Genomic DNA, 72089 nt, shown 5'->3' on the forward strand with positions numbered 1-72089 from the left:
GGAAAAAAAAATTATATGTGTCCTAGCACCTAGATATTATCCATAAAATTGTTGTAGGGCATTGCCATATTATCATTTAAATTACCATGCTAGACATGTAAGTAAAATGTGGGAACATGGACAAGATATTATCTATGCAATATGTTGAAGAAAATACCAGTCCTACTAAATATATTATTGTATCCTACAAGCTACTGTCTATCTGACATGTTAGAAACACACTTATGTGGCTAACTCTATCAAAAATGCATGCCAAATTTGAAAGCACATGTGAGGTACTAGTATTGTTTTAACATTTCCAAGTGTCTAGTCAAGCCCTTTAATAAAATATAATATATACATAATCTACTAGTAACATCAAAAAATGCTAAAAATTCTATCTTCTCTTTTAAACTGTCAACAAAAACCCTAACGTTCCTTGAACATGACACACCCACTTTTAAGAAAGATTTCATCTTTCTATTTTTCATCAAATTTTCTCAATATAAAATTAAAAATACTACTAGGAAAATTGAAAGCTGATAAAAAATAATTGAAATCTAGAAATTTGATTAAATAGGAATTTATCTCAGTCTATGGTATAAATGGGCTTGTTTTGCAATTTTTTCAGGTCCCAATGCAACAATAAACGTGTAATAGCAAGTCAAAAGCATTAATCCCCACCTTCTAAACAAAGAAAAGTTATCTCTATTTGGACAACTCACAAATAATCATGTATAAAAAAATATGTTGGTCACCACCTTCTAAACAGAGAAAAATTACCTATGTTTGGATAACTCACAAATAATCATGCCCAAAAAAAATTATGTTGTTCTCTCTCTCCAATCAACTAATTATAGATTATACAATTGACTAGGCATGAATCAGAAGATCCAAATAGAAAACAAGGGCAATGAGGCCACATCAAAATTTTGATGGCTTTTACAATCCAAACTTTGTGCCGAAAAGTAATGGCAACCCATTTGTTCGACGTTTCTAGTTTTACAAATATCTGGAAAGAAAAAATAGAATTAGGGATGATGAGCAGTATAGAACAATAGAGCCCAGCAAAATAGCAAACAGTCCTCTATACAACCCTGCCTGCAACGCTATCCTTTTGGGAGCACATGTCAACTTGCAAAGCCCTCCAAGTTTGAAGTTTGGTCTTAATATAACATGAATTGAGATTGGATGTGAAGGGAAACCAAGAAAGAATAATATTGATATATATGTCATCTATACATTTGAAATTTGTAGCAAAGATAGCTGAATACAATTTTCACAAGTTTTATGTAACTATTCAATTGGGGCCATTTCACAGATGTTTGGAGAACAATTGGTATTGTCAACTTCCTAATGAAATCTATAAGGTAAACATGCACATTTCTAAATTTTACATTGCTTAAATTCAATTATGACACTTTTTTCACTTTTTCATAGCCATTTTCCCATGCACCAATTTTAGTGATTCCTTTTCATCTTACAAATTGCTCAAAGTTTCTTCAGTCAATTCAAACATTCACTTTTAAAAATAGTTCCAAAATCAACTAAAGTTTCAATAAAAACTACTTGTGGATTAAACTCATTCAAAACAATCCAAAAGTACTTGATATAGAGGTCAATATAAAAAAGACTGCAACATCAACGAAATTTTAGGTAGAAAAAGAAAATTCAATAACAAATCACCAACCCATAGAAAATTAACTAAGCGTGAAGTCAAAATTCAGCAAAAATGGTTCCATCAAATACTCAACATAAGCAAAAATAAAATAAAAAATTATATGAAGTTGCATATAAAAAAATAAAAATCAACAGAAATTCTCTAGAAACATGAATTTGTGCAAGGAAAAAAGTCTCAGTTGTCATCAATCTTTAAAATATCTCACCAAATGCAAAGAATCCTTTAATACAAGCTTTGATAATCCACACCAAGCAATTTTTGCAAAAAAGAAATGAAGATCTAAATCTCCATATTAAAATAACACAATTTAAGATACGACAAACAAGTCATAGAGAAACCAGTTTAGCGAGTAATAATTTACATATCGGATTAGATAAAACTTGTGATTGTCTAATGAACACATGAAATTCCTCAACCCTAACTAGTATTGTTGCAGCAAAGCCATGTTAATGTTTGGTTAGTCCAGCGACAAATTCTAGAAATATTTTTTGCTAGGTATAAATTTCTTCTTGTCTTTTCAGTTGAATTTGACAAGTTTCACCAGATATGGATGAACAAAGATAAAATGTTGCATGCTAAAAGACATTAGCCATCTGTAATAGCCTCATCTGTAGCAGCCTGTTATTTGAGTGAGTCACGTGAGGCTCATGTAACAAGACACATAAAATTTCTAGAGAAAGACACATCTCTTGTCCCTGCTAGTTATCCTAACTCTATTTTTGATCAATTTTTGAGGCTAAAAAACAAAAAGACCACCGAGAAAAAGCAACATGCCCAATGAAGAAAGAGAAATTAAAATGCTCTAAATTGCGTATAATGAATTTTTTCATGCCAACTATAGGTTAAAATGAAGACTGAAGAACGTGCACAATTACCTAAGCAGAACTAATGAGAAATAGAGCATTAATAACTTTAGTTCCTGGGATCAATAATATAACAAAACAAACATTAAGAAATTTGGCAAAGGAAAGGAGAGCGAATTCCCTTGAGAGTTTCCATTGTGATACCTTACATGTTTCACTAATTTCTTGCATTATTCAATTATAATTTGGAAAATGGTATTGTGAAGATTTGGAGGAAGGAGCTCCATTCATGGTCGTACTAGACAAGAAGGGCTTTAAAACTAATCTTTGCATGACATACAATATTTAAGCCGATTTAGAAATCCTAAATTTGATTATGTCTTTTGGACCTTTCTACAGATTGTTGTTAATGACCGGATTTTATTTTATGATTTCCCACAACACCAGAATGTCACAACATTAAGGCGGCAAGCCCAATAGAAATAAGCCTATTGGCTTAAAAATAGTCAATGATTAATCTTTCAGATCTTCAAAAATCTAAACTATACAATAGAATTGGGAAGGTCAAGCATTTTCCATGTTGATACCAAGAGGCAACCACAATCCATGTGCATAAAACACTGCAAGTCTAATTTTCGTGTCTTTCACAACTATTGAAATCTATTTACGTCATATATCGCCACTGCTACTAGTGTTTTTTTGGTCTATTGGATTATCCATAAGCACATAGTACTGAATTTGTGAAATTTGTGGCTGCAACTTCCCTTCCAGCGTTAGCACCACTTGCCTTATGTTCGGCCTCACTCCCTCATACTTTTCAATGCATAACAACCCGGCAATAATTGTTCTTCTCACCTCTTCACTGTCAGTTTCCTCTGCAGTTCCTGCCTCCACAATATTAATTGTGTTGCCGTTGAAAATTTGTGAGGCAGCCCATGAGGGAAAGTAATACTTAGTTGAGTCTTGAATGCTTAAATCCAAATTTCTTCGGCCAAAAATGATTTCCAAAAGCATCATACCAAAACTGTACACATCAACCTTGGGAGTAATGGGAAGACCAGAGATCCACTCTGGAGCCAAGTATCCTCTCGTTCCTCTTGTTGTAGTGAGAACACGGCTGAAATCTCTACCCACAAGCTTTGCCAGTCCAAAATCTGCCAACTTCTAGTCAAAAAATTATTGTCGAGAAGAATATTTTCGGGCTTAACTTCGCAGTGAATGATACAATCTCTGCATTCTTCATGGAGATAAAGTAATCCTCTTGCTATGCCTAACGCGATCTCAAATCGAGTCTTCCAGTCGAGTACCTTATGTTTACCTTTAGATTTATTTGAGAAGAGTAAGGAACTAAGAGAGCCATTACACATGAAATCATAAATCAAATACCTTCTCTTGCCTTCTGCATAAAAGCCTCGGAGCCTGACTAAGAATGATAAATTAGTTATAGAGAGCTGATTTCTGCTCGGAATTGCTTCTCATCTTGTCTCTGTACACTGTTCATCTTCTTTACCGCCACAAGTGTACAGTCTACCAGACGTCCTTTGTACACCGTGCCAAATCCTCCGCTCCCCAGCTTTGTCCTGAAATTCCTAGTTGCAATCTTCAACTCAATGTAGCTAAACATTCTTAGAAGAGAAATCGAGGAATCTGCATGACTCTCCATCGATCGTAGCGTTTACAGAGGCAGCTACTCGAATAAAAATATTTGCATTGGTTTTTGATGGAAGAGAGGTACGCAAGTTCAAAATATCGCCTGACTAGATTTGGCAGGGCCCTGAAGGCGGACTGAAAGCAAACGCAGTGCAAGAGCAGTTGAGGAGGCAGGCTTTCTGGCAATGTTTCTTCGTCATTGTAGGGTGTGACGATGCGGATTCAGCAGCAGCCAAACTGTTGTTCGGATCTTGTAATCCGTAGGTGCTTCCATTTTTGGCATGGCAGTTTAAGGGGCTCTGTCGAACACAGCCACTCGATCACGACTCTCGCAAATCCCAAGCGCGAGTGTCTTTTGGGGCTAAGCCTTGTACGCAGCTGCAGAACTGAAAATTGTTGGAGTTACAGATTCCGTAGGCGCCGCAGAGACCATATATGGAACAGGGTTCTGCTGGTCGAGACCAGAACATATTCTATTTACCGTCATCAAGCAGATCATATGCTTGCATTCCTCCAGACTTTGTTAGGACGAAACGTGAGAGCATATTCTTGGTACCATTCAATGTATACTTGACATAACAGCCAGAGTGAGTGCTTTCAACGCCGACATTGTAGAAGTAGACTTGGTTTATCATCCATGGGATTTCACTGAAAGACTTGCCATCCCAAGTTCCATATTTCTCCGTTTGTTTGGTTCCAGATGGGTCTGCTTGACAAGAGAAAATCCCAGGAGAAGGATCTACTGGGCTTTTCCAATAGACGAGCTTTTGCTGCCCACCGAAGCTCATCCCTGGCAACAAGGTGTCGACGGGATAGTCAAAACTCTGCCAAACAGCTTTAGATTTGTTGGCATCACTGCACATCACAAAATTGCCAGAATCTAGTAAAACAGCCTTTTGGTCACATTGGCAGACCAAAGAGATGCACCCATTGCGTCAAACAGTCCAAGATCACCTCCTCCTGAAAGCTTCAAAACGCCAGAACTTTCTCTCGCAGGAGTCTCCCTGTTGGCCACCCAAACAATCGTATTCTCTGTTATATTGGCATTCCAGATGCCAATATACCAGTTACTCGTACCATCTGGGCTGAAAAATCCCAATTCAGATGTGCCATTTCTCGAAATTATTGTCTGATTTCTAGTCATCGATTCGCCCAAGAGAGTGTCCACCTTTGACTGCAGAGCCGTGAGTTTTCAGTTGGATACACACTATAAATACACAGATGCAGAACTTTTTATTGGTTTCGTCCATCACTCCCAATATAATTTACTATCTAGCGCTCAAGTAGTAAGGAAATTATGCTCAGCCGGAAACACCCCAGAAAGAGAAACCTCACTCCCAACTCAAAGTTTCCAATTTCCCAGAAGCGAGATGTGAAAATTCATTTTAAAGAGGTTGGTGTGCTTGCATAACGTAGGGTTTAAAATAAAATAAAATTGTTTTTTGGGGATATGACTGCCATTCACAAAATTAAGCTGAGGGTGAAAAGTATAGTGTTCTTCCAAACGCATGGAAATTTATTTGGTAGTGTTGCGTAACAAAGACTTGAGAGAAGCAACTCTGCCCATATGTCAAACGTTGGCCACGATAGAGAGAGGAGAAAGAGTGGCAGAGTCATCCAGGGGAATTAATATGCGAAGACATTTGGCACGGGAAACATATGAAAAGTTGGTCATATGTGCAAAAGTCTTTGAAAGGGCCAAAGTCGGTCATATGAGCAAAAGGCATCGAAAGGGCAATGAATTATTAATAGAGGAAGAGTCTAGGCGTGTGATTTTAACTATTTCACATTAAGCTTGGCATGTTCCGTGACCTCTTGAACAATCATAATGCTTATTAGTCCTGCATATGTAGGCGGAGACTATAGTTTTCAGTCTCTTTTTAACTAATAGTTCATGTTTTGAAAACTGTGCAAAGGGAAAAAAATGTTCATTAATCTTATGGTCTAAGTTAATTTCTCTATTAAGTGAAATTTTAGATTTTAAAAAAAAATTCAATTGAAAATTAGAGAAGTAGAGCAAGTGCCATTTTTCAAATTGTTCAATAGACGAGTGGTAATTTTCAAAGGAAACATCTTCCATGTGATGGCATCTCACGGTGTAACCTGTCTTGTGTTGCATGTGCATGTAAATAGAAAAAATCTTTAGAGGTCAGGGGGCCTCGTGTGGTGAGAATTGTAATTATGGACTCAGGAACATTAACTTTTCTTGGGTTAGCTTCACATTCAACATAAGAAATTTGCCACAAGATTTTCCACTGGGATTCATTTTTAGTGCTGATTTTGTTGCTTATCAAGTCAGTTCCCATTTCTAGGATACTTTCTATGGTGTATTGTGCAATGAAAAAATATAATCTTTAAACACTTCCATTATTGGAGTATGAAGGTGTTGCAACAGAAGATGGTTGAAAGCCTACAGTTTGAACACCTTTGTTCATATTAAATTTTCACATCAGATGCTCTTATATTTTAAATTTAGACTGACTTATTTGATTTTATTTCATTCCTCATTTTTTGTTTGTTGTATGATTGCAGAGAATACTATGGATGGAGGCACTAGAGATGTTGTTGGGAATAAATATCATTTAAATAAAGTGAGGTCCATTTTACTAGTTATGAACACAAATCTATGAAACTTAATTTTATTTTTCAATTAAGTGAGATGTTAATTTTTTTATGTATTTAAATATATTATTTAAATTGTGTTTCAAGAGAAAAGAAAAAAACTGTGTTAAATTGTTGTAGATTTTTTAGTCTATAATGTGATTTTTTCAGGTATATGACAGTCTAAGCATGGATCTTTTGCAAAACTTATCTAAATTTATTTGAGATCTTTAGTAATTCAATTTTTGTTCCATCCTTTAGTGATTAAAAAATGGTGTACAATATATGATGTATAATTTCTTTTGACTTCTAGTTTTTCCTATATATATATTTCAATCATGAATGAAGTTTTTGCTAAATTCAATTTATCAATCTATCTGCACATTCCAAGGCTCCTAGTTTTCCCACTACTATTTTCATCACTGACTAGAGGTTTTTTCCACAAAATTAAAAATTTGTTCTCCCCTGCATTGACTATTTTCTTATGGCAGTGAACAATCTTGATTTTGAAAACTCATTTTCCTAATCTAGCAATTTACTATGCATGTTATTAGGATAGTCTTCTTGAAAAAAAAAAATTGTGACACTCAACAGACCAATCTTTGAAAAGAAAATGCAAAAAATTCAATGCTTTTTTAGCGTTGTCTGCCCCAATATGGGCTTGCACCATTTTTCAAATTTATCAATTTCATCTGTTGTACTCAAATCTCATTCAGAATCATCTCCTACATCAAACATAATATGTGTTCCTTCATATCCAAGAATTTAAAAGAAGCAATGCCATTGTCATCAAATTTATACAAGAATTTGAAATAAATAAATATTATTCTACAAATATTTAGCTCAATGTACAACAATTTACCTGGAAACATAGGCCATGGATTACCAACTCTTCTAGTGCTAGAAACCTATTAAGAACCCTTATTCTAGGAATTCTTGGTTTACAACATTGCCTCGATTATAATTTTGAAGACCGATTTTATTAACTAATTCTCCTTTTGAAATTTCATGTAGTAATTTAAGCCTAGTGTATTGCTCAACATCCATGAGGCTTGTTTCTGTCATTATGGCTTAGATAGCCTATGTTTAGGTGCATGACATTGGAAGAGCGCATATTAAAGTTTCTCAACTTAAAATAAATACGACCTGCCAAATTTTGAAGCTATGGCCACATGGTCTTGAATCCTTCAAGCATGGCATCATCCACATTTTGAATAGTGTAGCAATAAAATTTCTTTAAGAATCAAAAACCTGATATCTTTAGGAAATTGGCTAAGTTCAATTGCATGACAATGAGGACTTTACATCTAAAAATTAAGTCCCCAATCTCCACCATGTTAGATTCACTATATCTCCCTTTGAATCTTTGAATAGATTTTGTACACACATTTTTTTTACATTCTTTTCAGCTCGAATGCAAATTTAATTGATCAAAGCAGTAGTAGATGGATAATCAGGTATTGCAGAAAGTCTATTTTTTGATAATTTTCCTTTGACCTTGTGATTAGCATTATACGTGGTAAACCTTTAAGAGTGCCCTATATGTGGGATAGAGGGTAAAATAGATTTACTCTATTTTCTAAAGTTGTTTGTTTACCATTGGTCATGTGGAGGGATAAATTTATAGTCATTTATAGAAAAGTCACATTTATTTATTTATTTCTACTATTTTTTATTTTTATTTTTAATTATTTCTATTTCTATGTATTTCATTTTAAATACTATAGTGTGATACTATTGGGATTTAACTATATCATTTTGTATGGCATGACTAGACCCAATCCAAAAGGTGTATGTGCCTCTATTCCTTGTTAACATTATATAATTTTGTGTATAAACATTTGATGTAAGTGGAAATCTTGACATTCATTCTTTTGTTTCAACTCTTAGGCATCCAACCGCATGTTACATGATACCACTTTCATCTGCCTAAATCTTTGGAAGATGCTTATGTGGGCAAAATTTTATAGGCATTTTTATTTAAGAACTCCAAGTAATTTAATTGGTTTCTTTATTTACTGAATATTTGCATCCTTCATAGTGTCTTCATTTTATGAAGCATATGTATTAATTTTCTATTGATTTTTGAAAAAAAAAAAAAACTTACTCACTTTTTTTTATCTTATGATTTTATCAAAAATTTAATTATTTTCAATTATGAGAAGCTTAATTTTGATTAAAATATTACTTGAACACTTGAAAAATTTCACAAACTATTTATTCATTAGGTGGGACTCCAGCTCTACAGAGCTCTTGTTGAATATGGCATATACCTACTAGCATATTTGAAAAATATGAGGTAAAATATTTAATGAGATTTATTTCAAAAGAGTGGTGGACCTTGACAAGAAGTTTGAAACAAGCAAATAATTCCATTGAAATTAAAATTAGTCATGGTATTTCAGTGTGCAATAGGTAAACTAGTCTTACACATAACTCACTAAGCTTTGACTTAGCATGTTCTCAATTGTAGACCCCTCTTGTATTTTCTCTTTTTGTTAAATTCCCAACTTTCTATTAAAATATTTGTCCACAGTACTATTTTTTTATTGTCTAACATGCATACCTTGTTAGCCGATAGGCTATTATAGTTGAGACATTCACCAATTTGGTGATGTCTAATACCAAAAATGTTTTGGAGGCAATGGAAAAAGGTGACGACAACAGAGCAAGGAAATGGTGGTTCTTGAACGTCCTGCTTGATGACTATCATATTGTCAACATTTATTATGTTGGTGTCTTAATAGTTTACAAAAAGTTCTAGGGTGATTTACGGGAGTTGTCAATAGGGTGGAGATGGCCTTGGTGGTAATAGCGACTTGATCTTCTAAGATTAATCCAAGAAAAAAATTCTAATTATATAAGAATACATTGGCCCCTAATGGTTTTAATAGGACAAAGTAGACCAAGAATCTCGTGCAAGGTTCTATCTGAATGTGAAATCATTTGTTGACTACTAGATATGTAAAATAAAATACTTCATGAAAAAATTGTTCCCTAAATTGGAAATATATAAGTGGAAGAAACAAGTGCCCTCCAATGATGCCAAGGGTGAGAGTTAGGCTGACCATGAGCAGTCCCATTCTATTTTTTATGTTTGATGAAATATCAAATAAATGCACTGATTTAGGAGCTACAGATTCCGTATTTGTGTGTCTTTGAACAATGCAACTTTCCTTCTGATCATTCTCAGACCCTATAATTTTTTTCTTTCACCTCCAACAATAGGCCACCCCTTGGCCATATAGAATCTCAATTTTATTATCTACTCTTCTACGATTGTTTGTCACTTATTTATCAACAAAATATACATCATAAACATCATCTTTATCAACTATTTTGTATGCTCTGTGTTCTTGTCATGCTTGTAGAATGATCTTTTCAATATTGACAAAGGTGAACCGTCATCTCAAGAGAAATTATTTAACTAAGAGTTTTTTGTAGATTTTATAATAGTTCAGTTTTATCAAGCACACGCCTGTTGCCCTTTTCTTCTTTAAACTTTTATTTCATTTTTTATTGCGTGAATGAGAGTATATTTAGTAATTTCATGGATACTAAATTTTAATATATTTGGTACTTATAAAGTTTTAAATTAGATATAATATTAAAAACAAATAATGTAGATAAGTATATTTAAAGTTTTACATAGCCTTGTTTAGACATAACACTCTTCTAAATGTTTGAATCTTTAGTTTCCAACATGCCATGGTAGTTTTAATCATGTTTTAGTTTCTTCTGTTTTGGGAGACAAAATTAGCACATTTAAAAAATAACACAAAAGAAGGTGATAGTTGGGAGCCCTCATACAGGAACGTTTGTTTGCCTAATTTGTCGATCCTGACTTACTATTTGTCTTGGAGTTAAATTTAAGTTGGGGTGGTTTAATAATTTTTAAAGAGGTCTTTAGGTTTCAATAATAAAATGAACATCAACAAGTCAAACTATTTGTAGAGGAAAACTCTTGATGTATAATTTTAGAAATATAAATTTAGAAGCACTATATGTAAACCATCTGTGAAAGACTACAAATTTATTTAGTTAACTACTTGTTTAATATAATTAGTTGTGCAGATTATTTATGAAACAAGTGCGATGCAGTTGCTTGTATTTTTTGTTAGACATAATGGTTTAATTAAGTAGAATAAAATGGTTATCATCAAAAATAATTTCATTTTACTTTTTTTTTTTAAAAGCTATTTAAAATTTATATATTATTAAATAATATATTTATAGCATAGTTGTATATTAAAAATAAAGAATAGTTGTATCTTAGTTTATTAATATTTTATTTTATTTTATTTAAAGTATACACACACACACACACACACACACACCTTCATATGTTTATATATTTGTGCATCCAAAAATATAGCCTTAGAATAGGGATACTTCCTATAAATTTGCTCCTATAAGACCCAAATATCTAAGCCAATAAATTGCAAGTAAAATAGTTTTATTGGTTTAAAAACTAAAAATATCACATATATACGTCAGAAAAATAAAAATTCAAAATTCAAAATTAAAATATTGAAACCTAATTGGTTGGAACGAAAAAGATTAATCACTTGTTAAATAGAAGTGATTGCAATAGTATATTGCTATGGCAAATACAATAACAATTGAACACATGTTAGAGAAGCACTTTAAGCAATCATTAGACCCTTGGAACTTGGACTGGTAGTATAGTTATAAAGTAATGTCTAAATCAACTATTGAAATACTCTCAACTCCATAAAAATGATATATAAAATTATTTGTATTACTTTTGTGATGCCACATACATATATGATACAAAGGCACTAAAATATAAAATACTTTTTTTTGTCAACTGGGATTAGCAAGGTCAATAATGAGAATTTTTGGTAACAAACTTTTACGAATTAATCAAGTTACAGATTTCTTACACAAAAAATTTGAAGCAAAGAATGTAATTGTGAATATGAAAGATGTCGTACAAGTACTATATTAATGCTTATAATGTAAGGTCCATTATTTAGTAGTGTAGCTTATCATTATTGTACTCATAATGTTATAGGAACCATGAGGATCGTTGGTTGTTTGGGAATAGTTTTTGAAAGAAAGTAACAATCTCTTAGTTTATTATATTACATATATAACCAAGATATTTTTGAGTAGTTTTATTATATTTATAGTTTCATTTGTGGAAAATAATTTAGTTACCTCAGTTTGTAGAGCATATTACATATAAATTTTAAAGAAAAACTTACATATGGTTTTAGAACTTTTCCTTCTATTAGATTTGTGCTTACAAATTAGCAATGAGAAAATGGTCAAGTAACTTTAGTGTGTGTTGAAAGAGTATTTTTATCTTGGTTTGTTCTAATTATCGTTGTTGTGCTTGTAACATTCTAGAACCACAAGAACCCTTGGGTGCTTGAGAGTAGATGTTGGAAGTGTAGGAAGAATGGAAGCCAACATTTAGTTAGGTAGCTTATGATTATTGTACTACTAAAGTCATGAGAACTTTGAGAACTGTTGGTTTCTTGGGAATAGTTTGAAAGAGAGAAATGAACTATTAATATCTTTTATAGTGAATATTCTAGACTAAAGACACAAAGTGAGTCAAAAACCAACATAATCCCAATCACAAAATAATCTTCAAGTATTTAACTGTTAGGATCATTGTTCAATCTAATTGTCATTACTAATGTTCTTCCTTTACTAGGTGAATTTAATTAGTTTTATAATATTGACTTTTAAAAATATTGACTATTAGGATCATTGTTCAATCTAATTGTCATTACTAATGTTCTTCCTTTACTAGGTGAATTTAATTAGTTTTATAATATTGACTTTTAAAAATATATTTTTATTATTTTTATTTTTATTTTTACTTTTAATAATATTTTAATTTTTCATAATCAATATTGGACCATATAATTCATAAATTTTACTCATTAAAAATTATAATTACAAAATGTAAATATATATAAAATTTCTATAATAGTAAAAAAATTAAAATGTAATGTAAGTTGACCATTTTATGATTGATATTTAAGAAAAAAAAAAATCTTAAATAGTTCATTGTAAATTATTATTTTTTAATAAATAATCATTTCTATTTATTTAAATCTTTATAATATTTTTAATTGATTTTTAAAAAAAAATATTTTACTAATTTTATCTCAAAAATAAATTTTAAGAAGGAAAAGTAAGTTATTTAATATTGTTACATTTGAAATAAGTGACTTCTTTTGTATTTAATATTCTAGTTTGTACTCTTTATATATTTTTTCATCATAATTTATAACTCTTTTATAAAATATAATAGCCAATCAAAAATATTTATCACATTTATTTTTTCAAAATCTTTTTATCAATGTTAAGTTAAATAATTGCCAAGAATTATAATTAATACTAAAAAAAAAAAACATAATATCCACTAAAAAATAAGTATCAATTTGATAGAATATTAATTAATGATATCTAAAAAAATATAGACCTTGGCATAATAAACACTCTTAGTTTAGATAGATTTTTATCAATTATTTAAATTCTATTTATTTACTAAAACTTTTAGCTATTATATTTATGTAAATAAAACTAATTCTTACCTAAATACAACACAACATAAAAAAAAAATCATTATTAGATACTTCAAGTATATTTCTCCAAAAATTATTTAACATTTATTATTATATTAATAAAAGATAAATATAATAAAAAAATATTTTGAAAATACTAAATTGATTATTTACTAAAATATTAAAGTGATTATTAAATACTTTATTTCCATTAGAATAAGTCATATTATTATTTATAAATAATAATTTAATATAATTTTATCATTAGATTAAAAATAGCTTTATCCAAAACATATATTTAATTCAAATAACACTTAACATCATTTATAATCCTTTGTCAAGTAACACACGTAGACTTCTTATTTATTTTAATAAAATAAATAAAGTCATCTTTCCATCTATAAGGAAAGAGAAGCACATGAAAATTGCAATTATGAGTAACACAAGAATAGATTTGTAAACCCTAATGAACCTCATATATTATTAATAAACATTCTCAAAGCATTCATACGGATAATTATTAGATTACTTTAAAATATTGATTGAGGGGATTTATTTAATATATCATTCAACAATACAAAAAAATTATAGTATTTCAAATAGATCACTGTTTTCTCCTTGGTCAGAATCTATAAAGGCCACTTCCGATATAATACCTAATCTTGTCAAAGATCCCAAGTTACATTGATCTACCTAGAAAGGATGGCCCACAAATTGCAAAAAGAAAAGAAAAAGCATAGAAAGAGAATCATTGCCTAACCAAATTTCAATACCTCATGTCATCAATAGTTTCACACACTTTATTAATCTTATCAAAGGCTCATTAGGATTTACACACCTATATTGTATTTGATATCAATTTTCCCTTCTTATATGTGCTTAGCGGCCATTACTACCAACTTGTTGATAAATAAAACCTATTGGCTCCTCATCATCGCATGCATATAAGCACGTAACTACTAGTACAATTTATATAACAAATGATGAGCCTTCAAAAAAATGTCCTTTCATATAGTTTAAGAGTTGGTGGTGTAAGTATTTAGATACTTTAACACTCAACTATGAATCCCTCATCTCGTGCATATTAGATAAGGCCCATGCTTGTCTTTGTATTTTAACTCCTTGTTGCTCATCTCCATGACTTAAGGTGAGGTCTCATTGATGGCCACTTCCTAAAAAATAGAGTTCGAGATTATGGATTTTGTTTAGGAATATTTCAAAGTTGTTGGTCCCAACAATCTTGTAGTCAATTTCAGATTAAAAGTTTAATCTCTAAAATTGAAAGAAGTTGGTCCTCTCATTAATACATATCTATGTCGTGCAACAATAAAAACAAGTTAAAAAAGATTATTTTCCTTCTAATTTTATTTTTACTGAAAATTTAAACATAAATGGTTACTAAATGGAAAATAACAATCTGAGACAAATTTTGTTCCCATCTCATTTTCATCCGCTTACTGAAAAATAAGAACTCCTAAATACAATTTAGGAAAATATTTCAAATATTCACATAACAAAAATAAATCTTCATGTTATCTCTTCTTCCTTGAAAGTAGAAGTTTAAACCTCCTACATATCTCAAACATACCTATGAATCTCTCCATTATCTTTATATACTACGATATTATAATTAAACTTTGCATACTATTACAATTGACTTATACATTTACATTAAAATTTGGCTTGGCTATATTTTTTAGAACCGTTTTCCATGAAACACGAGAAACGAATTCTACTTTGTGGACTACGACACCTGACTTATCCACACGTAGACTTGTATGACTGGCTTAGCCACGGAGGAGCTTGACTACGACGACTGACCTAATCCCGGGGAGCTGCTTCTGCGACGACTGTTTTACTGGACTTGTCTACCCAAAAACGTTTCTCCAAACCCTTTCCCACCTAACTATGAACCAACACAGTTGTTTCTCGGCCACAAAATTTAAAGCATTACTTTTAGATTATTAAATGTGAGAGCGTAGTGCATTCCTAGCTCTTTCCTATGAATCTGCAGCTCACATGTTTGGAAAACTGGGGGGTTAATTTCTAAATCCAAGGCCTCTTGGAAGTGGCGTTTATCTTTGACGAAAATATCCACCTTAGCATTTATTTTTAAGTACATTTTAAGGCTTGAGGAGGTTCGTTCCATAACTAACAATGGGTGAAATCAAGGAAAAAGTTCTGCTTAAGCCTGTTATGCTGCTCAAATTTTTGTAAAAATGTCCACTTTCAGATTTATTAATAATAGGTGAAGCTGCGAAGCTTTTGGCACTATTTCTGGCATACCCGATTTGGGGTTTCTTGATAAATTTGGTGGATCTTTGTGATATTAGTTGTTTGATCTTGAAAATCTAATTAGAGGCGTGAAATATCATACAAAATTAGTAAGGGGACATGTCACATGACTTCTTAGTCCACATCATTCGCATTAAATAGTTTTTTTCTTTTGGCTAAGTAAAGTGTTGATCTTTTGTTATTTGATTTATTATACTTTAAATTTTTATTTGAAATGAATTTTAATAATAGTGGTAAGCTATTTTTAGAAATGATTATGTAAATATTTTTTCAGATCATACTTCCATATCTATCATCTGAACGAAAGCGAAATAAAAGGAAAGAATGTTGGATCATACAATGTGATCTAAAAGTTGACGAAAAAATCCTTACACGGTCTATTTCAAAAATAACAATTGAAAAATAAATTTTAATAATAAATGACTGTAAGATTCTTATATTCTTATATACTTATTCCAAATATTTTTGTAAACTTTAATAAAATCTTCATTAAAATTACAATGCACGTTCAACAATTTGTTAGGAACCTGTGTGTTCCTTCTGTTTATTTTGTTAGAGTAGAGTTGTTGGACGCATATGCTTTGTAAGTCGTCCCGTGAGTTTATTTTATTATCCCACATGCATAGGTAGTATTACTTTTCTAGATCGTACCCAGTATATAAGAATAGGTTGAGGCCCTTGATGGGCACGGACGAATTTATTGTATTGAGCTTGCTCAAAGGAGGTTACCCCCTCGAAGTGGCCTGCGATCAGTAGATTTATTCTGAGTTCTTCTATCACTTTGTATTCTGTTATTTCGAGCATTCTCACGATATTGCTATAAGGAGGTTCTTCTCATCTGGTATCAGAGCACGCTCTTGGGCTCGCTGGGTGGAAATTACATCAAATTTTTTTTTCTGTCGTGGCCTTCAGGTTCCTCTCACTTCTAATATCTCTTGTTATTGCAATAACTCTTTTCAGTTGTTCTGTCTGTGAGTGAATTTTTCTAAGTCGACTGTTCAGAAAAAAAAATTAAAAAAATTAAAAAAAGAAAAAAAAAAAAGAGTAAAAATTTTTCTGTTTTTTAGTCGTAGCTTCCTTGTTTGCTTTCTGTTTCTGCTCATACTTCCGCAGAACGTCTGCAATATCATTTCGCATACTTCCTTCCTTGGCGACCCAACCCCAAATTTTACATATCAAAGCCCTAAATCCCTCATTTATCTAATTTTAGGGTTTGCCCTATCTTTTTCACCTCTCATCCAATCGCCACCAAACTGAGCCACAAGATTCAATTCCTCATTTTGCTTCCTTATCCCTCTTGGACTGTTCGCCTCATTTCGCCTCCCTACCCTTGAAACCCTCATTTTTCTTTTTCCCTTGTCCCTAGATAGTCTCCCACCACCCGTCGAACACCCATTTCCTATATGAGTTTTACCCAAATCCAAGTTTGCCGTAACTAAAAAAGTTTTTGTTTCTCATCTTCTACCCATTTCAAAAAAAAAAAAAAAAAAAAAAAAAAAAAAAAAAAAAAAACCTTGTTTTATGGTTTTTACGCGTACAGGAGCAAAAATCATGGAAGAGGAAATTGCATCCCTCAAAACCAGACTTCAAGATCTGGATGACAAAATTCTGGGTCTTAACTTTCAGCAGTCAGCCATGAGCCGAAACCATTCAGGAGATACTGGGTCCTCTTCTGGCAATTTCTGTGGACCAAAGCTTGATTTTCCACGCTTCGATGGTTCTGATCCGACTGGATGGATCTATAGGGCAGAGCAGTATTTCAGCTTGCATAATACTTTGGATAACCACAAAGTCTCCCTTGCATCTTTTCATTTGGAACATGAAGCTCTTCAATGGTTCCGTTGGTACATCAAGGCTAATGTAGGCCCAACGTGGAGCGAATTGTGCACCCTCATTTTGGAGCGCTTTGGCCCTAGTTCCTTTGATGATTTCACAGGAGCACTCACTAAACTGCGTCAAACAGGCACTGTAAGAGAATACCAGACAGAGTTTGAAAAATTAGCTAATCACACAGAGGGCTTGTCTGATGAATTCTTCCGTAGTTGTTTTGTCAGTGGTCTGAAGGATGCACTTCGCTCAGAAGTCAAAATGTTTCGACCTACTACAATGATGGAAGCCCTTGGGTTGGCTAAGTTAGCGGAAGACAAGATTAGTGCTCTACAACGCTCCAGATCTAATTTTGTTCCATTCAGAAATACAGGTTCTCACAACCCTCCAGTCATACCAGCTCCCAGAACTACTCCGATCAAGCACTTGTCTGAAACAGAGATGCGAGTTAGGCGAGACAAAGGGCTTTGTTATAATTGTGATGAGAAATGGTCTCGGGGCCATAGATGTGTTCAGCAAAAGCTCTATCTCTTGGATGTGGATTCTCCACCGGAACTGGAAGAATATGTAGATGCTCAGGAAACAGTGGATGCTGAGGTTGAGCCTCACCAGCCTGAACCTCCTTCCCCAGAAGCTCCACCAGAGATATCTGTCCATGCTTTGGCAGGAGTCACTACTCCACAAACCATGCGGGTCCAGGGTTTCTTCAAGAAGATCCCTCTTACTATACTCATTGATTCTGGTAGCACTCATAACTTCATTGATCCACGAATAGCCAAACAGGCTGATTGCTTTATCCATCCCTGCTCTAGCTTTGAAGTCATGATTGCCAATGGGGGCACTTTACCTTGTAAAGGGAAATGTCGCAATGTGCGTCTCTCTATTGGAGATTATAACATGCGCTCTGACATGTTTGCCTTACCCTTAGGTGGCTGTGATGTGGTTTTGGGTGCCCAATGGTTACGCACTCTTGGCCCCATTCTCTGGGATTTTGCTGAACTTTGGATGCAGTTTTCAGCCGAGGGGCACCAACACACTTTGAAAGGCTTACAACCAGGGTCTCTCAGCATCATCAGTTCACACCGTATGGAAAAAATTCTTAAGAAGAATTCACATGGTGTCATCGCTCAGCTCCATTCCATTCAGATGCAGCCATCAGCAGTCTCTAGCACTCCTGCCGATCTCCAACACATTTTGGACAAGTATTCTGGTATATTTGCTGAACCTGTGGGATTACCTCCTTCTCATCCAGAGGACCACCGTATTCAGCTCCTTCCTGGCAGTGTTCCGCCCAACATCAGGCCCTACCGCTACCCATTTCATCAGAAGACCGAAATCGAGATACTTGTCCGTGACTTACTGAAGCAAGGTATTATTCGCCCTAGTACCAGTTCCTTTTCTTCTCCAGTTTTGCTTGTTCGCAAAAAAGATGGGTCATGGCGACTCTGCATTGATTTCCGAGCACTTAATCATCTCACTATAAAGGACAAGTTTCCCATTCCAGTTGTTGATGAACTTCTTGATGAACTTCATGGGGCTCATTTTTTCTCCAAGTTAGATCTTCGTTCTGGGTATCATCAAATTCGGATTAATGAGGAGGATATACCTAAAACTGCCTTCCGCACACATGATGGTCACTATGAATTTTTAGTCATGACCTTTGGCCTCACGAATGCTCCTTCAACATTTCAGGCAGTGATGAATAACATATTTCGACCATACCTCCGAAAATTCATTCTGGTCTTCTTGATGATATCCTCATATATAGCAAAACTTGGGCTGAGCATCTCCATCATCTGGAGCTTGTCTTGCAACTTCTCTCTGATCATCAACTCTATGCAAAACTATCTAAATGTGTGTTTGGCCAGGAGGAAGTGGAGTATCTCGGGCATATTGTTGCACACCATGGAGTGCGGGTGGATCCTACAAAAATAGATGCCATGAAAACTTGGCCGCATCCTAAAACTCTCAAGAGCCTTCGAGGTTTTTTGGGGTTGACTGGCTACTACCGCAAGTTTGTCAAAGATTACGGGAAAATTGCAGCACCATTGACAGCTCTGTTAAAAAAGGATGCCTTCTCCTGGACCCCTGTTGCTGAGACTGCATTTGAACAACTGAAACAGGCTATGTGCAGTACACCTGTTCTCGCGATGCCAGATTTTTCCAAACCCTTCACTATTGAGAGTGATGCTTGCGGCAATGGATTGGGTGCTGTTCTCCTGCAAGATGACCATCCTATTGCGTTCACTAGCAAAGCCCTCTCTGGTAAGAATCTAGCCCTCTCTACTTATGAAAAAGAAATGATGGCTATTTTGCATGCTGTACAGAAGTGGCGGCCATACCTCTTAGGGAGTCATTTTTGCATCAGAACCGATCACCAAAGTCTGAAATACTTCCTGGAACAACGGGTATCCTCTCCTACACAACAGAAATGGGTCAGCAAACTCATGGGGTGTGATTATGAGATCACCTACAAGAAGGGTAAGGAGAATATTGTGGCAGATGCTCTTTCTCGCACATTTGATAATCAAGCTTCCCTTTCCGCTATTTCTAAGCCCATTCCCAATTGGTTAGCGTCTGTTCAGCAGGGCTATGACAGTGACTCTTCTTTATCTCAAATCATTCACCAGCTAGCCAATAATCCTTCTGCTATACCACATTACTCTTGGGATGGTTCTTCTCTTCGATACAAGGGTCGGCTAGTGCTTCCTCAGAACCCAGCTCTACATCAGGCTATTTTTTATGAACTCCATGCTTCTCCTTCAGCAGGGCACTCAGGCTTCCTCAAAACTTATGAGCGAGCAAGGAGAAACTTCTTTTGGAAAGGAATGAAACAGACGATTCAACAGATGGTGGCTGAATGTGATACTTGCCAACGCCACAAGGGTGAAACGACCCTCCTTCCTGGCTTGCTCGAACCATTGCCCATCCCTACACGGATTTGGACTGATATTTCTATGGATTTCATTGAAGGGCTTCCTAAATCCGGTGGCAAGACAGTGATCTTGGTTGTGGTTGATCGCCTCTCGAAATATAGTCATTTTTGTGCCCTCAGCCACCCCTATACTGCCTCCTCTGTTGCACAAATCTTCATGGACCAGATATTTCGTCTTCATGGACTCCCTTCTTCCATTGTCTCTGATCGTGATGCAACTTTTACCAGTCATTTTTGGACTGAACTGTTTCAGAAAACTGGCACCAAACTGAAGATGAGTTCGGGCTATCACCCACAAACTGATGGTCAAACGGAAATTGTCAATAAATGCTTGGAAACTTATCTTCGTTGCTTCACTTCCGAACAGCAACATCAGTGGGCCAAGTGGCTCCCTTTAGCTGAATGGTGGTACAATACCTCTTACCACACTGCCTCTAAAATGACTCCATATGAAGCAGTCTATGGTCAGGCACCTCCAGTGCTCCTTCCCTACACTCCCAACAGCTCACCAGTCCAGGCAGTTGACATAGTTCTCCGCAGCAGGGATCAGATTCTTCGTACCTTACAGGATAATCTTCACATGGCCCGTAATCGGATGAAACAACAAGCAGATCAACACCGTTCTGAGCGCTCATTTCAAGTTGGGGATATGGTTTTTCTTCGTCTACAGCCATACAAACAATCCTCCCTAAAGCTGAAAGGGCGTCATAAGCTGGCCCCAAAATTTTATGGGCCTTATCAGGTTCTGCAGAAGATTGGTTCAGTTGCTTATAAACTGGAACTTCCTCCTTCTTCCCGCATTCATCCAGTCTTTCATGTTTCTTGTCTAAAGAAAGTTCTGGGTACCACTGTCAGAGCACAAACTACTCTCCCTGAAATGGATACGGAAGGATCCATTATCCTGGAGCCGGTGGCAATCATTGACCAGCGCACTCGCCAGCTTCGCTCTCGCTCCATCTCTGAGGTCTTGATTCAGTGGCATGGCATGCAACCAGAGGATGCTACCTGGGAACCCCTTCTTCAGATTCAACAACAATTTCCACACCTTAAGCTTTGAGGACAAAGCTTTTTTCTAAGGGAGAGGGGATGTTAGGAACCTGTGTGTTCCTTCTGTTTATTTTGTTAGAGTAGAGTTGTTGGACGCATATGCTTTGTAAGTCATCCCGTGAGTTTATTTTATTATCCCACATGCATAGGTAGTATTACTTTTCTAGATCGTACCCAGTATATAAGAATAGGTTGAGGCCCTTGATGGGCACGGACGAATTTATTGTATTGAGCTTGCTCAAAGGAGGTTACCCCCTCGAAGTGGCCTGCGATCAGTAGATTTATTCTGAGTTCTGCTATCACTTTGTATTCTGTTATTTCGAGCATTCTCACGATATTGCTATAAGGAGGTTCTTCTCACAATTGAATTTAATCAAACTATCCCTATATACACAATCTATTCTTTATTTAAAAATATTTACTATTGTAATCAATGACATTCCATTTGTTTTCGTATAAATTTTCTTTAAAAATCTATATAAAAATATTAAATTGTATAAGCCTTTATAGATATAGATCAAAAAAGTTTATCAAACTTATATTTTAATTATTATCGAAAATGATCATTGCTAAGATTGCTAACATAAAGCTGATGAATTCTTGCTAATTGTTCTTGTAAGAATCAAATTTCACAGACTTTTTTCCTAAGAAAAGATTCACAACTAAATATTAGCAACATAACAGAGATAAATAGATAAAATACAATTTTTAGAGTTATTTAATAGGATTAAAATGAGATTTAAGTTATATGTAATAAGACAACTCATATTCAAGAAATGCAACCCTCTTAGCAAGAGCAGTTACCTCTGGGACCAAAAATTGTGAGGAGAAAGGTGTCAAGATAAAGGAAAAAAAAATTATATGTGTCCTAGCACCTAGATATTATCCATAAAATTGTTGTAGGGCATTGCCATATTATCATTTAAATTACCATGCTAGACATGTAAGTAAAATGTGGGAACATAGACAAGATATTATCTATGCAATATGTTGAAGAAAATACTAGTCCTACTAAGTATATTATTGTATCCTACAAGCTACTGTCTATCTGGCATGTTAGAAACACACTTATGTGGCTAACTCTATCAAAAATGCATGCCAAATTTGAAAGCACATGTGAGGCACTAGTATTGTTTAAACATTTCCAAGTGTCTAGTCAAGCCCTTTAATAAAATATAATATATAAATAATCTACACATTGTAAAAATGAGGACTTTACATCTAAAAATTAAGTCCCCAATCTCCACCATGTTGGATTCACTATATCCCCCTTTGAATATTTGAATAGATTTTGTATACACATTTTTTTTACATTCTTTTCAGCTCGAATGCAAATTTAATTGATCAAAGCAGTAGTAGATGGATAATCGGGTATTGCAGAAAGTCTATTTTTTGAGAATTTTCCTTTGACCTTGTGATTAGCATTATACGTGGTAAACCTTTAAGAGTGCCCTATATGTGGGATAGAGGGTAAAATAGATTTACTCTATTTTCTAAAGTTGTTTGTTTACCATTGGGCATGTGGAGGGATAAATTTATAGTCATTTATAGAAAAGTCACATTTATTTATTTATTTCTACTGTTTTTTATTTTTTTTTATTTTCTATTTCTATGTATTTCATTTTAAATACTATAGTGTGATACTATTGGGATTTAACTATATCATTTTATATGGCATGACTAGACCCAATCCAAAAGGTGTATGTGCCTCTATTCCTTGTTAACATTATATACTTTTGTGTATAAACATTTGATGTAAGTGGAAATCTTGACATTCATTCTTTTGTTTCAACTCTTAGGCATCCAACCGCATGTTACATGATACCACTTTGATCTGCCTAAATCTTTGGAAGATGCTTATGTGGGCAAAATTTTATAGGCATTTTTATTTAGGAACTCCAAGTAATTTAATTGGTTTCTTTATTTATTGAATATTTGCATCATTCATAGTGTCTTCATTTTATAAAGCATATGTATTAATATTCTATTCATTTTTTTTAAAAAAAAAGAACTTACTCACTTTTTTTTATCTTATGATTTTATCAAAAATTTAATTATTTTCAATTATCAGAAGCTTAATTTTGATTAAAATATTACTTGAACACTTGACAAATTTCAAAATCTATTTATTCATTAGGTGGGACTCCAGCTCTACAGAGCTCTTGTTGAATATGGCATATAGCTACTAGCATATTTGAAAAATATGAGGTAAAATATTTAATGAGATTTATTTCAAAAGAATGGTGGACCTTGACAAGAAGTTTGAAACAAGAAAATAATTCCATTGAAATTAAAATTAGTCATGGTATTTCAGTGTGAAATAAGTAAACTAGTCTTACACATAACACACTAAGCTTTGACTTAGCATGTTCTCAATTGTAGACCCCTCTTTTATTTTCTCTTTATGTTAAATTCCCAACTTTCTATTAAAATATTTGTCTAAAGTACTATTTTTTTATTGTCTAACATGCATACCCTGTGAGCCGATAGGCTATTATAGTTGAGACATTCACCAATTTGGTGATGTCTAATACCAAAAATGTTTTGGAGGCAACAAAAAAAGGTGACGACAACAGAGCAAGGAAATGGTGGTTCTTGAAATTCCTGCTTGATGACTATCATCTTGTCAACATTTATTATGTTGGTGTCTTAATAGTTTACAAAAAGTTCTAGGGTGACTTATGGGAGTTGGCAATAGGGTGGAGATGGCCTTGGTTGTAATAGTGACTTGATCTTCTAAGATTAATCCAAGAAAAAAATTCTAATTATATAAGAATACATTGGCCCCTGATGGTTTTAACAGGACAAAGTAGACCAAGAATCTCGTGCAAGCTTCTATCTAAATGTGAAATCATTTGTTGACTACTAGATATGTAAAATAAAATACTTCATTAAAAAATTGTTCCCTAAATTGGAAATATATAAGTGGAAGAAACAAGTGCCCTCCCATGATGCCAAGGGTGAGAGTTAGGCTGACCATGAGCAGTCCCATTCTATTTTTTATGTTTGATGAAATAACAAATGAATGCACTTATTTAGGAGCTACAAATTCCGTATTTGTGTGTCTTTGAATAAATGCAAATTTCCTTCTGATCATTCTCAGACCCTATAATTTTTTTCTTTCAACTGCAACAATAGGCCACCCCTTGGCCATATAGAATCTCAATTTTATTATCTACTCTTCTACGATTCTTTGTCACTTATTTATCAACAAAATATACATCATAAACATCATCTTTATCAACTATTTTGTATGCTCTGTGTTCTTGTCATGCTTGTAGAATGATCTTTTCAATATTGACAAAGTTGAACCGTCATCTCAAGAGAAATTTTTTAACTAAGAGTTTTTTGTAGATTTTATAATAGTTCAGTTTGATCAAGCACATGCTTGTTGCCCTTTTCTTCTTTAAACTTTTATTTCATTTTTTATTTTGTGAATGAGAATATATTTAGTAATTTCATGGATATTAAATTTTAATATATTTGGTACTTATAAAGTTGTAAATTAGATATAATATTAAAAATAAATAATGTAGATAAGTATATTTAAAGTTTTACATAGCCTTGTTTAGACATAACACTCTTCTAAATGTTTGAATCTTTAGTTTCCAACATGCCATGGTAGTTTTAATCATGTTGTAGTTTCTTCTATTTTGGGAGACAAAATTAGCACATTTAAAAAATAACACAAAAGAAGGTGGTAGTTGGGAGCCCTCATAGAGGAATGTGAGTTTGCCTAATTTATCGATCCTGACTTACTATTTTCCTTGGACTTAAATTTAAGTTTGGGTGGTTTAATAATTTTTAAAGAGGTCTTTAAGTTTCAATAATAAAATGAACATCAACAAGTCAAACTATTTGTAGAGGAAAACTCTTGATGTATAATTTTAGAAATATAAATTTAGAAGCACTATATGTAAACCATCTGTGAAAGACTACAAATTTATTTAGTTAACTACTTGTTTAATATAATTAGTTGTGCAGATTATTTATGAAACAAGTGCGATGTAGTTCCTTGTATTTTTTGTAAGACAATATGGTTTAATTACGTAGAATAAAATGGTTATCATCAAAAGTAATTTAATTTTACTTTTTTTTTTAAAAACACTATTTCAAATTTATATATTATTAAATAATATATTTATAGCATAGTTGTATATTAAAAATAAAGAATAGTTGTATCTTAGTGTAGTAATATTTTATTCAATTTTATTTAAAGTATATATATATATATATAAACACACACACACACACCTTCATATGTTTATATATTTGTGCATCAAAAAATATAGCCTTAGAATAGGGATACTTCCTGTAAATTTCCTCCTATAAGACCCAAATATCTAAGCCAATCAATTGCAAGTAAAATAGTTTTATTGGTTTAAAAACTAAAAATATCACATATATACCTTAGAAAAATAAAAAATCAAAATTCAAAATTAAAATATTTAAACATAATTGGTTGGAAGGAAAAAGATTAATCACTTGTTAAATATAAGTGATTGCAATAGTATATTGCTATGGCAAATACAATAACAATTGAACACATGTTAGAGAAGCACTTTAAGCAATCATTAGACCCCTGGAACTTGGACTAGTAGTATAGTTATAAAGTAATGTCCAAATCAACTATTGAAATACTCTCAACTCCATAAAAATGATATATAAAATTATTTGTATTACTTTTGCGATGCCACATACATATATGATACAAAGGCACTAAAATATAAAATACTTTTTGTTGTCAACTGGGATTTGCAAGGTCAATAATGAGAATTTTTGGTAACAAACTTTTATGAATTAATCAAGTTATAGATTTCTTACACAAAAAATTTGAAGCAAAGAATGTAATTGTGAATATGAAAGATCTCGTACAAGTACTACATTAATGCTTATAATGTAAGGTCCATTATTTAGTAGTGTAGCTTATCATTGTTGTACTCATAATGTTATAGGAACCATGAGGATCGTTGGTTGTTTGGGAATAGTTTTTGAAAGAAAGTAACAATCTATTAGTTTATTATATTACATATATAACCAATATTTTTTTGAGTAGTTTTATTATATTTATAGTTGCATTTGCGAAAAACAATTTAGCTACCTCAGTTTGTAGAGCATATTACATATAAATTTTAAAGAAAAACTTACATATGGTTTTAGAACTTTTCCTTCTATTAGATTTGTCCTTACAAATTAGCAATGAGAAAATGGTCAAGTAACTTTAGTGTGTGTTGAAAGAGTATTTTTATCTTGGTTTGTTCTAATTATCATTGTTGTGCTTGTAACATTCTAGAACCACAAGAACCCTTGGGTGCTTGAGAGTAGATGTTGGAAGTGTAGGAAGAATGGAAGCCAACATTTAGTTAGGTAGCTTATGATTATTGTACTACTAAAGTCATGAGAACTTTGAGAATTATTGGTTTCTTGGGAATAGTTTGAAAGAGAGAAATGAACTATTAATACCTTTTATAGTGAATATTCTAGACTAAAGACACAAAGTGAGTCAAAAACCAACATAATCCCAATCACAAAATAATCTTTAAGTATTTAACTATTAGGATCATTGTTCAATCTAATTGTCATTACTAATGTTCTTCCTTTACTAGGTGAATTTGATTAGTTTTATAATATTGACTATTTAAAATATATTTTTGTTATTTTTATTTTTACTTTTACTTTTAATAATATTTTTAACTTTTCATAATCAATATTGGACCATATAATTCATAAATTTTACTCATTAAAATTTATAATTAAAAAAAGATATTTTCTCATTTAATTAATATTTAATTATCAAATGTAAATATATATAAAAAATTTATAATAGTAAAAAAATTAAAATGTAATGTAAGTTGTCCATTTTATAATTGATATTTAAGAAAAAAAATATCTTAAATAATTCATTTTAAATTATTATTTTTTAATAAATAATCATTTCTATTTATTTAAATCTTTATATAATTTTTAACTGATTTAAAAAAAAATTATTTTACTAATTTTATCTCAAAAATCAATTTTAAGAAGGAAAAATAAGTTATTTAATATTGTTACATTTGAAATAAGTGACTTCTTTTGTATTTAATATTCTAGTTTGTATTCTTTATATATTTTTTCATCATTATTTATAACTATTTTATAAAAAATAATAGCCAATCAAAAATATTTATCACATTTATTTTTTAAAAATCTTTTTATCAATGTTAAGTTAAATAATTACGAAAAATTAAAATTAATACTGAAAAAAATATACATAATATCCACTAAAAAATAAGTATCAATTTGATAGAATATTAATTAATGATATCTAAAAAAATATAGACCTTGGCATAATAAACACTCTTAGTTTAGATAGATTTTTGTCAATTATTTAAATTCTATTTATTTACTAAAACTTTTAGCTATTACATTTAAGTAAATAAAACTAATTCTTACCTAAATACAACTTAACATAAAAAAAAAATCATTATTAGATACTTTAAGTATATTTCTTCAAAAATTATTTAACATTTATTAATATATTAATAAAAGATAAATATAATAAAAAAATATTTTGAAAACACTAAATTGATTATTTACTAAAATATTAAAGTGATTATTAAATACTTTATTTCCATTAGAATAAGTCATATTATTATTTATAAATAATAATTTCATATAATTTTATCATTAGATTAAAAATAGCTTTATCCAAAACATATATTTAATTCAAATAACACTTAACATCATTTATAATCCTTTGTCAAGTAACACACGTAGACTTCTTATTTATTTTAATAAAATAAATAAAGTCATCTTTCCATCTATAAGATAATGACTCGGTGTACAATTTAAATAGGACAAAAACAAACAACTCAACGGTAAAGGTATTCAGAAAAGAAAAAAGCAGAAATAAGGAAAGAGAAGCACATGAAAAATGCAATTATGAGTAACACAAGAATAGATTTGTAAACCCTAATGAACCTCATATATTATTAATAAAGATTCTCAAAGCATTCATAAGGATAATTATTAGATTACTTTAAAATATTGATTGAGGGGATTTATTTAATATATCATTCAACAATACAAAAAATATATAGTATTTCAAATAGATCAAATATCAAGTTACAATATCACTGTTTTCTCCTTGGTCAGAATCTATAAAGGCCACTTCCAATATAATACCTAATCTTGTCAAAGATCCCAAGTTACATTGATCTACCTAGAAAGGATGGCCCACAAATTGCAAAAAGAAAAGAAAAAGCATAGAAAGAGAATCATTGCCTAACCAAATTTCAATACCTCATGTCATCAATAGTTTCACACACTTTATTAAGCTTGTCAAAGGCTCATTAGGATTTACACACCTATATTGTATTTGATATCAAATTTCCCTTCTCCTATGTGCTTAGCAGCCATTACTACCAACTTGTTGATAAATAAAACCTATTGGCTCCTCCTCATCACATGCATATCAGCATGTAACTACTAGTACAATTTATATAACAAATGATGAGCCTTGAAAAAAATGTTCTTGCATATAGTTTAAGAGTTGGTGGTGTAAGTATTTAGATACTTTAACACTCAACTATGAATCCCTCATCTCGTGCATATTAGATAAGGCCCATGCTTGTCTTTGTATTTTAACTCCTTGTTGCTCGTCTCCATGACTTAAGGTGAGGTCTCATTGATGGCCACTTCCTAAAAAATAGAGTTCAAGATTATGGATTTTGTTTAGGAATATTTCAAAGTTGTTGGTCCCAGCAATCTTGTAGTCAATTTCGGATTAAAAGTTTAATCTCTAAAATTGAAAAAAGTTGGTCCTCTCATTAATACATATCTATGTCGTGCAACAATAAAAACAAGTTAAAAAAATTAGTTTCCTTCTAATTTTATTTTTACTGAAAATTTAAACATAAATGGTTACTAAATGGCAAATAACAATCTGAGACAAATTTTGTTCCCATCTCATTTTCATCCGCTTACTGAAAAATAAGAACTACTAAATACAATTTAGGAAAAGATTTCAAATATTCACATAACAAAAATAAATCTTCATGTTATCTCTTCTTCCTTGAAAGTAGAAGTTTAAACCTCCTACATATCTCCAACATACCTATGATAGTATAATTAAACTTTTCATACTATTACAATTGACTTATACATTTACATTAAAATTTGGCTTGGCTATATATTTTAGAACCGTTTTCCATGAAACACGAGAAACGAATTTTACTTTGTGGACTACGACACCTGACTTATCCACACGTAGACTTGTATGACTGGCTTAGCCACGGAGCAGCTTGACTACGACGACTGACTTAATCCCGGGGAGCTGCTTCTGCGACGACTGCTTTACTGGACTTGTTTGCCCAAAAACATTTCTCCAAACCCTTTCCCACCTAACTATGAACCAACATAGTTGTTTCTCGGCCACAAAATTTAAAGCATTACTTTCAGATTATTAAATGTGAGAGCGTAGTGCATTCCTAGCTCTTTGGTATGAATCTGCAGCTGACATGTTTGGAAAACTGGGGAGTTAATTTCTAAATCCAAGGCCTCTTGGAAGTGGCATTTATCTTTGACTAAAATATCCACCTTAGCATTTATTTGTAAGTACATTTTAAGGCTTGAGGAGGTTCATTCCATAACTAACGATGGGTGAAATCAGGGAAAAAGTTATGCTTAAGCCTGTTATGCTGCTCAAATTTCTGTAAAAATGTCCACTTTCAGATTTATTAACGATAGGTGAAGCTGTGAAGCTTTTGGCACTATTTCTGGCATACCCGATTTGGGGTTTCTTGAGAAATTTGGTGGATCTTTGTGATATTAGTTGTTTGATCTTGAAAATCTGATTAGAGGCCTGAAATATCATACAAAATTAGTAAAGGGACATTTCACATGACTTCTTAGTCCACACCATTCGCATTAAATAGTTTTTTTCTTTTGGCTATGTAAAGTGTTGATCTTTTGTTATTTGGTTTATTATACTTTAAATTTTTATTTGAAATGAATTTTAATAATAGTGGTAAGCTATTTTTAGAAATGATTATGTAAATATTTTTTCAGATCATACTTCCATATCTATCATCTGAATGAAAGAGAAATAAAAGGAAAGAATGCTGGATCATACAATGTGATCTAAAAGTTGAAGGAAAAATCTTTACACAGTCTATTTCAAAAATAACAATTGAAAAATAAATTTTAATAATAAATGACTGTAAGATTCTTATATTCTTATATACTTATTCCAAATATTTTTGTAAACTTTGATAAAATCTTCATTAAAATTACAATGCACGTTCAACAATTGAATTTAATTAGACTATCCCTATATACACAATCTATTCTTTATTTAAAAATATTTACTATTTTAATCAATGACATTCCATTTGTTTTCCTATAAATTTTCTTTAAAAATCTATATAAAAATATTAAATTGTATAAGCCTTTATAGATATAGATCAAAAAAGTTTATCAAACTTATATTTCAATTATTATCGAAAATGATCATTGCTAAGAATGCTAACATAAAGCTGATGAATTCTTGCTAATTGTTCTTGTAAGAATCAAATTTCACCGACTTTTTTCCTAAGAAAAGCTTCACAACTAAATATTAGCAACATAACAAAGATAACTAGATAAAATACAATTTTTAGAATTCTTTAATAGGATTAAAATGAGATTTAAGTTATTTGTAATAAGACAACTCATATTCAAGAAATGCAACCCTCTTAGCAAGAGCAGTTACCTCTGGGACTGAAAATTGTGAGGAGAAAGGTGTCAAGATAAAGGGAAAAAAAATTATATGTGTCCTAGCACCTAGATATTATCCATAAAATTGTTGTAGGGCATTGCCATATTATCATTTAAATTACCATGCTAGACATGTAAGTAAAATGTGGGAACATAGACAAGATATTATCTATGCAATATGTTGAAGAAAATACTAGTCCTACTAAGTATATTATTGTATCCTACAAGCTACTGTCTATCTGACATGTTAGAAACACACTTATGTGGCTAACTCTATCAAAAATGCATGCCAAATTTGAAAGCACATGTGAGGCACTAGTATTGTTTTAACATTTCCAAGTGTCTAGTCAAGCCCTTTAATAAAATATAATATATAAATAATCTACTAGTAACATCAAAAAATTCTAAAAATTCTATCTTATCTTTTAAACTGTCAACAAAAACCCTAACATTCCTTGAACATGACACACCCACTTTTAAGAAAGAGTTCATCTTTCTATTTTTCATCAAATTTTCTCAATATAAAATTAAAAATACTACTAGGAAAATTGAAAGCTGATAAAAAATAATTGAAATCTAGAAATTTGATTAAATAGGAATTTATCTCAGCCTATGGTATAAATGGGCTTGTTTTGCAATTTTTTCAGGTCCCAATGCAACAATAAATGTGTAATAGCAAGTCAAAAACATTAATCCCCACCTTCTAAAAAAAGAAAAGTTATCTCTATTTGGAAAACTCACAAATAATCATGTATAAAAAAATATGTTGGTCACCACCTTCTAAATAGAGAAAAATTACCTATGTTTGGACAACTCGCAAATAATCATGCCCAAAAAAAATTATGTTGTTCTCTCTCTCCAATCAACTAATTATAGATTATACAATTGACTAGGCATGAATCAGAAGATCCAAATAGAAAACAAGGGAAATGAGGCCACATCAAAATTTTGATGGCTTTTACAATCCAAACTTTGTGCCGAAAAGTAATGGCAACCCATTTGTTCGACGTTTCTAGTTTTACAAATATCTGGAAAGAAAAAATAGAATTAGGGATGATGAGTAGTATAGAACAATAGAGCCCATCAAAATAGCAAACAGTCCTCTATACAACCCTGCCTGCAACGCTATCCTTTTGGGAGCACATGTCAACCTGCAAAGCCCTCCAAGTTTGAAGTTTGGTCTTAATATAACATGAATTGAGATTGGATGCGAAGGGAAACCAAGAAAGAATAATATTGATATATATGTCATCTATACATTTGAAATTTGTAGCAAAGATAGCTGAATACAATTTTCACAAGTTTTATGTAACTATTCAATTGGGGCCATTTCACAGATGTTTGGAGAACAATTGGTATTGTCAACTTCCTAATGAAATCTATAAGGTAAACATGCACATTTCTAAATTTTACATTGCTTAAATTCAATTATGACACTTTTTTCACTTTTTCATAGCCATTTTCCCATGCACCAATTTTAGTGATTCCTTTTCATCTTACAAATTGCTCAAAGTTTCTTCAGTCAATTCAAACATTCACTTTTAAAAATAGTTCCAAAATCAACTAAAGTTCAAATAAAAACTACCAGTGGATTAAACTCATTCAAAACAATCCAAAAGTACTTGATATAGAGGTCAATATAAAAAAAACTGCAGCATCAACGAAATTTTAGGTAGAAAAAGAAAATTCAATAACAAATCACCAACCCATAGAAAATTAACTAAGCGTGAAGTCAAAATTCAGCAAAAATGGTTCCATCAAATACTCAACATAAGCAAAAATAAAATAAAAAATTATATGAAGTTGCATATAAAAAAATAAAAATCGATAGAAATTCTCTAGAAACATGAATTTGTGCAAGGAAAAAAGTCTCAGTTGTCATCAATCTTTAAAATATCTCACCAAATGCAAAGAATCCTTTAATACAAGCTTCGATAATCCACACCAAGCAATTTTTGCAAAATAGAAATGAAGATCTGAATCTCCATATTAAAATAACACAATTTAAGATACGACAAACAAGTCATAGAGAAACCAGTTTAGCGAGTAATAATTTACATATCGGATTAGATAAAACTGGTGATTGTCTAATGAACACATGAAATTCCTCAACCCTAACTAGTATTGTTGCAGCAAAGCCATCTTAATGTTTGGTTAGTCCAGCGACAAATTGTAGAAATATTTTTTGCCAGGTATAAATTTCTTCTTGTCTTTTCAGTTGAATTTGACAAGTTTCACCAGATATGGATGAACAAAGATAAAATGTTGCATGCTAAAAGACATTAGCCATCTGTAATAGCCTCATCTATAGCAGCCTATTATTTGAGTGAGTCACGTGAGGCTCATGTAACAAGACACATAAAATTTCTAGAGAAAGACACATCTCTTGTCCCTGCTAGTTATCCTAACTCTATTTTTGTTCAATTGTTGAGGCTAAGAAACAAAAAGACCACCGAGAAAAAGCAACATGCCCAATGTAGAAAGAGAAATTAAAATGCTCTAAATTGCGTATAATGAATTTTTTCATGCCAACTATAGGTTAAAATGAAGACTAAAGAACATGCACAATTACCTAAGCAGAACTAATGAGAAATAGAGCATTAATAACTTTAGTTCCTGGGATTAATAATATAACAAAACAAACATTAAGAAATTTGGCAAAGGAAAGGAGAGCGAATTCCCTTGAGAGTTTCCATTGTGATACCTTACATGTTTCACTAATTTCTTGCATTATTCAATTATAATTTGGAAAATGGTATTGTGAAGATTTGGAGGAAGGAGCTCCGTTCATGGTCGTACTAGACAAGAAGGGCTTAAAACTAATCTTTGCATGACATACAATATTTAAGCCGATTTAGAAATCCTAAATTTGATTATGTCTTTTGGACCTTTCTACAGATTGTTGTTAATGACCGAATTTTATTTTATGATTTCCCACAACACCAGAATGTCACAACATTAAGGCGGCAAGCCCAATAGAAATAAGCCTATTGGCTTAAAAATAGTCAATGATTAATCTTTCAGATCTTCAAAAATCTAAACTATACAATAGAATTGGGAAGGTAAAGCATTTTCAATTTTGATACCAAGAGGCAACCACAATCCATGTGCATAAAACACTCCAAGTCTAATTTTCGTGTCTTTCACAACTATTGAAATCTATTTACGTCATATATCGCCACTGCTACTAGTGTTTTTTTTGGTCTATTGGATTATCCATAAGCGCATAGTACTGAATTTGTGAAATTTGTGGCTGCAACTTCCCTTCCAGCATTAGCACCACTTGCCTTATGTTCGGCCTCACTCCCTCATACTTTTCAATGCATAACAACCCGGCAATAATTGTTCTTCTCACCTCTTCACTGTCAATTTCCTCTGCAGTTCCTGCCTCCACAATATTAATTCTGTTGCCGTTGAAAATTTGGGAGGCAGCCCATGAGGGAAAGTAATACTTAGCTGAGTCTTGAATTCTTAAATCCAAATTTCTTCGGCCAAAAATGATTTCCAAAAGCATCATACCAATACTGTACACATCAACCTTGGGAGTAATGGGAAGACCAGAGATCCACTCTGGAGCCAAGTATCCTCTCGTTCCTCTTGTTGTAGTGAGAACACGGCTGAAATCTCTACCCACAAGCTTTGCCAGTCCAAAATCTGCCAACTTCTAGTCAAAAAATTATTGTCGAGAAGAATATTTTCGGGCTTAACTTCGCAGTGAATGATACAATCTCTGCATTCTTCATGGAGATAAAGTAATCCTCTTGCTATGCCTAACGCGATCTCAAATCGAGTCTTCCAGTCGAGTACCTTATGTTTACCTTTAGATTTATTTGAGAAGAGTAAGGAACTAAGAGAGCCATTACACATGAAATCATAAATCAAATACCTTCTCTTGCCTTCTGCATAAAAGCCTCGGAGCCTGACTAAGAATGATAAATTAGTTATAGAGAGCTGATTTCTGCTCGAAATTGCTTCTCATCTTGTGTCTGTACACTGTTCATCTTCTTTACCGCCACAAGTGTACAGTCTACCAGACGTCCTATGTACACCGTACGAAATCCTCCGCTCCCCAGCTTTGTCCTGAAATTCCTAGTTGCAATCTTCAACTCAATGTAGCTAAACATTCTTAGAAGAGAAATCGAGGAATCTGCATGACTCTCCATCGATCGTAGCGTTTACAGAGGCAGCTACTCGAATAAAAATATTTGCATTGGTTTTTGATGGAAGAGAGGTACGCAAGTTCAAAATATCGCCTGACTAGATTTGGGAGGGCCCTAAAGGCGGACTGAAAGCAAACGCAGTGCAAGAGCAGTTGAGGAGGCAGGCTTTCTGGCAATCTTTCTTCGTCATTGTAGGGTGTGACGATGCGGATTCAGCAGCAGCCAAACTGTTGCTCGGATCTCGTAATCCGTAGGTGCTTCCATTTTTGGCATGGCAGTTTAAGGGGCTCTGTCGAACACAGCCACTCGATCACAACTCTCGCAAATCCCAAGCGCGAGTGTCTTTTGGGGCTAAGCCTTGTACGCAGCTGCAGAACTGAAAATTGTTGGAGTTGCAGATTCCATAGGCGCCGCAGAGACCATATGTGGAACAGGGTTCTGCTGGTCGAGACCAGAACATATTCCATTTACCGTCATCAAGCAGATCATATGCTTGCATTCCTCCAGACTTTGTTAGGACGAAACATGAGAGCATATTCTTGGTACCATTCAATGTATACTTGACATAACAACCAGAGTGAGTGCTTTCAACGCCGACATTGTAGAAGTAGACTTGGTTTATCATCCATGGGATTTCACTGAAAGACTTGCCGTCCCAAGTTCCATATTTCTCCGTTTGTTTGGTTCCAGATGGGTCTGCTTGACAAGAGAAAATCCCAAGAGAAGGATCTACTGGGCTTTTCCAATAGACGAGCTTTTGCTGCCCACCGAAGCTCATCCCTGGCAACAAGGTGTCGACGGGATAGTCAAAACTCTGCCAAACAACTTTAGATTTGTTGGCATCACTGCACATCACAAAATTACCAGAATCTAGTAAAACAGCCTTTTGGTCACATTGGCAGACCAAAGAGATGCACCCATTGCGTCAAACAGTCCAAGATCACCTCCTCCTGAAAGCTTCAAAACACCAGAACATTCTCTTGCAGGAGTCTCCCTGTTGGCCACCCAAACAATCGTATTCTCTGTTATATTGGCATTCCAGATGCCAATATACCAGTTACTCGTACCATCTGGGCTGAAAAATCCCAATTCAGATGTGCCATTTCTCGAAATTATTGTCTAATTTCTAGTCATCGATTCGCCCAAGAGAGTGTCCACCTTTGACTGCAGAGCCGTGAGTTTTCAGTTGGATACACACTATAAATACACAGATGCAAAACTTTTTATTGGTTTCGTCCATCACTCCCAATATAATTTACTATCTAGCGCTCAAGTAGAAAGGAAATTACGCTCAGCCGAAAACACCCCAGAAAGAGAAACCTCACTCCCAACTCAAAGTTTTCAATTTCCCAGAAGCGAGATGTGAAAATTCATTTTAAAGAGGTTGGTGTGCTTGCATAACGTAGGGTTTAAAATAAAATAAAATTGTTTTTTGGGGATATGACAGCCATTCACAAAATTAAGCTGAGGGTGAAAAGTATAGTGTTCTTCCAAACGCATGGAAATTTATTTGGTAGTGTTGCGTAACAAAGACTTGAGAGAAGCAACTCTGCTCATATGTCAAACGTTGGCCACGATAGAGAGACGAGAAAGAGTGGCAGACTCATCCAGGGGAATTAATATGCGAAGACATTTGGCACAGGAAACATATGAAAAGTTGGTCATATGTGCAAAAGTCTTTGAAAGGGCCAAAGTCGGTCATATGAGCAATAGGCATCGAAAGGGCAATGAATTATTAATAGAGGAAGAGTCTAGGCGTGTGATTTTAACTATTTCATAGTAAGCTTGGCATGTTCCGTGACCTCTTGAACAATCATAATGCTTATTAGTCCTGCATATGTATTCGGAGACTATAGTTTTCAGACTCCTTTTAACTAATAGTTCATGTTTTGAAAACTGTGCAAAGGGAAAAAAATGTTCATTAATCTTATGGTCTAAGTTAATTTCTCTATTAAGTGAAATTTTAGATTTAAAAAAAAAATTCAACTGAAAATTAGAGAAGTAGAGCAAGTGCCATTTTTCAAATTGTTCAATAGACGAGTGGCAATTTTCAAAGGAAACATCTTCCATGTGATGGCATCTCACAGTGTAACCTGTCTTGTGTTGCATGTGCATGTAAATAGAAAAAATCTTTAGAGGTCAGGGGGCCTCGTGTGGTGAGAATTGTAATTATGGACTCAGGAACATTAACTTTTCTTGGGTTAGCTTCACATTCAACATAAGAAATTTGCCACAAGATTTTCCACTGGGATTCATTTTTAGTGCTGATTTTGTTGCTTATCAAGTCAGTTCCCATTTCTAGGATACTTTCTATGGTGTATTGTGCAATGAAAAAATATAATCTTTAAACACTTCCATTATTGGAGTATGAAGGTGTTGCAACAGAAGATGGTTGAAAGCCTACAGTTTGAACACCTTTGTTCATATTAAATTTTCACATCAGATGCTCTTATATTTTAAATTTAGACTGACTTATTTGATTTTATTTCATTCCTCATTTTTTTTTTGTTGTATGATTGCAGAGAATACTATGGATGGAGGCACTAGAGATGTTGTTGGGAATAAATATCATTTAAATAAAGTGAGGTCCATTTTACTAGTTATGAACACAAATCTATGAAACTTAATTTTATTTTTCAATTAAGTGAGATGTTAATTTTTTTATGTATTTAAATATATTATTTAAATTGTGTTTCAAGAGAAAAGAAAAAAACTGTGTTAAATTGTTGCAGATTTTTTAGTCTATAATGTGATTTTTTCAGGTATATGACAGTCTAAGCGTGGATCTTTTGCAAAACTTATCTAAATTTATTTGAGATCTTTAGTAATTCAATTTTTGTTCCATCCTTTAGTGATTAAAAAATGGTGTACAATATATGATGTATAACTGCTTTTGACTTCTAGTTTTTCCTATATATATATTTCAATCATGAATGAAGTTTTTGCTAAATTCAATTTATCAATCTATCTGCACATTCCAAGGCTTCTAGTTTTCCCACTACTATTTTCATCACTGACTAGAGGTTTTTTCCACAAAATTAAAAAAAATTTCTCCCCTGCATTGACTATTTTCTTATGGCAGTGAACAATCTTGATTTTGAAAACTCATTTTCCTAATCTAGCAATTTACTATGCATGTTATTAGGATAGTCTTCTTGAAAAATAAAAATTGTGACACTCAATGGACCAATCTTTGAAAAGAAAATGCAAAAAATTCAATGCTTTTTTAGCGTTGTCTGCCCCAATATGGGCTTGCACCATTTTTCAAATTTATCAATTTCATCTGTTGTACTCAAATCTCATTCAGAATCATCTCCTACATCAAACATAATATATGTTCACTCATATCCAAGAATTTAAAAGAAGCAATGCCATTGTCATCAAATTTATACAAGAATTTGAAAGAAATAAATATTATTCTACAAATATTTAGCTCAATGTACAACAATTTACCTGGAAACATAGGCCATGGATTACCAACTCTTCTAGTGCTAGAAACCTATTAAGAACCCTTATTCTAGGAATTCTTGGTTTACAACATTGCCTCGATTATAATTTTGAAGATCGATTTTATTAACTAATTCTCCTTTTGAAATTTCATGTAGTAATTTAAGCCTAGTGTATTGCTCAACATCCATGAGGCTTGTTTCTGTCATTATGGCTTAGATAGCCTATGTTTAGGTGCATGAGATTGGAAGAGCGCATATTAAAGTTTCTCAACTTAAAATAAATACGACCTGCCAAATTTTGAAGCTATGGCCACATGGTCTTGAATCCTTCAAGCATGGCATCATCCACATTTTGAATAGTGTAGCAATAAAATGTCTTTAAGAATCAAAAACCTGATATCTTTAGGAAATTGGCTAAGTTCAATTGCATGACAATGAGGACTTTACATCTAAAAATTAAGTCCCCAATCTCCACCATGCTAGATTCACTATATCTCCCTTTGAATCTTTGAATAGATTTTGTACACACATTTTTTTTACATTCTTTTCAGCTCGAATGCAAATTTAATTGATCAAAGCAGTAGTAGATGGATAATCGGGTATTGCAGAAAGTCTATTTTTTGAGAATTTTCCTTTGACCTTGTGATTAGCATTATACGTGGTAAACCTTTAAGAGTGCCCTATATGTGGGATAGAGGGTAAAATAGATTTACTCTATTTTCTAAAGTTGTTTGTTTACCATTGGGCATGTGGAGGGATAAATTTATAGTCATTTATAGAAAAGTCACATTTATTTATTTATTTCTACTATTTTTTATTTGTTTTTATTTTTTATTTTTATTTTTAATTATTTCTATTTCTATGTATTTCATTTTAAATACTATATTGTGATACTATTGGGATTTAACTATATCATTTTGTATGGCATGACTAGACCCAATCCAAAAGGTGTATGTGCCTCTATTCCTTGTTAACATTATATACTTTTGTGTATAAACATTTGATGTAAGTGGAAATCTTGACATTCATTCTTTTGTTTCAACTCTTAGGCATCCAACTGCATGTTACATGATACCACTTTGATCTGCCTAAATCTTTGGAAGATGCTTATGTGGGCAAAATTTTATAGGCATTTTTATTTACGAACTCCAAGTAATTTAATTGGTTTCTTTATTTATTGAATATTTGCATCCTTCATAGTGTCTTCATTTTATAAAGCATATGTATTAATTTTCTATTGATTTTTGAAAAAAAAAAAGAACTTACTCACTTTTTTTTATCTTATGATTTTATCAAAAATTTAATTATTTTCAATTATGAGAAGCTTAATTTTGATTAAAATATTACTTGAACACTTGACAAATTTCACAAACTATTTATTCATTAGGTGGGACTCCAGCTCTACAGAGCTCTTGTTGAATATGGCATATACCTACTAGCATATTTGAAAAATATGAGGTAAAATATTGAATGAGATTTATTTCAAAAGAGTGGTGGACCTTGACAAGAAGTTTGAAACAAGCAAATAATTCCATTGAAATTAAAATTAGTCATGGTATTTCAATGTGCAATAGGTAAACTAGTCTTACACATAACTCACTAAGCTTTGACTTAGCATGTTCTCAATTGTAGACCCCTCTTGTATTTTCTCTTTTTGTTAAATTCCCAACTTTCTATTAAAATATTTGTCCACAGTACTATTTTTTTATTGTCTAACATGCATACCTTGTTAGCCGATAGGCTATTATAGTTGAGACATTCACCAATTTGGTGATGTCTAATACCAAAAATGTTTTGGAGGCAACGGAAAAAGGTGACGACAACAGAGCAAGGAAATGGTGGTTCTTGAAAGTCCTGCTTGATGACTATCATATTGTCAACATTTATTATGTTGGTGTCTTAATAGTTTACAAAAAGTTCTAGGGTGATTTACGGGAGTTGGCAATAGGGTGGAGATGGCCTTGGTGGTAATAGTGACTTGATCTTCTAGGATTAATCCAAGAAAAAAATTCTAATTATATAAGAATACATTGGCCCCTAATGGTTTTAACAGGACAAAGTAGACCAAGAATCTCGTGCAAGGTTCTATCTGAATGTGAAATCATTTGTTGACTACTAGATATGTAAAATAAAATACTTCATGAAAAAATTGTTCCCTAAATTGGAAATATATAAGTGGAAGAAACAAGTGCCCTCCCATGATGTCAAGGGTGAGAGTTATGCTGACCATGAGCAGTCCCATTCTATTTTTTATGTTTGATGAAATATCAAATGAATGCACTGATTTAGGAGCTACAGATTCCGTATTTGTGTGTCTTTGAACAATGCAACTTTCCTTCTGATCATTCTCAGACGCTATAATTTTTTTCTTTCAACTCCAACAATAGGCCACCCCTTGGCCATATAGAATCTCAATTTTATTATCTACTCTTCTACGATTGTTTATCACTTATTTATCAACAAAATATACATCATAAACATCATCTTTATCAACTATTTTGTATGCTCTGTGTTCTTGTCATGCTTGTAGAATGATCTTTTCAATATTGACAAAGGTGAACCGTCATCTCAAGAGAAATTATTTAACTAAGAGTTTTTTGTAGATTTTATAATAGTTCAGTTTGATCAAGCACACGCCTGTTGCCCTTTTCTTCTTTAAACTTTTATTTCATTTTTTATTGTGTGAATGAGAGTATATTTAGTAATTTCATGGATATTAAATTTTAATATATCTGGTACTTATAAAGTTGTAAATTAGATATAATATTAAAAAAAAATAATGTAGATAAGTATATTTAAAGTTTTACATAGCCTTGTTTAGACATAACACTCTTCTAAATGTTTGAATCTTTAGTTTCCAACATGCCATGGTAGTTTTAATCATGTTTTAGTTTCTTCTGTTTCGAGAGACAAAATTAGCACATTTAAAAAATAACACAAAAGAAGGTGGCAGTTGGGAGCCCTCATACAGGAACGTTTGTTTGCCTAATTTGTCGATCCCAACTTACTATTTGTCTTGGAGTTAAATTTAAGTTGGGGTGGTTTAATAATTTTTAAAGAGGTCTTTAAGTTTCAATAATAAAATGAACATCAACAAGTCAAACTATTTGTAGAGGAAAACTCTTGATGTATAATTTTAGAAATATAAATTTAGAAGCACTGTATGTAAACCATCTGTGAAAGACTACAAATTTATTTAGTTAACTAATTGTTTAATATAATTAGTTGTGCAGATTATTTATGAAACAAGTGCGATGTAGTTGCTTGTATTTTTTGTAAGACATAATGGTTTAATTAAGTAGAATAAAATGGTTATCATCAAAAATAATTTCATTTTACTTTTTTTTTTTTAAAAGCTATTTAAAATTTATATATTATTAAATAATATATTTATAGCATAGTTGTATATTAAAAATAAAGAATAGTTGTATCTTAGTTTATTAATATTTTATTTAATTTTGTTTAAAGTATACACACACACACACACACACACACACACACACACACACACACACACACACACACACACACACACACACACACACACACCTTCATATGTTTATATATTTGTGCATCAAAAAATATAGCCTTAGAATAGGGATACTTCCTGTAAATTTGCTCCTATAAGACCCAAATATCTAAGCCAATAAATTGCAAGTAAAATAGTTTTATTGGTTTAAAAACTAAAAATATCACATATATACCTTAGAAAAATAAAAATTCAAAATTCAAAATTAAAATATTTAAACCTAATTGGTTGGAACGAAAAAGATTAATCACTTGTTAAATAGAAGTGATTGCAATAGTATATTGCTATGGAAAATACAATAACAATTGAACACATGTTAGAGAAGCACTTTAAGCAATCATTAGACCCTTGGAACTTGGACTGGTAGTATAGTTATAAAGTAATGTCTAAATCAACTATTGAAATACTCCCAACTCCATAAAAATGATATATAAAATTATTTGTATTACTTTTGTGATGCCACATACATATATGATACAAAGGCACTAAAATATAAAATACTTTTTGTTGTCAACTGGGATTAGCAAGGTCAATAATGAGAATTTTTGGTAACAAACTTTTATGAATTAATCAAGTTACAGATTTCTTACACAAAAAATTTGAAGCAAAGAATGTAATTGTGAATATGAAAGATCTCGTACAAGTACTATATTAATGCTTATAATGTAAGGTCCATTATTTAGTAGTGTAGCTTATCATTATTGTACTCATAATGTTATAGGAACCATGAGGATCGTTGGTTGTTTGGGAATAGTTTTTGAAAGAAAGTAACAATCTCTTAGTTTATTATATTACATATATAACCAAGATATTTTTGAGTAGTTTTACTATATTTATAGTTGCATTTGTGGAAAATAATTTAGCTACCTCAGTTTGTAGAGCATATTACATATAAATTTTAAAGAAAAACTTACATATGGTTTTAGAAATTTTTCTTGGGTTAGCTTCACATTCAACATAAGAAATTTGCCACAAGATTTTCCACATGGGATTCATTTTTAGTGCTGATTTTGTTGCTTATCAAGTCAGTTCCCATTTCTAGGATACTTTCTATGGTGTATTGTGCAATGAAAAAATATAATCTTTAAACACTTCCATTATTGGAGTATGAAGGTGTTGCAACAGAAGATGGTTGAAAGCCTACAGTTTGAACACCTTTGTTCATATTAAATTTTCACATCAGATGCTCTTATATTTTAAATTTAGACTGACTTATTTGATTTTATTTCATTCCTCATTTTTTGTTTGTTGTATGATTGCAGAGAATACTATGGATGGAGGCACTAGAGATGTTGTTGGGAATAAGTATCATTTAAATAAAGTGAGGTCCATTTTACTAGTTATGAACACAAATCTATGAAACTTAATTTTATTTTTCAATTAAGTGAGATGTTAATTTTTTTATGTATTTAAATATATTATTTAAATTGTGTTTCAAGAGAAAAGAAAACAACTGTGTTAAATTGTTGCAGATTTTTTAGTCTATAATGTGATTTTTTCAGGTATATGACAGTCTAAGCATGGATCTTTTGCAAAACTTATCTAAATTTATTTGAGATCTTTAGTAATTCAATTTTTGTTCCATCCTTTAGTGATTAAAAAATGGTGTACAATATATGATGTATAATTGCTTTTGACTTCTAGTTTTTCCTATATATATATTTCAATCATGAATGAAGTTTTTGCTAAATTCAATTTATCAATCTATCTGCACATTCCAAGGCTTCTAGTTTTCCCACTACTATTTTCATCACTGAGTAGAGGTTTTTTCCACAAAATTAAAAATTTGTTCTCCCCTGCATTGACTATTTTCTTATGGCAGTGAACAATCTTGATTTTGAAAACTCATTTTCCTAATCTAGCAATTTACTATGCATGTTATTAGGATAGTCTTCTTGAAAAAAAAAAATTGTGACAATCAATGGACCAATCTTTGAAAAGAAAATGCAAAAAATTCAATGCTTTTTTAGCGTTGTCTGCCCCAATATGGGCTTGCACCATTTTTCAAATTTATCAATTTCATCTGTTGTACTCAAATCTCATTCAGAATCATCTCCTACATCAAACATAATATATGTTCACTCATATCCAAGAATTTAAAAGAAGCAATGCCATTGTCATCAAATTTATACAAGAATTTGAAAGAAATAAATATTATTCTACAAATATTTAGCTCAATGTACAACAATTTACCTAGAAACATAGGCCATGGATTACCAACTCTTCTAGTGCTAGAAACCTATTAAGAACCCTTATTCTAGGAATTCTTGGTTTACAACATTGCCTCGATTATAATTTTGAAGACCGATTTTATTAACTAATTCTCCTTTTGAAATTTCATGTAGTAATTTAAGCCTAGTGTATTGGTCAACATCCATGAGGCTTGTTTCTGTCATTATGGCTTAGATAGCCTATGTTTAGGTGCATGAGATTGGAAGAGCGCATATTAAAGTTTCTCAACTTAAAATAAATACGACCTGCCAAATTTTGAAGCTATGGCCACATGGTCTTGAATCCTTCAAGCATGGCATCATCCACATTTTGAATAGTGTAGCAATAAAATGTCTTTAAGAATCAAGTTACAGATTTCTTACACAAAAAATTTGAAGCAAAGAATGTAATTGTGAATATGAAAGATCTCGTACAAGTACTATATTAATGCTTATAATGTAAGGTCCATTATTTAGTAGTGTAGCTTATCATTATTGTACTCATAATGTTATAGGAACCATGAGGATCGATGGTTGTTCGGGAATAGTTTTTGAAAGAGAGTAACAATCTCTTAGTTTATTATATTACATATATAACCAAGATATTTTTGAGTAGTTTTATTATATTTATAGTTGAATTTGTGGAAAATAATTTAGCTACCTCAGTTTGTAGAGCATATTACATATAAATTTTAAAGAAAAACTTACATATGGTTTTAGAACTTTTCCTTCTATTAGATTTGTGCTTACAAATTAGCAATGAGAAAATGGTCAAGTAACTTTAGTGTGTGTTGAAAGAGTATTTTTATCTTGGTTTGTTCTAATTATCGTTGTTGTGCTTGTAACATTCTAGAACCACAAGAACCCTTGGGTGCTTGAGAGTAGATGTTGGAAGTGTAGGAAGAATGGAAGCCAACATTTAGTTAGGTAGCTTATGATTATTGTACTACTAAAGTCATGAGAACTTTGAGAACTGTTGGTTTCTTGGGAATAGTTTGAAAGAGAGAAATGAACTATTAATATCTTTTATAGTGAATATTCTAGACTAAAGACACAAAGTGAGTCAAAAACCAACATAATCCCAATCACAAAATAATCTTCAAGTATTTAACTATTAGGATCATTGTTCAATCTAATTGTCATTACTAATGTTCTTCCTTTACTAGGTGAATTCAATTAGTTTTATAATATTGACTTTTTAAAATATATTTTTATTATTTTTATTTTTATTTTTACTTTTAATAATATTTTAATTTTTCATAATCAATATTGGACCATATAATTCATAAATTTTACTCATTAAAAATTATAATTACAAAAAGACATTTTCTCATTTAATTATTATTTAATTTTCAAATGTAAATATATGTAAAATTCCTATAATAGTAAAAAAATTAAAATGTAATGTAAGTTGACCATTTTATGATTGATATTTAAGAAAAAAAAAAATCTTAAATAGTTCATTGTAAATTATTATTTTTTAATATATAATCATTTCTATTTATTTAAATCTTTATAATATTTTTAATTGATTTAAAAAAAAAATTATTTTACTAATTTTATCTCAAAAATCAATTTTAAGAACGAAAAGTAAGTTATTTAATATTGTTACATTTGAAATAAGTGACTTCTTTTGTATTTAATATTCTAGTTTGTACTCTTTATATATTTTTTCATCATTATTTATAACTCTTTTATAAAATATAATAGCCAATCAAAAATATTTATCACATTTATTTTTTCAAAATCTTTTTATCAATGTTAAGTTAAATAATTACCAAAAATTATAATTAATACTAAAAAAAATATACATAATATCCACTAAAAAATAAGTATCAATTTGATAGAATATTAATTAATGATATCTAAAAAAATATAGACCTTGGCATAATAAACACTCTTAGTTTAGATAGATTTTTATCAATTATTTAAATTCTATTTATTTACTAAAACTTTTAGCTATTACATTTAAGTAAATAAAACTAATTCTTACCTAAATACAACACAACATCAAAAAAAAAATCATTATTAGATACTTCAAGTATATTTCTTCAAAAATTATTTAACATTTATTATTATATTAATAAAAGATAAATATAATAAAAAAATATTTTGAAAACACTAAATTGATTATTTACTAAAATATTAAAGTGATTATTAAATACTTTATTTCCATTAGAATAAGTCATATTATTATTTATAAATAATAATTTCATATAATTTTATCATTAGATTAAAAATAGCTTTATCCAAAACATATATTTAATTCAAATAACACTTAACATCATTTATAATCCTTTGTCAAGTAACACACGTAGACTTCTTATTTATTTTAATAAAATAAATAAAGTCATCTTTCCATCTATAAGATAATGACTCCGTGTACAATTTAAATAGGACAAAAACAAACAACTCAACGGTAAAGGTATTCAGAAAAAAAAAGCAGAAATAAGGAAAGAGAAGCACATGAAAATTGCAATTATGAGTAACACAAGAATAGATTTGTAAACCCTAATGAACCTCATATATTATTAATAAATATTCTCAAAGCATTCATAAGGATAATTATTAGATTACTTTAAAATATTGATTGAGGGGATTTATTTAATATATCATTCAACAATACAAAAAAATTATAGTATTTCAAATAGATCACTGTTTTCTCCTTGGTCAGAATCTATAAAGGCCACTTCCAATATAATACCTAATCTTGTCAAACATCCCAAGTTACATTGATCTACCTAGAAAGGATGGCCCACAAATTGCAAAAAGAAAAGAAAAAGCATAGAAAGAGAATCATTGCCTAACCAAATTTCAATACCTCATGTCATCAATAGTTTCACATACTTTATTAAGCTTATCAAAGGCTCATTAGGATTTACACACCTATATTGTATTTGATATCAATTTTCCCTTCTTCTATGTGCTTAGCGGCCATTACTACCAACTTTTTGATAAATAAAACCTATTGGCTCCTCCTCATCGCATGCATATAAGCACGTAACTACTAGTACAATTTATATAACAAATGATGAGCCTTGAAAAAAATGTCCTTGCATATAGTTTAAGATTTGGTGGTGTAAGTATTTAGATACTTTAACACTCAACTATGAATCCCTCATCTCGTGCATATTAGATAAGGCCCATGCTTGTCTTTGTATTTTAACTCCTTGTTGCTCGTCTCCATGACTATAGGTGAGGTCTCATTGATGTCCACTTCCTAAAAAATAGAGTTCGAGATTATGGATTTTGTTTAGGAATATTTCAAAGTTGTTGGTCCCAGCAATCTTGTAGTCAATTTCGGATTAAAAGTTTAATCTCTAAAATTGAAAGAAGTTGGTCCTCTCATTAATACATATCTATGTCGTGCAACAATAAAAACAAGTTAAAAAAGATTATTTTCCTTCTAATTTTATTTTTACTGAAAATTTAAACATAAATGGTTACTAAATGGAAAATAACAATCTGAGACAAATTTTGTTCCCATCTCATTTTCATCCGCTTACTGAAAAATAAGAACTCCTAAATACAATTTAGGAAAATATTTCAAATATTCACATAACAAAAATAAATCTTCATGTTACCTCTTCTTCCTTGAAAGTAGAAGTTTAAACCTCCTACATATCTCCAACATACCTATGATTCTCTCCATTATCTTTATATACTATGATAGTATAATTAAACTCTGCATACTATTACAATTGACTTATACATTTACATTAAAATTTGTCTTGGCTATATTTTTTAGAACCGTTTTTCATGAAACACGAGAAATGAATTCTACTTTGTGGACTACGACACCTGACTTATCCACACGTAGACTTGTATGACTGGCTTAGCCACGGAGCAGCTTGACTATGACGACTGACTTAATCCCGGGGAGCTGCTTCTGCGACGACTGGTTTACTGGACTTGTCTACCCAAAAATGTTTCTCCAAACCCTTTCCCACCTAACTATGAACCAACACAGTTGTTTCTCGGCCACAAAATTTAAAGCATTACTTTCAGATTATTAAATGTGAGAGCGTAGTGCATTCCTAGCTCTTTGGTATGAATCTGCAGCTCACATGTTGTGATATTAGTTGTTTGATCTTGAAAATCTGATTAGAGGCCTGAAATATCACACAAAATTAGTAAAGGGACATTTCACAGGACTTCTTAGTCCACACCATTCGCATTAAATAGTTTTTTTCTTTTGGCTATGTAAAGTGTTGATCTTTTGTTATTTGATTTATTATACTTTAAATTTTTATTTGAAATGAATTTTAATAATAGTGGTAAGCTATTTTTAGAAATGTTTATATAAATATTTTTTCAGATCATACTTCCATATCTATCATCTGAATGAAAGAGAAATAAAAGGAAAGAATGCTGGATCTCACAATGTGATCTAAAAGTTGAAGGAAAAATCCTTACACAGTCTATTTCAAAAATAACAATTGAAAAATAAATTTTAATAATAAATGACTGTAAGATTCTTATATTCTTATATACTTATTCCAAATATTTTTGTAAACTTTGATAAAATCTTCATTAAAATTACAATGCACGTTCAACAATTGAATTTAATTAGACTATCCCTATATACACAATCTATTCTTTATTTGAAAATATTTACTATTTTAATCAATGACATTCCATTTGTTTTCCTATAAATTTTCTTTAAAAATCTATATAAAAATATTAAATTGTATAAGCCTTTATAGATATAGATCAAAAAAGTTTATCAAACTTATATTTTAATTATTATCGAAAATGATCATTGCTAAGAATGCTAACATAAAGCTGATGAATTCTTGCTAATTGTTCTTGTAAGAATCAAATTTCACCGACTTTTTTCCTAAGAAAAGCTTCACAACTAAATATTAGCAACATAACAAAGATAAATAGATAAAATACAATTTTTAGAATTCTTTAATAGGATTAAAATGAGATTTAAGTTATTTGTAATAAGACAACTCATATTCAAGAAATGCAACCCTCTTAGCAAGAGCAGTTACCTCTGGGACCGAAAATTGTGAGGAGAAATGTGTCAAGATAAAGGAAAAAAAAATTATATGTGTCCTAGCACCTAGATATTATCCATAAAATTGTTGTAGGGCATTGCCATATTATCATTTAAATTACCATGCTAGACATGTAAGTAAAATGTGGGAACATAGACAAGATATTATCTATGCAATATGTTGAAGAAAATACTAGTCCTACTAAGAATATTATTGTATCCTACAAGCTACTGTCTATCTGACATGTTAGAAACACACTTATGTGGCTAACTCTATCAAAAATGCATGCCAAATTTGAAAGCACATGTGAGGCACTAGTATTGTTTTAACATTTCCAAGTGTCTAGTCAAGCCCTTTAATAAAATATAATATATAAATAATCTACTAGTAACATCAAAAAATGCTAAAAATTCTATCTTATCTTTTAAACTGTCAACAAAAACCCTAACATTCCTTGAACATGACACACCCACTTTTAAGAAAGAGTTCATCTTTCTAGTTTTCATCAAATTTTCTCAATATAAAATTAAAAATACTACTAGGAAAATTGAAAGCTGATAAAAAATAATTGAAATCTAGAAATTTGATTAAATAGGAATTTATCTCAGCCTATGCTATAAATGGGCTTGTTTTGCAATTTTTTCAAGTCCCAATGCAACAATAAACGTGTAATAGCAAGTCAAAAACATTAATCCCCACCTTCTAAAAAAAGAAAAGTTATCTCTATTTGGACAACTCACAAATAATCATGTATAAAAAAATATGTTGGTCACCACCTTCTAAACAGAGAAAAATTACCTATGTTTGGACAACTTGCAAATAATCATGCCCAAAAAAAATTATGTTGTTCTCTCTCTCCAATCAACTAATTATAGATTATACAATTGACTAGGCATGAATCAGAAGATCCAAATAGAAAACAAGGGCAATGAGGCCACATCAAAATTTTGATGGCTTTTACAATCCAAATTTTGTGCCGAAAAGTAATGGCAACCCATTTGTTCAACGTTTCTAGTTTTACAAATATCTGGAAAGAAAAAATAGAATTAGGGATGATGAGCAGTATAGAACAATAGAGCCCATCAAAATAGCAAACAGTCCTCTATACAACCCTGCCTGCAACGCTATCCTTTTGGGAGCACATGTCAACCTGCAAAGCCCTCCAAGTTTGAATTTTGGTCTTAATATAACATGAATTGAGATTGGATGTGAAGGGAAACCAAGAAAGAATAATATTGATATATATGTCATCTATACATTTGAAATTTGTAGCAAAGATAGCTGAATACAATTTTCACAAGTTTTATGTAACTATTCAATTGGGGCCATTTCACAGATGTTTGGAGAACAATTGGTATTGTCAACTTCCTAATGAAATCTATAAGGTAAACATGCACATTTCTAAATTTTACATTGCTTAAATTCAATTATGACACTTTTTTCCCTTTTTCATAGCCATTTTCCCATGCACCAATTTTAGTGATTCCTTTTCATCTTACAAATTGGTTAAAGTTTCTTCAGTCAATTCAAACATTCACTTTTAAAAATAGTTCCAAAATCAACTAAAGTTTCAATAAAAACTACCCGTGGATTAAACTCATTCAAAACAATCCAAAATTACTTGATATAGAGGTCAATATAAAAAAAACTGCAACATCAATGAAATTTTAGGTAGAAAAAGAAAATTCAATAACAAATCACCAACCCATAGAAAATTAACTAAGCGTGAAGTCAAAATTCAGCAAAAATGGTTCCATCAAATACTCAACATAAGCAAAAATAAGATAAAAAATTATATGAAGTTGCATATAAAAAAATAAAAATCGACAGAAATTCTCTAGAAACATGAATTTGTGCAAGGAAAAAAGTCTCAGTTGTCATCAATCTTTAAAATATCTCACCAAATGCAAAGAATCCTTTAATACAAGCTTCGATAATCCACACCAAGCAAATTTTGCAAAAAAGAAATGAAGATCTGAATCTCCATATTAAAATAACACAATTTAAGATACGACAAACAAGTCATAGAGAAACCAGTTTAGCGAGTAATAATTTACATATCGGATTAGATAAAACTGGTGATTGTCTAATGAACACATGAAATTCCTCAACCCTAACTAGTATTGTTGCAGCAAAGCCATCTTAATGTCTGGTTAGTCCAGCGACAAATTGTAGAAATATTTTTTGCCAGGTATAAATTTCTTCTTGTCTTTTCAGTTGAATTTGACAAGTTTCACCAGATATGGATGAACAAAGATAAAATGTTGCATGCTAAAAGACATTAGCCATCTGTAATAGCCTCATCTGTAGCAGCCTGTTATTTGAGTGAGTCACGTGAGGCTCATGTAACAAGACACATAAAATTTCTAGAGAAAGACACATCTCTTGTCCCTGCTAGTTATCCTAACTCTATTTTTGTTCAATTTTTGAGGCTAAGAAACAAAAAGACCACCGAGAAAAAGCAACATGCCCAATGAAGAAAGAGAAATTAAAACGCTCTAAATTGCGTATAATGAATTTTTTCATGCCAACTATAGGTTAAAATGAAGACTGAAGAACGTGCACAATTACCTAAGCAGAACTAATGAGAAATAGAGCATTAATAACTTTAGTTCCTGGGATTAATAATATAACAAAACAAACATTAAGAAATTTGGCAAAGGAAAGGAGAGCGAATTCCCTTGAGAGTTTCCATTGTGATACCTTACATGTTTCACTAATTTCTTGCATTATTCAATTATAATTTGAAAAATGGTATTGTGAAGATTTGGAGGAAGGAGCTCCGTTCATGGTCGTACTAGACAAGAAGGGCTTTAAAACTAATCTTTGCATGACATACAATATTTAAGCCGATTTAGAAATCCTAAATTTGATTATGTCTTTTGGACCTTTCTACAGATTGTTGTTAATGACCGGATTTTATTTTATGATTTCCCACAGCACCAGAATGTCACAACATTAAGGCGGCAAGCCCAATAGAAATAAGCCTATTGGCTTAAAAATAGTCAATGATTAATCTTTCAGATCTTCAAAAATCTAAACTATACAATAAAATTCGGAAGGTAAAGCATTTTCCATGTTGATACCAAGAGGCAACCACAATCCATGTGCATAAAACACTGCAAGTCTAATTTTCGTGTCTTTCACAACTATTGAAATCTATTTACGTCATATATCGCCACTGCTACTAGTGTTTTTTTTGGTCTATTGGATTATCCATAAGCGCATAGTACTGAATTTGTGAAATTTGTGGCTGCAACTTCCCTTCCAGCATTAGCCCCACTTGCCTTATGTTCGGCCTCACTCCCTCATACTTTTCAATGCATAACAACCCGGCAATAATTGTTCTTCTCACCTCTTCACTGTCAGTTTCCTCTGCAGTTCCTGCCTCCACAATATTAATTGTGTTGCCATTGAAAATTTGGGAGGCAGCCCATGAGGGAAAGTAATACTTAGCTGAGTCTTGAATTCTTAAATCCAAATTTCTTCGGCCAAAAATGATTTCCAAAAGCATCATACCAAAACTATACACATCAACCTTGGGAGTAATGGGAAGACCAGAGATCCACTCTGGAGCCAAGTATCCTCTCGTTCCTCTTGTTGTAGTGAGAACACGGCTGAAATTTCTACCCACAAGCTTTGCCAGTCCAAAATCTGCCAACTTCTAGTCAAAAAATTATTGTCGAGAAGAATATTTTTGGGCTTAACTTCGCAGTGAATGATACAATCTCTGCATTCTTCATGGAGATAAAGTAATCCTCTTGCTATGCCTAACGCGATCTCAAATCGAGTCTTCCAGTCGAGTAACTTATTTTTACCTTTAGATTTATTTGAGAAGAGTAAGGAACTAAGAGAGCCATTACACATGAAATCATAAATCAAATACCTTCTCTTGCCTTCTGCATAAAAGCCTCAGAGCCTGACTAAGAATGATCAATTAGTTATAGAGAGCTGATTTCTGCTCGGAATTGCTTCTCATCTTGTCTCTGTACACTGTTCATCTTCTTTACTGCCACAAGTGTACAGTCTACCAGACGTCCTTTGTACACCGTGCGAAATCCTCCGCTCCCCAGCTTTGTCCTGAAATTCCTAGTTGCAATCTTCAACTCAATGTAGCTAAACATTCTTAGAAGAGAAATCGAGGAATCTGCATGACTCTCCATCGATCGTAGCGTTTACAGAGGCAGCTACTCGAATAAAAATATTTGCATTGCTTTTTGATGGAAGAGAGGTACGCAAGTTCAAAATATCAGCTGACTAGATTTGGCAGGGCCCTGAAGGCGGACTGAAAGCAAACGCAGTGCAAGAGCAGTTGAGGAGGCAGGCTTTCTGGCAATCTTTCTTCGTCATTGTAGGGTGTGACGATGCGGATTCAGCAGCAGCCAAACTGTTGCTCGGATCTCGTAATCCGTAGGTGCTTCCATTTTTGGCATGGCAGTTTAAGGGGCTCTGTCGAACACAGCCACTCGATCATGACTCTCGCAAATCCCAAGCGCGAGTATCTTTTGGGGCTAAGCCTTGTACGCAGTTGCAGAACTGAAAATTGTTGGAGTTGCAGATTCCGTAGGCGCCGCAGAGACCATTTATGGAACAGGATTCTGCTGGTCGAGACCAGAACATATTCCATTTACCGTCATCAAGCAGATCATATGCTTGCATTCCTCCAGACTTTGTTAGGACGAAACATGAGAGCATATTCTTGGTACCATTCAATGTATACTTGACATAACAGCCAGAGTGAGTGCTTTCAACGCCGACATTGTAGAAGTAGACTTGGTTTATCATCCATGGGATTTCACTGAAAGACTTGCCGTCCCAAGTTCCATATTTCTCCGTTTGTTTGGTTCCAGATGGGTCTGCTTGACAAGAGAAAATCCCAAGAGAAGGATCTACTGGGCTTTTCCAATAGACGAGCTTTTGCTGCCCACCGAAGCTCATCCCTGGCAACAAGGTGTCGACGGGATAGTCAAAACTCTGCCAAACAGCTTCAGATTTGTTGGCATCACTGAACATCACAAAATTACCAGAATCTAGTAAAACAGCCTTTTGGTCACATTGGCAGACCAAAGAGATGCACCCATTGCGTCAAACAGTCCAAGATCACCTCCTCCTGAAAGCTTCAAAACGCCAGAACATTCTCTTGCAGGAGTCTCCCTGTTGGCCACCCAAACAATCATATTCTCTGTTAAATTGGCATTCCAGATGCCAATATACCAGTTACTCGTACCATCTGGGCTGAAAAATCCCAATTCAGATGTGCCATTTCTCGAAATTATTGTCTGATTTCTAGTCATCGATTCGCCCAAGAGAGTGTCCACCTTTGACTGCAGAGCCGTGAGTTTTCAGTTGGATACACACTATAAATACACAGATGCAGAACTTTTTATTGGTTTCGTCCATCACTCCCAATATAATTTACTATCTAGCGCTCAAGTAGAAAGGAAATTATGCTCAGCCGAAAACACCCCAGAAAGAGAAACCTCACTCCCAACTCAAAGTTTCCAATTTCCCAGAAGCGAGATGTGAAAATTCATTTTAAAGAGGTTGGTGTGCTTGCATAACGTAGGGTTTAAAATAAAATAAAATTGTTTTTTGGGGATATGACAGCCATTCACAAAATTAAGCTGAGGGTGAAAAGTATAGTGTTCTTCCAAACGCATGGAAATTTATTTGGTAGTGTTGCGTAACAAAGACTTGAGAGAAGCAACTCTGCTCATATGTCAAACGTTTGCCACGATAGAGAGACGAGAAAGAGTGGCAGAGTCATCCAGGGGAATTAATATGCGAAGACATTTGGCACGGGAAACATATGAAAAGTTGGTCATATGTGCAAAAGTCTTTGAAAGGGCCAAAGTCGGTCATATGAGCAATAGGCATCGAAAGGGCAATGAATTATTAATAGAGGAAGAGTCTAGGCGTGTGATTTTAACTATTTCACAGTAAGCTTGGCATGTTCCGTGACCTCTTGAACAATCATAATGCTTATTAGTCCTGCATATGTATTCGGAGACTATAGTTTTCAGACTCCTTTTAACTAATAGTTCATGTTTTGAAAACTGTGCAAAGGGAAAAAAATGTTCATTAATCTTATGGTCTAAGATAACTTCTCTATTAAGTGAAATTTTAGATTTAAAAAAAAAATTCAACTGAAAATTAGAGAAGTAGAGCAAGTGCCATTTTTCAAATTGTTCAATAGACGAGTGGCAATTTTCAAAGGAAACATCTTCCATGTGATGGCATCTCACGGTGTAACTTGTCTTGTGTTGCATGTGCATGTAAATAGAAAAAAGGTTTAGAGGTCAGGCGGCCTCGTGTGGTGAGAATTGTAATTATGGACTCAGGAACATTAACTTTTCTTGGGTTAGCTTCACATTCAACATAAGAAATTTGCCACAAGATTTTCCACTGGGATTCATTTTTAGTGCTGATTTTGTTGCTTATCAAGTCAGTTCCCATTTCTAGGATACTTTCTATGGTGTATTGTGCAATGAAAAAATATAATCTTTAAACACTTCCATTATTGGAGTATGAAGGTGTTGCAACAGAAGATGGTTGAAAGCCTACAGTTTGAACACCTTTGTTCATATTAAATTTTCACATCAGATGCTCTTATATTTTAAATTTAGACTGACTTATTTGATTTTATTTCATTCCTCATTTTTTGTTTGTTGTATGATTGCAGAGAATACTATGGATGGAGGCACTAGAGATGTTGTTGGGAATAAGTATCATTTAAATAAAGTGAGGTCCATTTTACTAGTTATGAACACAAATCTATGAAACTTAATTTTATTTTTCAATTAAGTGAGATGTTAATTTTTTTATGTATTTAAATATATTATTTAAATTGTGTTTCAAGAGAAAAGAAAACAACTGTGTTAAATTGTTGCAGATTTTTTAGTCTATAATGTGATTTTTTCAGGTATATGAAAGTCTAAGCATGGATCTTTTGCAAAACTTATCTAAATTTATTTGAGATCTTTAGTAATTCCATCCTTTAGTGATTAAAAAATGGTGTACAATATATGATGTATAATTGCTTTTGACTTATAGTTTTTCCTATATATATATTTCAATCATGAATGAAGTTTTTGCTAAATTCAATTTATCAATCTATCTGCACATTCCAAGGCTTCTAGTTTTCCCACTACTATTTTCATCACTGACTAGAGGTTTTTTCCACAAAATTAAAAATTTGTTCTCCCCTGCATTGACTATTTTCTTATGGCAGTGAACAATCTTGATTTTGAAAACTCATTTTCCTAATCTAGCAATTTATATGCATGTTATTAGGATAGTCTTCTTGAAAAAAAAAATTGTGACACTCAATGGACCAATCTTTGAAAAGAAAATGCAAAAAATTCAATGCTTTTTTAGCGTTGTCTGCCCCAATATGGGCTTGCACCATTTTTCAAATTTATCAATTTCATCTGTTGTACTCAAATCTCATTCAGAATCATCTCCTACATCAAACATAATATATGTTCATTCATATCCAAGAATTTAAAAGAAGCAATGCCATTGTCATCAAATTTATACAAGAATTTGAAAGAAATAAATATTATTCTACAAATATTTAGCTCAATGTACAACAATTTACCTGGAAACATAGGCCATGGATTACCAACTCTTCTAGTGCTAGAAACCTATTAAGAACCCTTATTCTAGGAATTCTTGGTTTACAACATTGCCTCGATTATAATTTTGAAGACCGATTTTATTAACTAATTCTCCTTTTGAAATTTCATGTAGTAATTTAAGCCTAGTGTATTGGTCAACATCCATGAGGCTTGTTTCTGTCATTATGGCTTAGATAGCCTATGTTTAGGTGCATGAGATTGGAAGAGCGCATATTAAAGTTTCTCAACTTAAAATAAATACGACCTCCCAAATTTTGAAGCTATGGCCACATGGTCTTGAATCCTTCAAGCATGGCATCATCCACATTTTGAATAGTGTAGCAATAAAATGTCTTTAAGAATCAAAAACCTGATATCTTTAGGAAATTGGCTAAGTTCAATTGCATGAAAATGAGGACTTTACATCTAAAAATTAAGTCCCCAATCTCCACCATGTTAGATTCACTATATCTCCCTTTGAATCTTTGAATAGATTTTGTACACACATTTTTTTTACATTCTTTTCAGCTCGAATGCAAATTTAATTGATCAAAGCAGTAGTAGATGGATAATCGGGTATTGCCGAAAGTCTATTTTTTGAGAATTTTCATTTGACCTTGTGATTAGCATTATACGTGGTAAACCTTTAAGAGTGCCCTATATGTGGGATAGAGGGTAAAATAGATTTACTCTATTTTCTAAAGTTGTTTGTTTACCATTGGGCATGTGGAGGGATAAATTTATAGTCATTTATAGAAAAGTCACATTTATTTATTTATTTCTACTATTTTTTATTTGTTTTTATTTTTTATTTTTATTTTTAATTATTTCTATTTCTATGTATTTCATTTTAAATACTATAGTGTGATACTATTGGGATTTAACTATATCATTTTGTATGGCATGACTAGACCCAATCCAAAAGGTGTATGTGCCTCTATTCCTTGTTAACATTATATACTTTTGTGTATAAACATTTGATGTAAGTGGAAATCTTGACATTCATTCTTTTGTTTCAATTCTTAGGCATCCAACCACATGTTACATGATACCACTTTGATCTGCCTAAATCTTTGGAAGATGCTTATGTGGGCAAAATTTTATAGGCATTTTTATTTACGAACTCCAAGTAATTTAATTGGTTTCTTTATTTATTGAATATTTGCATCCTTCATAGTGTCTTCATTTTATAAAGCATATGTATTAATTTTCTATTGATTTTTGAAAAAAAAAAAGAACTTACTCACTATTTTTTATCTTATGATTTTATCAAAAATTTAATTATTTTCAATTATGAGAAGCTTAATTTTGATTAAAATATTACTTGAACACTTGACAAATTTCACAAACTATTTATTCATTAGGTGGGACTCCAGCTCTACAGAGCTCTTGTTGAATATGGCATATACCTACTAGCATATTTGAAAAATATGAGGTAAAATATTGAATGAGATTTATTTCAAAAGAGTGGTGGACCTTGACAAGAAGTTTGAAACAAGCAAATAATTCCATTGAAATTAAAATTAGTCATGGTATTTCAGTGTGCAATAGGTAAACTAGTCTTACACATAACTCACTAAGCTTTGACTTAGCATGTTCTCAATTGTAGACCCCTCTTGTATTTTCTCTTTTTGTTAAATTCCCAACTTTCTATTAAATATTTTGTCCACAGTACTATTTTTTTATTGTCTAACATGCATACCTTGTTAGCCGATAGGCTATTATAGTTGAGACATTCACCAATTTGGTGATGTCTAATACCAAAAATGTTTTGGAGGCAACGGAAAAAGGTGACGACAACAGAGCAAGGAAATGGTGGTTCTTGAAAGTCCTTCTTGATGATTATCATATTGTCAACATTTATTATGTTGGTGTCTTAATAGTTTACAAAAAGTTCTAGGGTGACTTACGGGAGTTGGCAATAGGGTGGAGATGGCCTTGGTGGTAATAGTGACTTGATCTTCTAAGATTAATCCAAGAGAAAAATTCTAATTATATAAGAATACATTGGCCCCTAATGGTTTTAACAGGACAAAGTAGACCAAGAATCTCTTGCAAGGTTCTATCTGAATGTGAAATCATTTGTTGACTACTAGATATGTAAAATAAAATACTTCATGAAAAAATTGTTCCCTAAATTGGAAATATATAAGTGGAAGAAACAAGTGCCCTCCCATGATGCCAAGGGTGAGAGTTAGGCTGACCATGAGCAGTCCCATTATATTTTTTATGTTTGATGAAATATCAAATGAATGCACTGATTTAGGAGCTACAGATTCCGTATTTGTGTGTCTTTGAACAATGCAACTTTCCTTCTGATCATTCTCAAACGCTATAATTTTTTTCTTTCAACTCCAACAATAGGCCACCCCTTGGCCATATAGAATCTCAATTTTATTATCTACTCTTCTACGATTGTTTGTCACTTATTTATCAACAAAATATACATCATAAACATCATCTTTATCAACTATTTTGTATGCTCTGTGTTCTTGTCATGCTTGTAGAATGATCTTTTCAATATTGACAAAGGTGAACCGTCATCTCAAGAGAAATTATTTAACTAAGAGTTTTTTGTAGATTTTATAATAGTTCAGTTTGATCAAGCACACACCTGTTGCCCTTTTCTTCTTTAAACTTTTATTTCATTTTTTATTGTGTGAATGAGAGTATATTTAGTAATTTCATGGATATTAAATTTTAATATATTTGCTACTTATAAAGTTGTAAATTAGATATAATATTAAAAAAAAATAATGTAGATAAGTATATTTAAAGTTTTACATAGCCTTGTTTAGACATAACACTCTTCTAAATGTTTGAATCTTTAGTTTCCAACATGCCATGGTAGTTTTAATCATGTTTTAGTTTCTTCTGTTTCGGGAGACAAAATTAGCACATTTAAAAAATAACACAAAAGAAGGTGGCAGTTGGGAGCCCTCATACAGGAACGTTTGTTTGCCTAATTTGTCGATCCCGACTTACTACTTGTCTTGGAGTTAAATTTAAGTTGGGGTGGTTTAATAATTTTTAAAGAGGTCTTTAAGTTTCAATAATAAAATGAACATCAACAAGTCAAACTATTTGTAGAGGAAAACTCTTGATGTATAATTTTAGAAATATAAATTTAGAAGCACTGTATGTAAACCATCTGTGAAAGACTACAAATTTATTTAGTTAACTACTTGTTTAATATAATTAGTTGTGCAGATTATTTATGAAACAAGTGCGATGTAGTTGCTTGTATTTTTTGTAAGACATAATGGTTTAATTAAGTAGAATAAAATGGTTATCATAAAAAATAATTTCATTTTACTTTTTTTTTTAAAAAGCTATTTAAAATTTATATATTATTAAATAATATATTTATAGTACAGTTGTATATTAAAAATAAAGAATAGTTGTATCTTAGTTTATTAATATTTTATTTAATTTTGTTTAAAGTACACACACACACACACACACATACACACACACACACACACACACACCTTCATATGTTTATATATTTGTGCATCAAAAAATATAGCCTTAGAATAGGGATACTTCCTGTAAATTTGCTCCTATAAGACCCAAATATCTAAGCCAATAAATTGCAAGTAAAATAGTTTTATTGGTTTAAAAACTAAAAATATCACATATATACCTTAGAAAAATAAAAATTCAAAATTCAAAATTAAAATATTTAAACCTAATTGGTTGGAACGAAAAAGATTAATCACTTGTTAAATAGAAGTGATTGCAATAGTATATTGCTATGGCAAATACAATAAAGATTGAACACATGTTAGATAAGCAGTTTAAGCAATCATTAGACCCTTGGAACTTAGACTGGTAGTATAGTTATAAAGTAATGTCTAAATCAACTATTGAAATACTCCCAACTCCATAAAAATGATATATAAAATTATTTGTATTACTTTTGTGATGCCACATACATATATGATACAAAGGCACTAAAATATAAAATACTTTTTGTTGTCAACTGGGATTAGTAAGGTCAATAATGAGAATTTTTGGTAACAAACTTTAAGAATTAATCAAGTTACAGATTTCTTACACAAAAAATTTGAAGCAAAGAATGTAATTGTGAATATGAAAGATCTCGTACAAGTACTATATTAATGCTTATAATGTAAGGTCCATTATTTAGTAGTGTAGCTTATCATTATTGTACTCATAATGTTATAGGAACCATGAGGATCGTTGGTTGTTTGGGAATAGTTTTTGAAAGAAAGTAACAATCTCTTAGTTTATTATATTACATATATAACCAAGATATTTTTGAGTAGTTTTACTATATTTATAGTTGCATTTGTGGAAAATAATTTAGCTACCTCAGTTTGTAGAGCATATTACATATAAATTTTAAAGAAAAACTTACATATGGTTTTAGAAATTTTCCTTCTATTAGATTTGTGCTTACAAATTAGCAATGAGAAAATGGTCAAGTAACTTTAGTGTGTGTTGAAAGAGTATTTTTATCTTGGTTTGTTCTAATTATCGTTGTTGTGCTTGTAACATTCTAGAACCACAAGAACCCTTGGGTGCTTGAGAGTAGATGTTGGAAGTGTAGGAAGAATGGAAGCCAACATTTAGTTAGGTAGCTTATGATTATTGTACTACTAAAGTCATGAGAACTTTGAGAACTGTTGGTTTCTTGGGAATAGTTTGAAAGAGAGAAATGAACTATTAATATCTTTTATAGTGAATATTCTAGACTAAAGACACAAAGTGAGTCAAAAACCAACATAATCCCAATCACAAAATAATCTTCAAGTATTTAACTATTAGGATCATTGTTCAATCTAATTGTCATTACTAATGTTCTTCCTTTACTAGGTGAATTTAATTAGTTTTATAATATTGACTTTTTAAAATATATTTTTATTATTTTTATTTTTACTTTTACTTTTAATAATATTTTAATTTTTCATAATCAATATTGGACCATATAATTCATAAATTTTACTCATTAAAAATTATAGTTACAAAAAGACATTTTCTTATTTAATTAATATTTAATTTTCAAATGTAAATATATATAAAATTTCTATAATAGTAAAAAAATAAAAATGTAATGTAAGTTGACCATTTTATGATTGATATTTAAGAAAAAAAAATATCTTAAATAGTTCATTGTAAATTATTATTTTTTAATAAATAATCATTTCTATTTATTTAAATCTTTATAATATTTTTAATTGATTTTAAAAAAAAATTATTTTACTAATTTTATCTCAAAAATCAATTTTAAGAAGGAAAAGTAAGTTATTTAATATTGTTACATTTGAAATAAGTGACTTCTTTTGTATTTAATATTCTAGTTTGTACTCTTTATATATTTTTTCATCATTATTTATAACTCTTTTATAAAATATAATAGCCAATCAAAAATATTTATCACATTTATTTTTTCAAAATCTTTTTATCAATGTTAAGTTAAATAATTACCAAAAATTATAATTAATACTAAAAAAAATATACATAATATCCACTAAAAAATAAGTATCAATTTGATAGAATATTAATCAATGATATCTAAAAAAATATAGACCTTGGCATAATAAACACTCTTAGTTTAGATAGATTTTTATCAATTATTTAAATTCTATTTATTTACTAAAACTTTTAGCTATTACATTTAAGTAAATAAAACTAATTCTTACCTAAATACAACACAACATCAAAAAAAAATCATTATTAGATACTTCAAGTATATTTCTTCAAAAATTATTTAACATTTATTATTATATTAATAAAAGATAAATATAATAAAAAAATATTTTGAAAATACTAAATTGATTATTTACTAAAATATTAAAGTGATTATTAAATACTTTATTTCCATTAGAATAAGTCATATTATTATTTATAAATAATAATTTCATATAATTTTATCATTAGATTAAAAATAGCTTTATCCAAAACATATATTTAATTCAAATAACACTTAACATCATTTATAATCCTTTGTCAAGTAACACACGTAGACTTCTTATTTATTTTAATAAAATAAATAAAGTCATCTTTCCATCTATAAGATAATGACTCGGTGTACAATTTAAATAGGACAAAAACAAACAACTCAACGGTAAAGGTATTCAGAAAAAAAAAAGCAGAAATAAGGAAAAAGAAGCACATGAAAATTTCAATTATGAGTAACACAAGAATAGATTTGTAAACCCTAATGAACCTCATATATTATTAATAAAGATTCTCAAAGCATTCATAAGGATAATTATTAGATTACTTTAAAATATTGATTGAGGGGATTTATTTAATATATCATTCAACAATACAAAAAAATTATAGTATTTCAAATAGATCACTGTTTTCTCCTTGGTCAGAATCTATAAAGGCCACTTCCAATATAATACCTAATCTTGTCAAACATCCCAAGTTACATTGATCTACCTAGAAAGGATGGCCCACAAATTGCAAAAAGAAAAGAAAAAGCATAGAAAGAGAATCATTGCCTAACCAAATTTCAATACCTCATGTCATCAATAGTTTCACACACTTTATTAAGCTTATCAAAGGCTCATTAGGATTTACACACCTATATTGTATTTGATATCAATTTTCCCTTCTTCTATGTGCTTAGCGGCCATTACTACCAACTTGTTGATAAATAAAACCTATTGGCTCCTCCTCATCGCATGCATATAAGCACGTAAATACTAGTAAAATTTATATAACAAATGATGAGCCTTGAAAAAAATGTCGTTGCATATAGTTTAAGAGTTGGTGGTGTAAGTATTTAGATACTTTAACACTCAACTATGAATCCCTCATCTCGTGCATATTAGATAAGGCCCATGCTTGTCTTTGTATTTTAACTCCTTGTTGCTCGTCTCCATGACTTAAGGTGAGGTCTCATTGATGGCCACTTCCTAAAAAATAGAGTTCGAGATTATGGATTTTTTTTAGGAATATTTCAAAGTTGTTGGTCCCAGCAATCTTGTAGTCAATTTCGGATTAAAAGTTTAATCTCTAAAATTGAAAGAAGTTGGTCCTCTCATTAATACATATCTATGTCGTGCAACAATAAAAACAAGTTAAAAAAGATTATTTTCCTTCTAATTTTATTTTTACTGAAAATTTAAACATAAATGGTTACTAAATGGAAAATAACAATCTGAGACAAATTTTGTTCCCATCTCATTTTCATCTGCTTACTGAAAAATAAGAACTCCTAAATACAATTTAGGAAAATATTTCAAATATTCACATAACAAAAATAAATCTTCATGTTATCTCTTCTACCTTGAAAGTAGAAGTTTAAACCTCCTACGTATCTCCAACATACCTATGATTCTCTCCATTATCTTTATATACTATGATAGTATAATTAAACTTTGCATACTATTACAATTCACTTATACATTTACATTAAAATTTGGCTTGGCTATATTGTTTAGAACCGTTTTCCATGAAACACGAGAAACGAATTCTACTTTGTGGACTACGACACTTGACTTATCCACAAGTAGACTTGTATGACTGGCTTAGCCACGGAGCAGCTTGACTACGACGACTGACTTAATCCTGGGGAGCTGCTTCTGCGTCGACTGCTTTACTGGACTTGTCTGCCCAAAAACGTTTCTCCAAACCCTTTCCCACCTAACTATGAACCAACACAGTTGTTTCTTGGCCAAACAATTTAAAGCATTACTTTCAGATTATTAAATGTGAGAGCGTAGTGCATTCCTAGCTCTTTGGTATGAATCTGCAGTACATTTTAAGGCTTGAGGAGGTTCGTTCCATAACTAACGATGGGTGAAATCAAGGAAAAAGCTTTGCTTAAGCCTGTTATGCTGCTCAAATTTTTGTAAAAATGTCCACTTTCAGATTTATTAATAATAGGTGAATCTGTGAAGCTTTTGGCACTATTTCTGGCATACCCGATTTGGGGTTTCTTGATAAATTTGGTGGATCTTTGTGATATTAGTTGTTTGATCTTGAAAATCTAATTAGAGGCGTGAAATATCATACAAAATTAGTAAAGGGACATTTCACATGACTTCTTAGTCCACACCATTCACATTAAATAATTTTTTTCTTTTGGCTACGTAAAGTGTTGATCTTTTGTTATTTGATTTATTATACTTTAAATTTTTATTTGAAATGAATTTTAATAATAGTGGTAAGCTATTTTTAGAAATGATTATGTAAATATTTTTTCAGATCATACTTCCATATCTATCATCTGAACGAAAGAGAAATAAAAGGAAAGAATGTTGGATAATACAATGTGATCTAAAAGTTGACGAAAAAATCCTTACACGGTCTATTTCAAAAATAAGAATTGAAAAATAAATTTTAATAATAAATGACTGTAAGATTCTTATATTCTTATATACTTATTCCAAATATTTTTGTAAACTTTGATAAAATCTTCATTAAAATTATAATGCACGTTCAACAATTGAATTTAATCAGACTATCCCTATATACACAATCTATTCTTTATTTAAAAATATTTACTATTGTAATCAATGACATTCCATTTGTTTTCGTATAAATTTTCTTTAAAAATCTATATAAAAATATTAAATTGTATAAGCCTTTATAGATATAGATCAAAAAAGTTTATCAAACTTATATTTTAATTATTATCGAAAATGATCATTGCTAAGATTGCTAACATAAAGCTGATGAATTCTTGCTAATTGTTCTTGTAAGAATCAAATTTCACCGACTTTTTTCCTAAGAAAAGCTTCACAACTAAATATTAGAAACATAACAGAGATAAATAGATAAAATACAATTTTTAGAGTTATTTAATAAGATTAAAATGAGATTTAAGTTATTTGTAATAAGACAACTCATATTCAAGAAATGCAACCCTCTTAGCAAGAGCAGTTACCTCTAGGACCGAAAATTGTGAGGAGAAAGGTGTCAAGATAAAGGGAAAAAAAATTATATGTGTCATAGCACCTAGATATTATCCATAAAATTGTTTTAGGGCATTGCCATATTATCATTGAAATTACCATGCTAGACATGTAAGTAAAATGTGGGAACATAGACAAGATATTATCTATGCAATATGTTGAAGAAAATACCAGTCCTACTAAGTATATTATTGTATCCTACAGGCTACTGTCTATCTGACATGTCAGAAACACACTTATGTGGCTAACTCTATCAAAAATGCATGCCAAATTTGAAAGCACAAGTGAGGCACTAGTATTGTTTTAACATTTCCAAGTGTCTAGTCAAGCCCTTTAATAAAATATAATATATAAATAATCTACTAGTAACATCAAAAAATGCTAAAAATTCTATCTTATCTTTTAAACTGTCAACAAAAACCCTAACATTCCTTGAAGATGACTCACCCACTTTTAAGAAAGAGTTCATCTTTCTATTTTTCATCAAATTTTCTCAATATAAAATTAAAAATACTACTAGGAAAATTGAATGCTGATAAAAAATAATTGAAATCTAGAAATTCGATTTAATAGGAATTTATCTAAGTCTATAGTATAAATGGGCTTGTTTTGCAATTTTTTCAGGTCCCAATGCAACAATAAATGTGTAATAGCAAGTCAAAAACATTAATCCCCACCTTCTAAACAAAGAAAAGTTATCTCTATTTGGACAACTCACAAATAATCATGCATAAAAAAATATGTTGGTCTCCACCTTCTAAACAAAGAAAAATTACCTATGTTTGGACAACTCGCAAATAATCATGCCCGCAAAAAATTATGTTGTTCTCTCTCTCCAATCAACTAATTATAGATTATACAATTGACTAGGCATGAATCAGAAGATCCAAATAGAAAACAAGGGCAATGAGGCCAAATCAAAATTTTGATGGCTTTTACAATCCAAACTTTGTGCCAAAAAGTAATGGCAACCCATTTGTTCGACGTTTCTAGTTTTACAAATATCTGGAAAGAAAAAATAGAATTAGGGATGATGAGCAGTATAGAACAATAGAGCCCAGCAAAATAACAAACAGTCCTCTATACAACCCTGCCTGCAACGCTATCCTTTTGGGAGCACATGTCAACCTCCAAAGCCCTCCAAGTTTGAAGTTCGGTCTTAATATAACATGAATTGAGATTGGATGTGAAGGGAAACCAAGAAAGAATAATATTGATATATATGTCATCTATACATTTGGAATTTGTAGCAAAGATAGTTGAATACAATTTTCACAAGTTTTATGTAACTATTCAATTGGGGCCATTTCACAGATGTTTGGAGAATAATTGGTATTGTCAACTTTCTAATGAAATCTATAAGGTAAACATGCGCATTTCTAAATTTTACATTGCTTAAATTCAATTATGACACTTTTTTCACTTTTTCATAGCCATTTTCCCATGCACCAATTTTAGTGATTCCTTTTCATCTTACAAATTGCTCAAAGTTTCTTCAGTCAATTCAAACAGTCACTTTTAAAAATAGTTCCAAAATCAACTAAAGTTTCATTAAAACTACCCGTGGATTAAACTCATTCAAAATATTCCAAAAGTACTTGATATAGAGGTCAATATAAAAAAAATTGCAACATCAACGAAATTTTAGGTAGAAAAAGAAAATTCAATAACAAATCACCAACCCATAGAAAATTAACTAAGCGTGAAGTCAAAATTCAGCAAAAATGGTTCCATCAGATACTCAACATAAGCAAAAATAAAATAAAAAATTATATGAAGTTGCATATAAAAAAAATAAAATCAACAGAAATTCTCTAGAAACATGAATTTGTGCAAGGAAAAAAGTCTCAGTTGTCATCAATCTTTAAAATATCTCACCAAATGCAAAGAATCCTTTAATACAAGCTTCGCTAATCCACACCAAGTAAAATTTGCAGAAAAGAAATGAAGATCTGAATCTCCATATTAAAATAACACAATTTAACCTACGACAAACAAGTCGTAGAGAAACCAGTTTAGCGAGTAATAATTTACATATCAGATTAGATAAAACTGGTGATTGTCTAATGAACACATGAAATTCCTCAACCCTAACTAGTATTGTTGCAGAAAAGCCATCTTAATGTCTGGTTAGTCCAGCAAAAAATTGTAGAAATATTTTTTGCCAGGTATAAATTTCTTCTTTTCTTTTCCGTTGAATTTGACAAGTTTCACCAGATATGGATGAACAAAGATAAAATGTTGCATGCTGAAAGATATTGGCCATCTGTAATAGCCTCATCTGTAGCAGCCTGTTATTTGAGTGAGTCACGTGAAGCTCATGTAACAAGACACATAAAATTTCTAGAGAAAGACACATCTCTTGTCCCTGCTAGTTATCCTAACTCTATTTTTGTTCAATTTTTGAGGCTAAAAAACAAAAAGACCACCGAGAAAAACCAACATGCCCAATGAAAAAAGAGATATTAAAATGCTCTAAATTGCGTATAATGAAATTTTTCATGCCAACTATAGGTTAAAATGAAGACTGAAGAACGTGCACAATTACCTAAGCAGAACTAATGAGAAATAGAGCATTAATAACTTTAGTTCCTGGGACTAATAATATAACAAAACAAACATTAAGAAATTTGGCAAAGGAAAGGAGAGCGAATTCCCTTGAGAGTTTCCATTGTGATACCTTACATGTTTCACTAATCTCTTGCGTTATTCAATTATAATTTGGAAAATGGTATTGTGAAGATTTGGAGGAAGGAGCTCTGTACATGGTCTTACTAGACAAGAAGGGCTTTAAAACTAATCTTTGCATGACATACAATATTTAAGCCGATTTAGAAATCCTAAATTTGATTATGTCTTTTGGACCTTTGTACAGATTGTTGTTAATGACCGGATTCTATTTTATGATTTTCGACAACACCAGAACGTCACAACATTAAGGCGGCAAGCCCAATAGAAATAAGCCTATTGGCTTAAAAATAGTCAATGATTAATCTTTCAGATCTTCAAAAATCTAAACTATACAATAGAATTGGGAAGGTAAAGCATTTTCCATGTTGATACCAAGAGGCAGCCACAATCCATGTGCATAAAACACTGCAAGTCTAATTTTCGTGTCTTTCACAACTATTGAAATCTATTTACATCATATATCGCCACTGCTACTAGTGTTTCTTTGGTCTATTGGATTGTCCATAAGCGCATAGTACTGAATTTGTGAAATTTGTGGCTGCAACTTCCCTTCCAGCATTAGCACCACTTGCCTTATGTTCGGCCTCACTCCCTCGTACTTTTCTATGCATAACAACCCCGCAATAATTGTTCTTCTCACCTCTTCACTGTCAGTTTCCTCTGCAGTTCCTGCCTCCACAATATTAATTGTGTTGCCGTTGAAAATTTGGGAGGCAGCCCATGAGGGAAAGTAATACTTAGTTGAGTCTTGAATGCTTAAATCCAAATTTCTTCTGCCAGAAATGATTTTCAAAAGCGTCATACCAAAACTGTACACATCAACCTTGGGAGTAATGGGAAGACCAGAGATCCACTCTGGAGCCAAGTATCCTCTCGTTCCTCTTGTTGTAGTGAGAACACGGCTGAAATCTCTACCCACAAGCTTTGCCAGTCCAAAATCTGCCAACTTCTAGTCGAAAAATTATTGTCGAGAAGAATATTTTCGGGCTTAACATCGCAGTGAATGATACAATCTCTGCATTCTTCATGGAGATAAAGTAATCCTCTTGCTATGCCTAACGCGATCTCAAATCGAGTCTTCCAGTCGAGTACCTTATGTTTACCTTTAGATTTATTTGAGAAGAGTAAGGAACTAAGAGAGCCATTACACATGAAATCATAAATCAAATACCTTCTCTTGCCTTCTGCATAAAAGCCGCGGAGCCTGACTAAGAATGATAAATTAGTTATAGAGAGCTGATTTCTGCTCGGAATTGCTTCTCATCTTGTCTCTGTACACTGTTCATCTTCTTTACCGCCACAAGTGTACAGTCAACCAGACGTCCTTTGTACACCATGCCAAATGCTCCGCTCCCCAGCTTTGTCCTGAAATTCCTAGTTGCAATCTTCAACTCAATGTAGCTAAACATTCTTAGAAGAGAAATCGAGGAATCTGCATGACTCTCCATCGATCGTAGCGTCTGCAGAGGCAGCTACTCGAATAAAAATATTTGCATTGGTTTTTGATGGAAGAGAGGTACGCAAGTTCAAAATATCGCTTGACTAGATTTGGCAGGGCCCTGAAGGCGGACTGAAAGAAAACGCAGTGCAAGAGCAGTTGAGGAGGCAGGCTTTCTGGCAATCTATCTTCGTCGTTGCAGGGTGTGACGATGCAGATTCAGCAGTAGCCAAACTGTTGCTCGGATCTCGTAATCCGTAGGTGCTTCCATTTTTGGCATGGCAGTTTAAGGGGCTCTGTCGAACACAGCCACTCGATCACGACTCTCGCGAATCCCAAGCGCGAGTGTCTTTTGGGGCGAAGCCTTGTACGCAGCTGCAGAACTGAAGATTGTTGGAGTTGCAGATTCCGTAGGCGCCGCAGAGACCATATATGGAACAGGGTTCTGCTGGTCGAGACCAGAACATATTCCATTTACCGTCATCAAGCAGATCATATGCTTGCATTCCTGCAGACTTTGTTAGGACGAAACGTGAGAGCATATTCTTGGTACCATTCAATGTATACTTGACAGAACAGCCAGAGTGAGTGCTTTCAACGCCGACATTGTAGAAGTAGACTTGGTTTATCATCCATGTGATTTCACTGAAAGACTTGCCATCCCAAGTTCCATATTTCTCCGTTTGTTTGGTTCCAGATGGGTCTGCTTGACAAGAGAAAATCCCAGGAGCAGGATCTACTGGGCTTTTCCAATAGACGAGATTTTGCTAGCCACCGAAGCTCATCCCTGGCAACAAGGTGTCGACGGGATAGTCAAAACTCTGCCAAACAGCTTCAGATTTGTTGGCATCACTGAACATCACAAAATTACCAGAATCTAGTAAAACAGCCTTTTGGTCACATTGGCAGACCAAAGAGATGCACCCATTGCGTGAAGAGAAATTGGCTAAGTTCAATTGCATGACAATGAGGACTTTACATCTAAAAATTAAGTCCCCAATCTCCACCATGTTAGATTCACTATATCTCCCTTTGAATCTTTGAATAGATTTTGTACACACATTTCTTTTACATTCTTTTCGGCTCGAATGCAAATTTACTTGATCAAAGCAGTAGTAGATGGATAATTGGGTATTGCAGAAAGTCTATTTTTTGAGTATTTTCCGTTGACCTTGTGATTAGCATTATACGTGGTAAACCTTTAAGAGTGCCCTATATGTGGGATAGAGGGTAAAATAGATTTACTCTATTTTCTAAAGTTGTTTGTTTACCATTGGCCATGTGGAGGGATAAATTTATAGTCATTTATAGAAAAGTCACATTTATTTATTTATTTTTACTATTTTTTTTTTCTTTTTTTTAAAAATTATTTCTATTTCTATGTATTTCATTTTAAATACTATAGTGTGATACTATTGGGATTTAACTATATCATTTTGTATGGCATGACTAGACCCAATCCAAAAGGTGTATGTGCCTCTATTCCTTGTTAACATTATATACTTTTGTGTATAAACATTTGATGTAAGTGGAAATCTTGACATTCATTCTTTTGTTTCAACTCTTAGGCATCCAACCGCATGTTACATGATACCACTTTGATCTGCCTAAATCTTTGGAAGATGCTTATGTGGGCAAAATTTTATAGGCATTTTTATTTACGAACTCCAAGTAATTTAATTGGTTTCTTTATTTATTGAATATTTGCATCATTCATAGTGTCTTCATTTTATAAAGCATATGTATTAATATTCTATTCATTTTTATAAAAAAAAAAGAACTTACTCACTTTTTTTTATCTTATGATTTTATCAAAAATTTAATTATTTTCAATTATGAGAAGCTTAATTTTGATTAAAATATTACTTGAACACTTGACAAATTTCAAAATCTATTTATTCATTAGGTGGGACTCCAGCTCTACAGAGCTCTTGTTGAATATGGCATATAGCTACTAGCATATTTGAAAAATATGAGGTAAAATAT

General features: G+C 31.8%; 6 protein-coding genes across 6 annotated transcripts; all 6 read right to left on the reverse strand.

Moving 5' to 3' along the window:
- Positions 1–3132: 3132 nt before the first annotated feature.
- LOC149554161 (G-type lectin S-receptor-like serine/threonine-protein kinase SD2-2) lies at positions 3133–4126 on the reverse strand. Its single transcript, XM_089790453.1, has 3 exons — positions 3974–4126; positions 3850–3882; positions 3133–3627 (listed from the first exon to the last, which is right to left on the reverse strand). Exons 1-3 carry the CDS (start codon positions 4124–4126, stop codon positions 3133–3135), a joined length of 681 nt encoding a protein of 226 aa, XP_089646579.1.
- Positions 4127–4220: 94 nt separating this feature from the next.
- Positions 4221–5257, reverse strand: LOC149554162 (S-locus-specific glycoprotein S13-like). The gene is made up of 4 exons (XM_089790455.1): positions 5028–5257; positions 4684–4968; positions 4520–4586; positions 4221–4412 (listed from the first exon to the last, which is right to left on the reverse strand). The coding sequence occupies exons 1-4, from the start codon at positions 5255–5257 to the stop codon at positions 4221–4223; spliced, it is 774 nt and encodes a 257-aa protein (XP_089646581.1).
- Positions 5258–34288: 29031 nt separating this feature from the next.
- On the reverse strand, positions 34289–35264 carry LOC149554163 (G-type lectin S-receptor-like serine/threonine-protein kinase SD2-2). The gene is made up of 3 exons (XM_089790456.1): positions 35112–35264; positions 34988–35020; positions 34289–34765 (listed from the first exon to the last, which is right to left on the reverse strand). Exons 1-3 carry the CDS (start codon positions 35262–35264, stop codon positions 34289–34291), a joined length of 663 nt encoding a protein of 220 aa, XP_089646582.1.
- A 94-nt stretch (positions 35265–35358) lies between these two features.
- Positions 35359–53618, reverse strand: LOC149554164 (receptor-like serine/threonine-protein kinase SD1-8). Its single transcript, XM_089790457.1, has 6 exons — positions 53448–53618; positions 53342–53354; positions 52689–53109; positions 36166–36336; positions 35626–36106; positions 35359–35550 (listed from the first exon to the last, which is right to left on the reverse strand). The coding sequence occupies exons 1-6, from the start codon at positions 53616–53618 to the stop codon at positions 35359–35361; spliced, it is 1449 nt and encodes a 482-aa protein (XP_089646583.1).
- Positions 53619–53712: 94 nt separating this feature from the next.
- Positions 53713–54749, reverse strand: LOC149554165 (receptor-like serine/threonine-protein kinase SD1-8). Its single transcript, XM_089790458.1, has 3 exons — positions 54520–54749; positions 53980–54460; positions 53713–53904 (listed from the first exon to the last, which is right to left on the reverse strand). The coding sequence occupies exons 1-3, from the start codon at positions 54747–54749 to the stop codon at positions 53713–53715; spliced, it is 903 nt and encodes a 300-aa protein (XP_089646584.1).
- A 14370-nt stretch (positions 54750–69119) lies between these two features.
- Positions 69120–70113, reverse strand: LOC149554166 (G-type lectin S-receptor-like serine/threonine-protein kinase SD2-2). The gene is made up of 3 exons (XM_089790459.1): positions 69961–70113; positions 69837–69869; positions 69120–69614 (listed from the first exon to the last, which is right to left on the reverse strand). The coding sequence occupies exons 1-3, from the start codon at positions 70111–70113 to the stop codon at positions 69120–69122; spliced, it is 681 nt and encodes a 226-aa protein (XP_089646585.1).
- Positions 70114–72089: the final 1976 nt, after the last annotated feature.

Source organism: Cupressus sempervirens, chromosome 6 (assembly GCF_028749045.1).
Source record: "Cupressus sempervirens isolate cs-2001-9-10 chromosome 6, ASM2874904v1, whole genome shotgun sequence".
In the NCBI taxonomy this organism is placed as follows: domain Eukaryota; kingdom Viridiplantae; phylum Streptophyta; class Pinopsida; order Cupressales; family Cupressaceae; genus Cupressus; species Cupressus sempervirens.

What these genes read in the sequence shown, in the direction of transcription:
- LOC149554161 (XM_089790453.1), bottom strand. Translation starts at nt 4,126, where the DNA reads ATGGAGAGTCATGCAGATTCCTCGATTTCTCTTCTAAGAATGTTTAGC. An exon ending in TAGACTGTACACTTGTGGCG is followed by an intron (nt 3,883 to 3,973) that starts GTAAAGAAGATG and finishes ATTCTTAGTCAG; the next exon opens with GCTCCGAGGCTTTTATGCAG. An exon ending in TATGCAGAAGGCAAGAGAAG is followed by an intron (nt 3,628 to 3,849) that starts GTATTTGATTTA and finishes TTTTTTGACTAG; the next exon opens with AAGTTGGCAGATTTTGGACT.
- LOC149554162 (XM_089790455.1), bottom strand. Translation starts at nt 5,257, where the DNA reads ATGACTAGAAATCAGACAATAATTTCGAGAAATGGCACATCTGAATTG. An exon ending in CACTCTGGCTGTTATGTCAA is followed by an intron (nt 4,587 to 4,683) that starts GTATACATTGAA and finishes GACGGTAAATAG; the next exon opens with AATATGTTCTGGTCTCGACC. An exon ending in CTGCGGCGCCTACGGAATCT is followed by an intron (nt 4,413 to 4,519) that starts GTAACTCCAACA and finishes TGTGTTCGACAG; the next exon opens with AGCCCCTTAAACTGCCATGC.
- LOC149554163 (XM_089790456.1), bottom strand. Translation starts at nt 35,264, where the DNA reads ATGGAGAGTCATGCAGATTCCTCGATTTCTCTTCTAAGAATGTTTAGC. An exon ending in TAGACTGTACACTTGTGGCG is followed by an intron (nt 35,021 to 35,111) that starts GTAAAGAAGATG and finishes ATTCTTAGTCAG; the next exon opens with GCTCCGAGGCTTTTATGCAG. An exon ending in TATGCAGAAGGCAAGAGAAG is followed by an intron (nt 34,766 to 34,987) that starts GTATTTGATTTA and finishes TTTTTTGACTAG; the next exon opens with AAGTTGGCAGATTTTGGACT.
- LOC149554164 (XM_089790457.1), bottom strand. Translation starts at nt 53,618, where the DNA reads ATGGAGAGTCATGCAGATTCCTCGATTTCTCTTCTAAGAATGTTTAGC. An exon ending in CCACAAATTTCACAAATTCA is followed by an intron (nt 36,337 to 52,688) that starts GTACTATGCGCT and finishes GGGATTTTTCAG; the next exon opens with CCCAGATGGTACGAGTAACT. An exon ending in GCAATGGGTGCATCTCTTTG is followed by an intron (nt 36,107 to 36,165) that starts GTCTGCCAATGT and finishes TGTGATGTGCAG; the next exon opens with TGATGCCAACAAATCTAAAG.
- LOC149554165 (XM_089790458.1), bottom strand. Translation starts at nt 54,749, where the DNA reads ATGACTAGAAATCAGACAATAATTTCGAGAAATGGCACATCTGAATTG. An exon ending in GCAATGGGTGCATCTCTTTG is followed by an intron (nt 54,461 to 54,519) that starts GTCTGCCAATGT and finishes TGTGATGTTCAG; the next exon opens with TGATGCCAACAAATCTGAAG. An exon ending in ATTTTCAGTTCTGCAACTGC is followed by an intron (nt 53,905 to 53,979) that starts GTACAAGGCTTA and finishes TGTGTTCGACAG; the next exon opens with AGCCCCTTAAACTGCCATGC.
- LOC149554166 (XM_089790459.1), bottom strand. Translation starts at nt 70,113, where the DNA reads ATGGAGAGTCATGCAGATTCCTCGATTTCTCTTCTAAGAATGTTTAGC. An exon ending in TTGACTGTACACTTGTGGCG is followed by an intron (nt 69,870 to 69,960) that starts GTAAAGAAGATG and finishes ATTCTTAGTCAG; the next exon opens with GCTCCGCGGCTTTTATGCAG. An exon ending in TATGCAGAAGGCAAGAGAAG is followed by an intron (nt 69,615 to 69,836) that starts GTATTTGATTTA and finishes TTTTTCGACTAG; the next exon opens with AAGTTGGCAGATTTTGGACT.